Raw genomic sequence first — 72,089 nt, 5'->3', positions numbered from 1 at the left:
CCGCCCGACGCCGCCAGGCTGCCCCTCTGCGCCTCGCCGTCGCCGTCGTCGCCCCTGCCTCTGACGCCGTCCCGCACCGACCAAACGTCGTCGCCACCCCGCGCCGCCCCGACTCCGTCGCCGCACGCCACCCCACGCCGTCGCGGTCACCTCCCCGCGCCGCCCCGACGCCGTCGCCGCCCCGCGTCGCACCCCTACACCGTTGCCGCCCCGCGTCGCCACCCCGACGCCATCACTGCCCCGCCTCTGCCTCGCCGTCGCCGCCCCGCGCCGCCGTCGCCTCTCGCTTTGGTCAGGGCCGGCACCGCCCCCCTCTTCCCCCCTGTTTTTATTTTTTTTTTGCAAATTCATATATGTTTTTTCCTGATTATATGTATATGTATAGTATATGTATGTGTGTATATGTATGCAAAAGATAGATTAACAGAAAAAATAGTATTTTTTTCTGTTCATAGATTTTTTTGGTGATATTGATTATTGTAAATATGCAAATGTTTGCATATTCATATGAACAATGAATTAGGCAAAACCTTTACTTTTTTTTCTAAAATTTCTATTTGAACACTATTTTAAAAAAAACAAGCAATACTACTTCATGTATTTTTAAGAAGGAAGAAGAAGAAAAAGAATGAGAGGAAAAAGGAAATAAGAAGAGGAAGAAAGGAGAAGAAGAGGGGAGAGGAAGACGAGGAGAAATAAATAAGAAGAAGAAAAAAGAAGAAAAAGAAGAGGAGAAGAAGAAAGGAATAGAGGAGAAGAAGAAAAAAATAGAATATATATTCTATTTTCTCTTTTCTCCTCTATTCCTTTCTTCTTATCCTCTTTTTTTCTTCTTTTTTTTCTTCGACGCGTGGGGGGGTCGAGAACGTCGGACATTCATGAGAGAGGCGAGGAAGAAGGGGAAGAAGAGGGACATTCTAAAATCTTTCTTCTTCTCTTTTTTTTCTTCTTCTTCCTCTTCTTCTCTTTTTTTTCTTCTTCTTCCTCTTTATTTTATCAGGAACGAGGGTCGTCGAGGGTCGCCGAGCGGTAGAGGAGAAACCCTAAATAGAAAGTATCGTCGGTGTGAGATACATGTACCGTCGGTGTCGGACACTACATCCACGTCCCACAAGTGGCGCGGGCTTCGACGCCCACGTCACTTGTGGGACGTGGATGTAGTGTCCGACACCGACGGCCACATGTATCTCACACCGACGATACTTTCTATTTAGGGTTTCCTCTACCGCTCGGCGACCCTGACCCTCGACGACCCTCGTTCCCGATAAAATAAAGAGGAAGAAGAAGGAAAAAAAGAGAAGAAGAGAAGAAGAAGAAAAAAAAGAGAAGAAAAAAAAGAGAAGAAGAGAAGAAGAAGAAAAAAAGAGGAGATTCTCTTCTTCTCTTTTTTTTCTTCTTCTTCTCTTCTTCTATTTTTTTTTCTTCTTCTTCCTCTTTATTTTATCGGGAACGAGGGTCGTCGAGGGTCAGGGTCGCCGAGCGGTAGAGGAAACCCTAAATAGAAAGTATCGTCGGTGTGAGATACATGTGGTCGTCGGTGTCGGACACTACATCCACGTCCCACAAGTGGCGCGGGCTTCGACGCCCACGTCACTTGTGGGACATGGATGTAGTGTCCGACACCGACGGCCACATGTATCTCACACCCACGATACTTGCTATTTAGGGTTTCCTCTACCGCTCGGTGACCCTCGACGACCCTCGTTCCCGATAAAATAAATAGGAAGAAGAAGAAAAAAAAGAGAAGAAGAGAAGAAGAAGAAGAAGAAGAAGAAGAAGAAGAAGAAGAAGAAAAAGAGGAGGGAACGAGGGTCGTCGAGGCTCAGGGTCGCCGAGCGGTAGAGGAAACCCTAAATAGAAAGTATCGTCGGTGTGAGATACATGTGGCCGTCGGTGTCGGACACTACATCCACGTCCCACAAGTGGCGCGGGCTTCGACGCCCACGTCACTTGTGGGACGTGGATGTAGTGTCCGACACCGACGGCCACATGTATCTCACACCCACGATACTTTCTATTTAGGGTTTCCTCTACCGCTCAGTGACCCTCGACGACCCTCGTTCCCGATAAAAAAAAAGAGGAAGAAGAAGAAAAAAAGAGGAGAAGAAAGAATAGAGGAGTAGAACTCCTCTATTCTAACTCCTCTATTCTTTCTTCTCCTCTTTTTTTCTTCTTCTTCCTCTTTTTTTATCCTTGAAGCGTTGTCGAGGCCACCCCTAACCCTAGAGAAGCAGCGTCGAGGCCACCCCAAACCCTAGAGAAGCAGCATCGAGCCACTAATTGATATTAGTTCTACGTTTGCCACTAATATATCCATCTGTCATGTTTGAATAATAATTGCCATGTTGTCAATATTTGTAGAAACTATGGACACCGCCCGAGACGAAGTACAAGAAGAGTTGTTGGGGGACATAATCGCACGAGGAAGTGATGCCGTCTGCTCGTTGTTTCTCAACGACACCGATGGTCTGGAAGCAGCTGGCTATGATTATGATGGCTCCGGTGACCTAATGCCGGTGCAAGAAGGAGACCGTGAGGACGGCTCCGGTGACCCAATGCCGGTGCAAGAAGGAGACCGTGATGACGTCTCCGGTGACCGAACTAAGTCCGGCCAGGTATATATATTAGTTAAGCTTCTGCTGACTAGCTAATTGATGCATTCATTGTTTTGGTATGTACACATATTAATTAAGTCTTTATTCTTTTTTCTAGCCCTCCGGATCGAGCACAACTTCGGTAAAGAGAAGAGGCCCGAAGAAAAAGTTGAGCTCGGATGAAAAGTTTGAGATCATAGCAATCGCGCCCGACGGCCAACCGATTGAACCCCTCCGGACAAGGAGCGCATTTGTTGCTCAGTGCGGGGTTTTGGTTAGGGGCAAGATCCCGATCAGCATCCAGCAATGGTTAAAGCCGGCTACAGAAGACCCTGAGGTGTCTTATGTCAATGATATGCAGAAAAATGATCTTTGGACTGAGCTGAAGTCAAATTTCACCCTACCGCCAGAGGATAATCCAGAGAAGCCAGTTAAAGAGCAATTAATCAAGTCTTTTTCTCTTAAGAGGATGGCAGAACTATTCAGGAGGTGGAAGAAAGAGCTGAATAAGTTCGTCGAAAATAATGAGACACCAGAATTCAAGGGCAGATATGAGAAGATCAGAGATCACTGGCCCGCATTCGTGGCCCACAAGACATCGGAAAAGAGTAAGAAGATGTCGGCGACAAACAAGCAAAATGCCGCAAAGAAGAAGCATCACCATCGCACGGGGTCAGGTGGCTACCTCGTAGCCCGGCCTAAGTGGGCCAAGACTGAGAATGATCTGGTTGATAAAGGGATCGAACCGAAGACAATTAACTGGCTAGACCGTTGCCGGACTTGGTTCTTCGGGGCTGGCGGAACCTTGGACCCTGTAAGAGGGAAGTGCATTTGGACGAACGATCAAATGGACATACCAGTCAGGAAGCTTCAGCAGTATATCGAAGCAACGCAGCAAGGGACGTTCTTTCCAGACAGAGAGAACGACGAGCTCACAATGGCCCTCGGGAATCCTAAGCACCCTGGACGGACACGAGGCATGCCAGGCTCCATTCCGTGGAAGGTTGGGTTTCCGGACGCAGGCGGTTACAAATCCCATGAGAGGAAAAAAGTGCAGCAGACCCAAATGCAGGCGCTGCAAGCAAGGGTACAAGCGATAGAGGAACGAGAAGCAAATCGCAGCAAACGTACTGCCGAAGCTTCCCCCGAAGCTACCCCGCCATCTCAGTGGAGAAGCAGTGTGGCTTCCACCGAGCTGCTTCAGCCGGAGCATGCCTTGACGGCTCCTGCCAGCTATCACGTGGATGCTATCACGGAGTCTCAAAATTGCCACCTTATGACGCAATGGATGAATTTGAAGGTCAAGGCGGCCGTTGGCTCTGTTTATCCTACTGAACCCGGCGCAACTTTTCACTGCCGGCCGATTCCAGAAGGATATGCTAGGGTGATGGTGGATGAAATAACGGAGGGATTTGAGGACCTCCAGCTTGACCACCCTACCGGTGAAGGGGAGACTAGGCTGGGGTCTGCTCTGAAGACTCCATGCCTATGGCGGAAGGAGATCATCAACCTTCCGAACTGGACGCCTCCGCCTCCTCCTCCTCCTCCGGCAAGTCAGGGCACTTCGCCTCCTCCACCGCCTCCTCCTCCGGCGAGTCAGGGCACTCCGCATCCTCCACCGCCTCCTCCTCCGGCGAGTGACGATCAGGGCACTCGACCGGCTCCTTCTCCAGCGCGTGGCGGCACTCCGCCTCCTTCTCCGCCTGCGCCGACGCGCCCGAGCAGCCAGCCTCCTCCTTCTCCGCCTCGTCAGCAAGGGCGGAAGAGACCTGCCGCCGCTCCGGCGCGTCATAGTCCTTCTCCTCTGCCTCGTAAGCAAGTAAAGAAGACAACCGCTCCGTCTGCTCTACCGGCGTCTAGCAGTACAGCCAGAGGCGGGAGGAAATACAGATTTGGTCCTTCTCTGAAGACTCTAGAGAAGTTACCATATGAGAGGACCCCGGAGGAGAACGCCGAGATCGCACGAGAAGAAGTGAGGAACTACTTTGAAGGGGTGAAAGCAAAGAAACATCCACCTCCGGAGGAGAAGGTAGATCCGGTGAAAGCGAAGCGCACTCTGGCTGCCCTGACAAAACCACCCAAGTCTCCGCCGAAAGGAAACTATGAGCGCATTATTGGAAAGGAATTTGCCGAAGCGGAGCGGTCGGGAAGTACTGTCAGTGATCAAAGGCTGAAAGAACGACGAGCTGGGAAACAAATTGCCCAGCTCGGCGAACAAGCGAAGCAATCGTGCCCCCCGCTCAAGGTGCCTAGCGACAACGTTGCTAATGATCCGAGGATGGTGCCCGGTTATAGCAATCTTGGCGATTACCTGCCCGACGATGTACATTATGATTTCATGGAGGTGTAGATACAAAGATACGAGTACGGGAAGCCTCTCGTCAAAGATGAAAGATCTCTATCAACGATGATGCAAAGATTGCATGATTGGTACATGAAAATCTGCAGAGACTCTAGGGGGGGAGTACTTTGTATGTGAAAGTTAAAAAGGATCATGACCTCGTTGGAATTGAACTGTTGCATGTTCCATTCGAGGAGTTCTTTCAGTTTTTCAATCAATTGGCCCTCGATAAAACAACAGTCGCCTGCTACTGTCTGTAAGTAGTACTACTTCTGTCATTAAGTCTCTCTATATAGCTCAGCTCTTTCATTGCATGTATTTATAATCATCCTCAATATATTATGCAGATTGAAGATCGCCGAATTGAAGAAAAGACAATTCAGTGATATTGGGTTCATTAACACATATCTCATAGATGCAACCCAGGTTAAATTTCATGCCACAGATACCGAGGCCAACTTGCTACGATCGTTGGTAATAAATGAAAACAAAGATATAATACTCTTTCCTTACAACTTCAAGTGAGTGTTACTGTCTTGTGCGTATTCGGTTTCCCTTATATATTAGTCAAGGTTATAGTAATGTAATTGATGAGTTATGCATGCGTGTGTACTTACCACTATATTCTCCTAGAGATTAAGCTTGAGCAGGGACTAGTAACCGTCTTAGACTCAAGACGAAAAGATCCCCAGGACTATGCAGACATGACTCAAATGCTCGAGAAGTAAGTTAAATCGATCATTATCCACCATATCAGCAGCTTTGCTCATTTCCTGATATATCAAGTAATTGTTTTCTTTGTCTGGCAGGGTTTGGAAAAAATTCTCCAAAAAAGCTCCAGGACTCCCGAAGAAGCTGCAATTTAGACACCCGAAAGTAAGTACTATAGTAGCATGTTCCGTGCATCTCCTATTGATTCAAGCGCTAGTTTCATCAATACCATTTGGCATTCTTGCTTATCAGTTTGATTGACCTCTATTTCTTGTAAAGTGGTTGTGGCAGGAACAAGGGAATGATTTCTGTGGATACTACGTTTGCGAGTCCATCCGCCACACGACCTGTGAGCAGGGCTACACTGACGAACAATATGAAGTACGTAAATAACAACATTCACAATTTTATTTTATTACCATCATTTGTGTTGAGTTTCATTCATTCATATATATATGTATTGACCCCCTTCTTCAAATTAGATGTTTCGGAAGCGGGATGAACTCCTAGCACCAGCTCGCATGCGAGCAATTCAAGAGGAATTGGCGGCATTCTTTCTTGACCACGTGATCGCTGAAGACGGAGAATACTATGTGGACCATGAGTCCGTATGATTATATTTGTAAGAGATAATTATTGTATATATGTAGCCGTTAGTGTCAGATAGATATACGAGAACTTGTTGTTCGACCAATCTCTCGGAGAAGGAGAGGTGGTCGATATCACTTCTCTCTGTATGCATATATGTTCATGCCGATCTTCTGTTTCCTTCGTTTTCTTACTAGCTAGCTAGCATGTCTAGTCCTCTCTATACGTATGTATAGTACATAGCGTCGACCAAGCACGTACATAAGAGAGGACACTTCTCTCTATTAATTATAGCTAGCTAACACAATATATGAAACACCTAAATTAACCCCCCAAAACCCCCAACCCCCCCCCCCCCTTCAAAAAAAATAAAAACCCCAGCCACAGAAATGCTGATGCGTGGATGCCTATTGGTCCTGGTTGGTGCCACCAACCGGGACCAAAGGGTCTCCTGCCTGGGCTCCGCGCACAGGCCACGTGGAGGCCCATCAGTCCCGGTTCTGGATTGAACCGGGACTAAAGGGACAGGGCATTAGTACTGACTCTTTAGTCCCGGTTCAGGAACCGGGACAAAAGGCCCTTACGAACCGGGACAACAGGCCCTTTTTCTACCAGTGAGACTTGCAAGATAGGATCAAGAACTCTCGTATATTGATGAAAACATAATAGGTTCAGATCTGAAATCATGGCACTCAGGCCCTAGTGACAAGCATTAAGCATAGCAAAGTCATAGCAACATCAATCTCAGAACATAGTGGATACTAGGGATCAAAACCTAACAAAACTAACTCGATTACATGATAAATCTCATCCAACCCATCACCGTCCAGCAAGCCTACGATGGAATTACTCACGCACGGCGGTGAGCATCATGAAATTGGTGATGGAGGATGGTTGATGATGACGATGGCGATGGATTCCCCTCTCCGGAGCCCCGAACGGACTCCAGATCAGCCCTCCCGAGAGGTTTTAGGGCTTGGCGGCGGCTCCATATCGTAAAACGCGATGAATCCTTCTCCTTTATTTTTTCTCCCCAAAAACAAATATATAGAGTTGGAGTTGAGGTCGGAGGAGCTCCAGGGGGCCCACGAGGTAGGGGGCGCACCCCCCACCCTCGTGGACAGGTGGTGGGCCCCCTGGTCTTCATCTTTTGCAAGGATTTTTTTATTATTTCCAAATAGACGTTCTGTGAAGTTTCAGGACATTCCGGGAACTTTTGTTTCTGCACATAAATAACACCATGACAATTCTGCTGAAAACAGCGTCAGTCTGGGTTAGTTCCATTCAAATCATGCAAGTTAGAGTCAAAAACAAGGGCAAAAGTGTTTGGAAAAGTAGATACGACGGAGACGTATCAATCACTCGGCGGCCCTATGTGCCAACTTCATCGCTACTCAGACTCGGTCACCATACCGGTCTTAGCGCACCACAACACCTACCTTGTCGCTCTGTTGACTTCAAACAAATCCGGCCAACCCCTCTGTGGAATCATCTTCATTGTATCAATGATATAGACCTCGTCAGGCATGAGACAGATAAGTCCCTTTTATAATTAAACTTCACTCTTCACTCCTTTGTGAGTTTGCCTCTTTCGAGCATCACTCGGAAGCTTCTCCTCATCTTTACCCTAGTTCGACTCGATGAAATTGCAAATCATCCATTCAAAACTATATTTCTCATATTCTGACATGTCCGTTGTCGAAGCCTGTAGTACGCTCGGGGGCTGCATCTCATTTGGAATGACACTCTCCTGAGTGGTCGAGTACTTCATCATCAGTCAGATCCTTCACTTCAACAAGTGCATTCGATCCACCACTTTGACAAGTTTTATAATCACCCAGACACCCTGCGCGCCATCTTCATTCCTACCCATACTCAGTTGGCACACCGGTCTTGTTGTGTCGCAACCACACTACACCAACCTCGTTGCTACATTAGCTTCGAAAGCATCTGGCTAACTCCTTCGAAGACCATTTCAGCCACTTGCACTACAAAAAATACACTTCCGTGATGATACGTGTTTGTCACAGTAGGTCACGTTTTCTGTCATGCATGTACATCTATGACAATTTTATGACAGAATCAAGATAGTCATACATGTGCTGTCGTAGAAGTGATCCATGTGATCCATGACATTACCAAAATTATCATCACAGAAGTGTCCACTTCCATGACGATAAATCGCGCGTCACAGAAGTGCTTTCGTCAAGGGTGAATGGCACGTGGCATCCACCGTAACGGAATGCTGTTAAGCTGTCAGGTCCGGTTTTGGATCCGATAACCCGTTAACAGCCCCGACCAATGGGGATTTTCCACGTGTAAAATCATCATTGGCTGGAGGAAACACGTGTCTGCTCGCCGTTGGGACAGATGTCATCCACTCATTAGACCCAAAGCGCCTATGATACGTCAACACGTGGCACGGCCCAACAGAGGCCCATTCCTGTGAAAAGGCCAGCCCGTTTGACTTGATCAAAAGGTGGCGGGACGGCCCACGGCAAGCCTGTTAATGGCATGTTCGCATATAGCCCATTTACAGCCCGCAAACCCAGGGCCCGTTTACGGCCTATCCGAATTAGGCCCAGTAGCGTCATTTGGGCCGTCCAATATAATTCCAGCCCGTTTTAACTTCTGGCCCATGTATGGCCCATGATGTCTTTTGGCCCATATGAGGCCCTTAGTAACCCTCGGCCCATTAACAGCCCGTGGTAAAACTGGCCCGTAATGAACAGTGTATCACTTTATACCCATTAATGGCCCATTATTCCGTTGGGCCATTTCCAGCCGATGTTATCTTTCGACCTTCTCATGGCCCATTTATCCTTGGGCTCATTTCCAGCATTCGGTCCCTTACGGCCCGTTACTATCATTTTCTGCTTGTGGGCCAAATTCCGCCCGTGCTTACAGTCGGCCCGTTTGTGGCCCGTTAATACGTTGGGCCGTTTTCATAGCGTCATCAAATACGGCCGATTAACGACGGCCCATTATGGTCAGCCCATGAACGGATGATTCCAACTCTAGCCCGTTTATGGCCATAAAGCGGTATGTTATTGGCCCATGTTTGGGCAATCGATCATACGACCCGTATAAGGCCCATTGATGATACGGCCCGTAGAAGGCCCATTGATGATACGGCCCATAGAAGGCCCATTGTTTCTACGCCCCGTAGAAGGCCCGTTGTTTCTACGGCTTGTAGAAGGCCCAGTGTCACTATAGTAAATATGTAGCCCACGGTTATTGTGGCCTAGTTTTAAAAAATAGGTTATTGCGGCCACTAGCAAACCTCGGAAAAAGAACAGCATTGACTACAAGCAAACAAATAAACAAGACAACAAGGAAATAAATAAGCAAGCAACTTACGCTAGGCTATCACGGCTATTACACATATTACATCCACTAGGCATCAAAGTTCGCCACTAGTGCAAATATAGGGAACAAAGCAGCATATCATATACACTGGTTATCAAAGTTGGCGACCAGTGCAAATAAACGCCGCAGCAAAACAAGTCCAGAACTGAAACCATTTCAGAAGATCTCAAGAAACAATATCCCGGGTACCCATAATGCTGGCAAGATGCTTAGCAAACTTATTAACTTTCTCTTGTTTGGCACTTAAATCCTCCAGCGCTTGCTGTTGCACCAGAAAGTATGCATCTGAATTCTGCATGGACTTCCTCAGTCCTTCAGCTTCCCGTCGCAACACATCTGATCAATGTCTTTCAACTTGAAGCTGAGACTCAAGAAGACAAACTGATTCAGGCAGCGAGTTCGAAGAGGTTGTGCCAGCAGTAGTGGCCAGTAACTCGAACACTACATCAAGACAGGACTTCTGAGTTCTCTCACTGTCGTTAAGGTAGTTTTTATCAGCTTTCTTGGAGACCAACAGGGATGTCTCACTATCTTGAACCTTATCTGCATTACTTCCTTCACCATTGCATAACGGGGTATTGTTCTCCAATATTTTGTCCGCATTCTAAAAGATAAACAAGCAGACATGTCACAGGTTTTACCATGTTGTATATGAAACTCATTTTGGTAAATAATTTCAGTAGTAAAGTGCACAGGATAACAGCATGAAACAAACATATATCTATGTACCATGGTCACTTTATGGTCTATATCATTCTAGTTTTTGTTGCCAAATCAAGATAGAGACACAGTTCAAATAATAGTTGTTCAAGACAAAGCAGAATAGACAATATAAGTGTGGGAAACTATAGAGACACTTGTAATGTGCATGACATGAGAACATAATTGTTTATTTAATTGAAACTGAAATCAATATAGAGCAAGTTACAACAGCAAACCAGTTAAAGAAACAAGTTTAAAACATACCTGTTGCACCATTGGAGTTTCAATTCCATCCTTCAAATTTGAAAATAGTTGGTCTGAGTAAATACAGTGATGCAAGAGCAAAGGAGTATGAAAGGAGTATGAAAATAGTTGGTCTGAGTAAATATAGTTGGTCTGAGTAAATACCTGTTGCACCATACATATAGAACCTGACCTGAGAACAATTCTTCTTCTCCTTTAAGCGTTGAGTTGGGATTCGGAGTGGTGGTCCTCGTGCTTTGGGCACTGAGTTGCTTGATTTTAGTGAACTCCACAAATGGAGACAAGACTTCCAATCCGTATGTGCACCGCAATATCCCATTGAGGTAAGATAAGGATATTTCACAACTGTTGGCCTGTATTTTGCCACTTTCATCAGAAAATTAATGTCATTGTTTAGTGCTATACTTGTGCAACCTAATTGGCATGCCAAATCTTACATTGAAGGCGAAGCTTGTCTGTTATTGAACCAAGTGATGAAGGGGAAGAACAAGCAGCAGAAAAACAAAAATCAACTCCTGGTGCTGTAATGAAGCATTGGAACTGTGATGACATAAGTAATGATATAGTTTTGCATCTTAATTTATTGCTATGGCTGGAACAATCAATTGTTTTGCCACTGATTTAATGCCACTCTTAATGTAATACGTAATTATCTCTACTTGTGCAAACATGGATCTTCTTTGAAGATACCACATATTTTAGTGGAACTGCACAAGAAGATGTTGGAAACATTAATCTAATCGAGGAGTATATAGTAAGCATGGCCACCACAGTAGATAGCAAGAGATGGTTCCGGAGAAGTGCTTCATCTGTATGCTCTACACAATAAGCCTCCTGACAAAGGTTGGTACTCGCCCACTGATTTCATCCATATGATTGAGCTTTGTCGTCTCTATTGGTGTTGTGCTACTGTTTAGATACTGTCATCAAAAAGTGGTATTGTCCTTGAGAAGTGCTTCATCTGTGCTGTTTTAAATTTTTCTTTCCTTTTTTTTGAGCAAACAGGGATGCTAGCATTTAGTTATCCTCTTGTCTTTGCACAACAGGATCATCCTCATCTGAAGAAGAATATGGAGTACATGAAGTGACTAGTTTCGATTATGCCAGGATGAAGAAGCCCTGTCTATCTTCTCATCAGAAGGAGCAGTTGAAGGATGGTTACATTACCCCCCACAAGACCAAACTAACTTCAGCTCAGAAGGATTGACAAATCTCCATTTTCTTGCTGTGATGCGTGAGTACAATGTTGTTCTAGGATTCTTTTCGGTGAGTTCCATTTTTCTAAAAGTGTGCTCTACATGGACCATGTCGGTGCCTGTTTAAACTATCAATTCATAGTATAGTTTGCTTTATACTAATCACTTTTTTGTATTTGTGCAAACAGGGTGCTCAGCTTGATTTCAATGGGAACTGCAAAAAATGTTCATGAATACATCGAATCATTCATTTCCACCACAAGAAAGGAGGTGCCGATAAGTTCAAGGCGTTGCTACATATAAGGGCGAAATCATACAAGTTACGCGCGAATTTGATTGATTTTGGTGGAACTGCACAAAAAGAACAACTGGTTTATTTAGCACGAGGTGCCATGTCAAAGTCCGAACTGATGGCAAACCCTGCCCATTCCACAATCGTAGGCATTTGATATTTTGGAATGGGAAAACCTTGTCAAATTTTGCTCATTGATTTTAGCAAGAAGACATGCGTTTGATATTTTTGAATGGGACGCCCTTTGCTGTCAGCAGCGTCGATCCACTTTTTCTTTATTCTTTAGTTGTGAAGTAAATATTGGCTCTGACATGTGAATCGCTGAGATGCATAATCATCGATTGTTTTGAATGTTCTCTATGAATTGCCAGGCCTGTGTGTTTGATTGCAATGTAAAGGAACGTTAAAAAGCTGCTCAAACTCTTTGTACTCCTTCTGTTCCTTTTTACTTCGCACATTGTGAAAGTGCATACTTTTTTCTATAAGATTGGTCAAAGTAGAGATACTTTGACTGTAGACAAAACTTGTATGCGGACTAGAAAGGACCAGAGGGAGTACATGTGAAACTGCTGCAAACGAGGTGATCACCCTGGGAATAATGCTAGTACGCATTGCTTTGCATGTTCATCCAATGCCAGTGATACAAGAATTCGAACTAATCGAAATAAATTAATTCATACACGGTCGGATTTCATATAAACATGATGTATTTCATTACATTTCATACATTCTTCAACTAAAAAGGGGTGCGCTGGAGGTATAATTAATTAACCGAAGCTACCCACCTGTGTCCTGCTGAGCCGAACAGAAGCTTCAGTGACTTAACTACAAGTGCAGTTGCGTAACTGACATGTGATCCAGATGCCTATTGGGCCCACGTGTCAGTCAGCCAACTGCACCAGCAGTTAAGTAGAAGAAGCGTCCTTCTCCAACATAGCTCTCCGACTCCATGTCGCCGCCAAGAAGCTAACCATCGGTCAGTGGTCAACTCGCCTAGCTTGACTTCAACCGAGGGTAGCAGCGGTGGCCTTACTTGGACCCGAGCAGCGGCGACCTACCGTGTTCTACTCTTCCTTGTTTTTTGTGTGGCACGGCCTCGCTGGCAACGGGGCGGGGCCTCGGCAGAGCCGGCGATGTCCTCTGGCTCGTTGCCGGCGGGAGGCACCTCGGCGGAGCAGGGGAAATCCTCCCCCTCATTGCCGGCAGGGTGGGACCTTGGCAGATCCTGCGGTGTCCTCTGCCTCGTTGTTGGCACCGCGGGGCCTCGGCGGAGCAGGGCCTCGTCGACGACAGTGATGTCCCACAAGTATAGGGGATCTATCATAGTCCTTTCGATAAGTAAGAGTGTCGAACCCAACGAGGAGCACAAGGAAATGATAAGCGGTTTCCAGCAAGGTATTCTCTGCAAGTACTAAAATAAGTGGTAACAGATAGTTTTGTGATAGGATAATTTGTAACGAGAAACAAGTAACAAAAGTAAATAAAGTGCAGCAAGGTGGACCAATCCTTTTTGTAGCAAAGAACAAGCCTGGACAAACTCTTATATAGAGAAAAGCGCTCCCGAGGACACATGGGGATATCGTCAAGCTAGTTTTCATCACGTTCATATGATTCGCGTTCGGTACTTTGATAATTTGGTATGTGGGTGGACCGGTGCTTGGGTACTGTCCTTACTTGGACAAGCATCCCACTTATGATTAACCTCTATTGCAAGCATCCGCAACTACAACAAAAGTATTAAGGTAAACATAACCATAGCATGAAACATATGGATCCAAATCAGCCCCTTACGAAGCAACACATAAACTAGCGTTTAAGCTTCTGTCACTCTAGCAACCCATCATCTACTTATTACTTCCCAATGCCTTCCTCTAGGCCCAAATAATGGTGACGTGTTATGTAGTCAATGTTCACATAACACCACTAGAGGAGAGACAACATACATCTCATCAAAATATCGAACGAATACCAAATTCACATGACTACTAATAGCAAGACTTCTCCCATGTCCTCAGGAACAAACGTAACTACTCACAAAGTATAATCATGTTAATAATCAGAGGGGTATTAATATGCATATAGGATTTGAACATATGATCTTCCACCAAATAAAGCAACTAGCGTCAACTACAAGGAGTAATTAACACTACTAGCAACCTACTAGTACCAATCCCGGACTTGGAGAAAAGAATTGGATACAAGAGATGAACTGGGGTTTTGAGAGGAGATGGTGCTGGTGAAGATGTTGATGGAGATTGCCCTCTCCCGATGAGAGGAGCGTTGGTGATGACAATGGTGATGATTTCCCCCTTCTGGAGGGAAGTTTCCCCTGCAGAACAGCTCTGCCGGAGCCCTAGATTGGATCCGCCAAGGTTCCGCCTCATGGCAGCGAAGTTTCATCCAAGGAGATGGCTTATGATTTTTTTCTCATCGAAAGACTCCATATAGCAGAAGCTGGCCATCGGAGGGCCACCAAGGGGCCCACGAGGTAGGGGGCGTGGCCAGGGGGGTAGGGCGCGCCCCCCACCCTCGTGGGTAGGGTGTGGCCCCCTGGTGAACTTCTTGCGCTCAGTATTTTTTGTATATTCTGAAAACGTCTTCCCTGAAGTTTCAGGACTTTTGGAGCTGTGCGGAATAGGTCTCTAATATTTGCTCCTTTTCCAGCCCAGAATCCCAGCTGCCGGCATTCTCCCTCTTTATGTAAACCTTGTAAAATAAGAGAGAATAGGCATAAGTATTGTGACATAATGTGTAATAACATCCCATAATGCAATAAATATCGATATAAAAGCATGATGCAAAATGGACGTATCAATTCCCGCAAGCTTAGACCTCGCTTGTCCTCAAGCGAAAGTCGAAATCGAAAAATATGTCCACATGTTTAGAGATAGAGGTGTCGTTAAAAGTAAAATACGGACATGAGGGCATCATGATCATTCTTAGAACAACAACTTACATAATTCTTGTCATATGATTTCTTATGCTAGAGTAATAATTCAATCACAATTTCAAGTATGAATCGTAAACTTCATTGAAAACTAACAAACTATAATCTCAGTCATTGGAGCAATTGCAATTTATCATAACATAGGAAAGAGTCAATATATAAGAGTTTTTCAGCAAGTCCACATACTCAACTATCATATGGTCTTTCACAATTGCTGACACTCACGCAATACTTATGGGTATGGAGTTTTAATCGGACACAGAGAAAGATAGGGGCTTATAGTTTTGCCTCCCAACGTTTTACCTCAAGGGTAATGTCAACAATAAGAGTTCATGAAAACTCACCATATATACCAGGATCTTTCCAACATATTGTGCTTGCCAAAGGATAAAATGTAAAAAGGAAGGGTGAAGATCACCATGACTCTTATGAAAGGTAGGAGATACAAGTAAAAGATAGGCCCTTCACAGAGGGAAGCAGCGGTTGTCATGCGCTTTTATGGTTGGATGCACAAAATCTTAATGCGAAAGAACGTCACTTTATATTGCCACTTGTGATATGGACCTTTATTATGCAGTCTGTCGCTTTTATTTCTTCCATATCACACGATCGTATAAAGCTTATTTTCTCCCACACTAATAAGTCATACATATTTAGAGAGCAATTTTTATTGCTTGCACCGATGACAACTTACCTAGAGGATCTTACTCAATCCATAGGTAGGTATGGTGGACTCTCATGGCAAAACTGGTTTAAGGGTATTTGGAAGCACAAGTAGTATCTCTACTTGGTGCGATGAATTTGGCTAGCAAGAGGGGGAATGGCAAGCTCAACCATGTTGGATGATCCATGACAATATAATTTATCTCAGATGTAAGAAAACATAACCCATTACGTTGTCTTCCTTGTCCAACGTCAACTCTTTAGCATGTCATATTCTAATGAGTGCTCACAATCATAAAAGATGTCCAGGATAGTATATTTATATGTGAAGACCTCTCTTTCTTTATTACTTCCTATTAATTGCAATGATGACCAAAACTATGTTTGTCAACTCTCAACAACTTTTATTCATCATACTTTTCTATGTGAGCTCATTACTCTCCATAAGATCCATATGATCTCTTTGTTTCCTTTTTTATTTCTCTTTTCTTTTATTCACTTAGGATCATGGCAAAATAATCAAGCCCTTGACTCAACACTAATCTTTATTATATAGCTCACGGACTCAATTACATAGAAGGATCATAAAGCAAAACTCAAAACTAGATGATGCCATAAACTTTATTCTACTAGATCAAGATATTACCAAAAGGATCGAACTAAGAAAAACGGTAAAGATAAAAGTGATGGTGATACGATACCGGGGCACTCCCCCAAGCTTGGCAGTTGCCAAGGGGAGTGCCCATACCAGATACTCAATTCTTCTTTGTTGGTGTAGAAGGTGATGGTTTTGTTGATGGCATAGGTTTCTTCCTTAATTTACGCTTGAGGACAGAGTTTTGGTCCCTTAGGTCATCGATCTCCTTCTCCAGGCTCAGTATCTTTTTGCATAGTTCCTGCTTGTTTTCCTGCAAGAGGCGAAAAGGGATAAACTCGATCTTAGGTTTCTTTACTCTATCTGGGAGGCTTGACTTTTTGAACTCCACATGCATGTCCCCAGGTTGAGGTAATGGGACTTCGTCTTCTTCTGAGCTCGTCTCCTCCCTTCCCTTGGGTTCATAGTCCTCTTCTTCTTCCGTAGTCCAACCACAATGCTCCACATCCCCATAGACCTTAGGATCTGCAAGGTAATCAGCCACATAGCTTTCTCCTTCCGAATCCTGGGACGACATGTTGCTCTAATCTGCAGCAGGATAGCTTGAAACAAAAACAGAGAATATTTGCGTGATTCAGGAGTCAAAACCTTCGGGAGATTATATAATGAATTTTTACCGACCAAAATACGTGTCGTGTAAGAAAACGGAGTCCGGAGAGTGCATGAGGTGACCACGAGGTAGGGGGCGCGCCCTCCATCCTCGTGGAGGCCTCGTGTACTTCCCGGACTGCTTCTTACTTTTCTATTTTTCTAAATATTCCAAAATGGAGAAATATTGCCTTAAAAACTGTTTTGGAGTCGGTTTACTTACCGTACCACATACCTATTCCTTTTCGGAGTCTGAAACATTCCGGAAAGTGTCCCTTATGTATTCCTCCGGGGTTACGGTTTCAATAACATTGGTTTCAACATTTATGGGATTACCTGAGATATAATGTTTGATTCTTTGACCGTTCACCACCTTTGGATTTGTGCCTTCGAAGTTGTTGATTTTTATGGCACCGGAACGATAGACCTCCTCGATAACGTAAGGACCTTCCCATTTAGAGAGAAGTTTTCCTGCAAAAAATCTTAAACTAGAGTTGTATAGCAATACATAATCACCTACATTAAATTCATGCTTTTGTATCCTTTTATCATGCCATCTTTTAACTTTTTCTTTAAACAACTTGGCATTTTCGTAGGCTTGGGTTCTCCATTCATCGAGTGAGCTAATATCAAATAACCTCTTCTCACCGGCAAGTTTAAAATAATAATTGACCTCTTTAATAGCCCAATATGCCTTGTGTTCTAGTTTGAGAGGTAAGTGACATGATTTTCCAAAAACCATTTTATACGGAGACATACCCATAGGATTTTTATATGCAGTTCTATAGGCCCATAATGCATCATCAAGTTTCTTGGACCAATTCTTTCTAGACCTATTGACAGTCTTTCGCAAAATTAATTTGAGCTCTCTATTACTCAATTCTACTTGACCACTAGACTGAGGGTGATAAGGGGATGCAATTCTATGATTAACATCATACTTAGCAAGCATTTTACGGAAAGCACCATGAATAAAATGTGAACCACCATCAGTCATTAAATATCTAGGGACTCCAAATCTTGGAAAAATAACTTCTTTAAGCATTTTAATAGAAGTGTTATGATCAGCACTACTAGTTGGAATAGCTTCTACCCACTTAGTAACATAATCAATAGCAACTAAAATATGTGTATATCCATTAGAGGTAGGAAAAGGTCCCATATAGTCAAAGCCCCAAACATCAAATGGTTCAATAACGAGTGAATAGTTCATAGGCATTTCTTGACATCTACTAATATTACCAATTCTTTGACATTCATCACAAGATAAGAAAAACTTACGGGCATCCTTGAAGAGAGTAGGCCAATAAAAACCAGATTGCAATACCTTATGTGCAGTTCTATCTCCAGCATGGTGTCCTCCATAAGCTTCGGAGTGACACTTGCATAGGATTTGTTCCTGTTCATGCTCAGGTACACAACGTCTAATAACACCATCTACCCCTTCTTTATAAAGATGTGGGTCATCCCAAAAGTAATGCCTCAAATCATAGAAGAACTTTTTCTTTTGCCGGTATGTGAAACTAGGTGGTATGAATTTGGCAACAATGTAATTAGCATAATCAGCATACCATGGAGCAGTATGAGAAGCATTTATGACATTTAATTGCTCATCAGGAAAGCTATCATTAATAGGTAGTGGGTCATCAAGCACATTTTCTAACCTAGACAAGTTGTCTGCAACGGGGTTCTCAACTCCCTTTCTATCAACAATATATAAGTCAAATTCTTGTAGCAAGATAACCCATAAGTCTAGGTTTAGCATCTTCTTTTCCATAAGATATTTAATAGCAGCATGATCAGTGTGAATAGTTACTTTAGAATCAACAATATAAGGTCTGAACTTATCACAGGCAAATACAACTGCTAAGAATTCTTTTTCAGTAGTAGCATAATTTCTTTGAGCATTGTCTAGGGTTTTACTAGCATATTGAATAACGTTTAATTTCTTATCAACTCTTTGCCCTAGAACAGCACCTACAGCATAATCACTAGCATCACACATAATTTCAAAGGGTAAATTCCAATCAGGTGGCTGAACAATAGGTGCAGAGATCAATGCTTTCTTAAGTATTTCAAATGCTTCTACACAATCATCATCAAAGACAAATGGTATATGTTTTTGGAATAAATTAGTCAAAGGTCGAGAAATTTTTGAAAAGTCCTTAATGAACCTCCTATAAAATCCCGCATGACCAAGGAAACTTCTTATACCTTTGATGTCCTTGGGGCATGGCATCTTTTCAATAGCATCAACCTTGGCTTTATCAACTTCAATACCTGTTTCAGAAACTTTATGCCCCAAGACAATACCTTCATTAACCATAAAGTGGCACTTTTCCCAATTCAAGACAAGATTAGTTTCTTCACATCTCTGCAAAACTCGATCAAGGTTGCTCAAACAATCATCAAAAGAAGAACCATAGATGGAGAAATCGTCCATGAAAACCTCACAAATCTTTTCACAAAAGTCAGAGAATATAGCCATCATGCATCTTTGAAAGGTAGCAGGTGCATTACATAAACCAAAAGGCATATGTCTATAAGCAAAAGTACCAAAAGGGCAAGTAAAAGTAGTCTTTGATTGATCCTTGGCTGACACAGGTATTTAAGAGAAACCAGAATAACCATCTAGAAAGCAAAAATGTGTATGTTTGGATAATCTTTCTAGCATTTGATAGATAAAAGGTAAGGGGTAATGATCCTTTTTAGTGGCCTTATTTAATTTGCGAAAATCAATTACCATCCTACAACCTGTAATAATTCTTTGAGGAATCAATTCATCTTTATCATTAGGAACGATAGTAATACCTCCCTTCTTAGGGACACAATGGACAGGACTTACCCACTGACTATCAGCAACGGGATAGATTATACCTGCCTCAAGGAGCTTTAGTATTTCCTTTCTTACCACTTCTTTCATTTTAGGACTCAGCCGTCGTTGATGATCACGAACTGGTTTAGCATCTTCTTCCAAATTTATTTTATGTTGACATAGAGTGGGACTAATGCCCTTAAGATCATCAAGAGTATACCCAATAGCAGCACGGTGCTTATTCAGAGTTTTCAATAATCTCTCTTCCTCATGCTCTGAAAGGTTAGCACTAATAATAATAGGATATATCTTTTTCTCATCAAGATAAGCATATTTAAGAGTATCAGGCAACGGTTTAAGCTCAAGCACGGGATCACCCTTGGGTGGAGGAGGATCCCCTAGGATTTCAACAGGCAAATTGTGTTTCAGAATAGGTTCCTGTTTAAAGAATACTTCATCTATTTCCCTTCTTTCATTCATAAACATATCATTTTCATGGTCTAGCAAATATTGTTCTAAAGGATCACTAGGAGGTACGGCAATAGATGCAAGACCAATAATTTCATCCTTACTAGGTAATTCTTTTTCACGGTGTTGTCTACTAAATTTAGAGAAATTAAATTCATGAGACATATCATCTAAACCGATAGTAACAACATCCTTTTTGCAATCTATCTTAGCATTAACAGTGTTTAAGAAGGGTCTACCAAATATAATGGGACAGAAGCTATCTTGTGGAGAACCAAGAACAAGAAAATCAATAGGATATTTAGTTTTCCCACACAAGACTTCAACATCTCTAACAATTCCCATTGGTGAAATAGTATCTCTATTGGCAAGTTTAATCGTGACATCAATATCTTCTAACTCAACCAGTGCAATATCATGCATAATTTCTCTATATAGGTCAATAGGTATTGCACTAGCACTGGCACCCATATCACATAAGCCATGATAACAATGATCTCCTATTTTAACAGAAATAACAGGCATGCCTACCATAGTTCTAGGTTTATCTTTAGCACAAGGTTTAGCAATTCTAGCAGTTTCATCACAGAAATAATAACATGCCCATCAATATTATCAGCCAAAAGATCTTTAACAATAGCAATATTAGGTTCAACTTTAACTTGCTCTGGAGGTGTATATGTTCTAATATTGCTTTTACGAACCACAGTTGAAGCTTTAGCATGATCCTTTATCCTAACAGAGAAAGGTGGTTTCTCAACATAAGAAGTAGGAACAATAGGATCATTATAAGTGATAGTCTTTTCTTCAACTTTAATAGGTGCAGCTACTTTTACTTCTATGGGAGGATGATATTTAAACCACTTCTCCTTGGGTAGATCAACATAAGTAGCAAAAGATTCACAGAAAGAAGCTACTATCTCAGAGTCAAGTCCATATTTAGTGCTAAATTTACGGAAAACATCGGTATCCATAAAAGATTTAACACAATCAAACTTAGGTGTCATACCTGATTCCTTACCTTCGTCGAGGTCCCAATCTTCAGAGTTGTGTTTAATTCTTTCCAATAAATCCCATTTGAATTCAATAGTCTTCGTCATAAAAGAGCCAGCACAAGAAGTATCGAGCATGGTGCGATTGTTATCAGAAAGCCGAGCATATAAATTTTGAATAATGATCCCTCTTGAGAGCTCATGATTGGGGCATGAATATAACATTGATTTAAGCCTCCCCCAAGCTTGAGCGATGCTTTCTCCTTCGTGAGGCCAAAAATTATATATATAATTGCGATCACGATGAACAAGATGCATAGGATAAAACTTCTGATGAAATTCCAATTTCAATCATTTGTAGTTCCATGACCCCGTGTCATCACATAGCCTATACCATGTCAATGCATCTTACTTCAAAGATAAAGGGAAGACCTTCTTCTTAATAACATCTCTGGGTACACCTGCAAGCCTAAATAACCCACAAACTTCATCCACATATATTAGGTGCTCATCAGGATGCGTTGTTCCGTCTCCTGCAAAAGGATTAGCTAGCAGTTTTTCTATCATACCCGAAGGAATTTCAAAGCAGACATTTTCATTTTAAGTAGGTTCAGTAGGTTGAGGAGCAACTCTTTGCTCTACTGGTCGGGGTGAAGATACCCCGAACACGCCCCTTAGAGGATTACTTTCCATAGTAACAAGTGATAGTAAATTTCAGCACACTATATAAATTTTCCTTACCAAATTCCACCTACCAAAGGCGCTTCACTCCCCGGCAACGGTGCCAGAAAAGAGTCTTGATGACCCACAAGTATAGGGGATCTATCATAGTCCTTTCGATAAGTAAGAGTGTCGAACCCAACGAGGAGCAGAAGGAAATGATAAGCGGTTTCCAACAAGGTATTTTCTGCAAGTACTGAAATAAGTGGTAACACATAGTTTTGTGATAGGATAATTTGTAACGAGCAACAAGTAAAAAAAGTAAATAAAGTGGAGCAAGGTGGCCCAATCCTTTTTGTAGCAAAGGACAAGCCTGGACAAACTTTTATATAGAGAAAAGCGCTCCCGAGGACACATGGGGATATCGTCAAGCTAGTTTTCATCACGTTCACATGATTTGCGTTCGGTACTTTGATAATTTGGTATGTGGGTGGACCGGTGCTTGAGTACTGTCCTTACTTGGACAAGCATCCCACTTATGATTAACCTCTATTGCAAGCATCCGCAACTACAACAAAAGTATTAAGGTAAACCTAACCATAGCATGAAACATATGGATCCAAATCAGCCCCTTACGAAGCAACGCATAAACTAGGGTTTAAGCTTCTGTCACTCGAGCAACCCATCATCTACTTATTACTTCCCAATGCCTTCCTCTAGGCCCAAATAATGGTGAAGTGTTATGTAGTCGACGTTCACATAACACCACTAGAGGAGAGACAACATACATCTCATCAAAATATCGAACGAATACCAAATTCACATGACTACTAATAGCAAGACTTCTCCCATGTCCTCAGGAACAAACGTAACTACTCACAAAGCATAATCATGTTCATAATCAGAGGGGTATTAATATGCATATAGGATCTGAACATATGATCTTCCACGAAATAAACTAACTATCATCAACTACAAGGAGTAATTAACATTACTAGCAACCTACTAGTACCAATCCCGGACTTGGAGACAAGATTGGATACAAGAGATGAACTAGGGTTTTGAGAGGAGATAGTGCTGGTGAAGATGTTTACGGAGATTGCCCTCTCCCGATGAGAGGAGCGTTGGTGATGACGATGGCGATGATTTCCCCCTCCCAGAGGGAAGTTTCCCCGGCAGAACAGCTCTGCCGGAGCCCTAGATTGGATCCGCCAAGGTTCCGCCTCGTGGCGGTGGAGTTTCGTCCGAGGAGATGGCTTATGATTGTTTTATCATCAAAAGACTCCATATAGCAGAAGCTGGCCATCGAAGGGCCACCAGGGGGCCCACGAGGTAGGGGGCACGCCCAGGGGGTAGGGCGCGCCCCCCACCCTCGTGGGCAGGGTGTGGCCCCCTTGGTGAACTTCTTGCGCTCAGTATTTTTTGTATATTCTGAAAACGTCTTCCGTGAAGTTTCAGGACTTTTGGAGCTGTGCAGAATAGGTCTCTAATATTTGCTCCTTTTCCAGCCCAGAATCCCAGCTGTCGGCATTCTCCCTCTTTATGTAAACCTTGTAAAATAAGAGAGAATAGGCATAAGTATTGTGACATGATGTGTAATAACAGCCCATAATGCAATGAATATCGATATAAAATCATGATCCAAAATGGACGTAGCAGCCAGCGGAGCGGGGACTCGTCGGAGTCGGCATTGTCCTCTGCCTTGTCCTCAGACTCGCCAAACAGCGCCTCGCCCGCTTCATCGCCCTCTTTGTAGGCGCCTGCAGCCTCCGCCACCCGCATGCGGTACCGCCAGCGCTCGAGGCGGCCCTCGCGGGCGGAGCGGTACGAGTCGAGCAGCGCCTCCTGCTCCGCCCGCTCTGCGGTGATCTGCTCCTCCGCCTGCAGGTGCTCCTGGAGGAGGTGGTGGTTGTAGGCGGCGTCGGCCTGCGCCTCCTGGAACTGCTCCTCACGCTTCTGCCTCACCGTGCCCATATATTGGGCACGGGCCTCGCCGATGGTCATGGTGCAATGCACCGGCGAGGATGGCACGGAGGAGGGGGTTGGTGTCGGATCGTCGACTACCATGTTCTCCATTGGGACATCGTCGTGCTCCGGCTGCCTGCCGGCCAGCCAGTCGGCAGGAATGGCTGCCATCTCCTTGTGGTCCGTCGTTCGCCCGTCCCGAAGAGCGCTGGAGCGCGAGGAAGCCATGGTGGGCAGTAGTGGTGTGGACAGGAGAATAGGAATGGATGCGGGTGACTGCGGCTATGGTCGGCACAGTAGTTTATATAGGAATGGTGGGCGGCGGAGGGACGGATGTGTGGCGCCTGAGTATCCACCTCAGCAACCGCGTATCATTAATGTGGGCGGCACAAGGACGGACGGCACTTGTGTCGTTTGAAGGCGGAGCAATCGCATGCATCGGGAAGCGGGGTGGGCGGCGCTGACCATTTTGGGCGAAAAGCACGCGCGGGCGAGGGAGGCCGTCTTGGTGGGCCAGGGCAGTCAGACTCATGCTTGGCAGCGGATCGGTCCAGCAGCCGGACATGCTGGCCCACCAGCTACCTCGCCGAGCTGAGCGACGACAATCAGATGATGGACATAGTTTCCGACCAGGAGCTGCCGCCACTGTCCAAGCCGATTCATGCCGTGTTCACCATAGAGTAGGTGCGGCCGCACTTCGACGCCCTAATGGTGGAAGAGCTACCAGCGCAGGACGACCTGTGCTGCAACCTCCGTCTCCTCAACGAGCACCGGTGAACAAGCGAACAACAATGCCGTCGCAGACATGTGGCCCTATGATCCTGGCTTCCCGAATGAGCAGCGGGCACTGTATCAGACCATCCGTAGGGCCCTCAAGGCCCTCTCTGTCGTCCTTCGAGTTGTTGCGCTCGCCGTGGCGCCGTCGTCTCGCGTTGTCAACATGGTCAACGGACATGAGGATGAGGAGATGACTTTACTTGAAGAGGATGACAGTGGGGACCCACCAGGGCCATAGCCGCACGTACGCAAGTGCCTCCTTATTAGTATATAAAACAATATATTTTTTGCTTCCTCCTGGTTTCCTGACATCAGGGGCCCACACCATTGTCAACCTATGTAGTCAATAAACGAGAGAATTGCACAAGAAGCGGCCGACAGCTGGGACCAAGCAGCTCCAGCAGTATTTGTGTTTTTGAGGTGTGAGCACTGCAGAGTTTTTCTTGAGCGATGTTTAGCCCAGATATTAATTTTTCTCCTCTGAACAACAATGAAAACATCACTGTAGCTATTAACTGGGCGGGCTGGGGCCCGTCTAGCCTAGGCCAGATATCCAGCCCAGATATTAATTTTTTTTCAAGCTGAAAATGGCTAGCCCAGCTACACTTTTTTTAGGAATACACAGGCAAGGTCAAGTTGTTATTCTCCGCCCCGCTGGGCTGCAAATCTTTCCTAGGAGGGATGCATTAGGCTTAACAAGAAAATTGGCTTTAAGAAATAATGAATAGGATGTAATTATAAAAACTGGGCAGTAACTATAAAAAATGCACCAACCACGTAATTACTTTATAAAATATTATTTTTGGATATTAAAAATATTTAATTCCATTAATTGTTGCGAGAGCAATGTTTCGTTGGATTTTTACATAATATAAATTTATATTGAAATTGTATTTAATCTGACTAGAAATTTCGGGATAAAAATATTTCGGATCCCATCAAAATGTGGGAAATTTTATTGAATTCTGTTTTGAACGGTTGGTTGAAATGGGCTTTACTTTTAACAAACTGTAAATGGGCTGTAGTAAATTCCATTAGAATTCAAAAATTGGCTGCACATTCTTACAAATCTCAAATGGGCTATAAGTTCTCTGCCACACACTTGTGGCCTTACTAAGTTGACGCGTCCCCTAAAAAAGAGAGTTGACGCGTATGCAAGGCTTTGTCAACTTAGAGTCAACACACGCTTCTAGCAGCAGTGGCCGTTGGATGTCCATCCAACGGATGCCGTGCTTCTTCTTCAATCTCGGATATTCTAGCTTCACCCGCCCAAAAAATGATTTCTCCCCCTGACATTTGGGGCGCACCATTTCGGAAGCTGGCCTGTGGGCCTACTAAGGTGACGCGTACCAAGGGCTTTGCCAACTTAGTCAATATAAACGATTCTAGCTGCAGTGACCGTACGATGTCCATCCAACATCCGTCGTGCTTCTTCAACCTCTGCTCTTCTTGATCCAGCCGCCCAAAGCAGCGCCGTTCATGTCGCCTGCTCCTGCTTCCCGTGGCCGACTGTGCTGCCGCGCAGGCCTCACCGCCCCCTACTACTCCCACCGCTGGCCAGGGCATCCCTTCACTCACCCACACCACCTGTTATTCTGCGGCGACGACAGCCTCACACCGCAGCCGAACCAGTGAACCCTCATACTCCTCTCCGCGTGGGCATCCACTGTCGCGTCTTCCCCGGCTCCGCATCGTCCCCTTCCTAGACCTCGCCGTCGTCCACCGCCCTGGTGCTCTCGGCGCGGTGTGGTCAACACGGTCAAGGAACGACTTCCATCGGAAGAGTACTGTACGTGGAAAGGCTGATAGCTGGGTCCACGGCAGCCGCAAGGAAGTGCCTCCTTATTACGCGGAAAATAATTATTCCTCCACCTGACAGCGGGGACCCACCGGACGGGCCACCGTATTTGGCGAAAAAAACGTTTCCCCTGACTGCTGGGACCCACCGGATAGGCCACGTATTTCGTGAAAAAAACTTTCCCCCCGCTGTCAGCTCGGACCCACCGGAGGTGCCTCCTTATTATGCATAAAAAAATGAATACTCCCCCTGCTAGTTGGGACCCACCTTGGTGGGAGGCTGACTTGTGGGCCTACTAAGTTGACGGGGACGGAGTGCTTTGTCAACTTAGTCAATATGAACGATTCTAGCTCCAGTGATCGTATGATGTCCATCCAACAGTCGTAGTGCTTCTTCAACCTCTGGTCTTGTTGCTCCAGCCGCCCAAAGCAGCGCCGGTCGTGCCGCATGCTCCTGCCTCCCGTGGCCGGCCGTGCTGCCCCGGAGGCCTCACCGCCCCTACTATTCCCACTGTTGGCCAGGCCATCCATCTACTCACCCACACCCCGTGTTATTCTACGGCGACGGCAGCCTCACACCGCAGCGAACCAGTGAACCGTCGTACTCCTCTACGCGTGGGCATCCACTGCCGCATCTTCCCCGGCTCCACGTCGTCCCCTTTCTAGGCCTCGCCGTCGTCCACCGCCCTGGTGCTCTCGGCGCGGCGTGGTCAACGTGGTCAAGGAACGGCTTCCATCGGACGTGGATTGTACATGGAGAGGTTAACAGCTGGGTCCACGGCCGCGGCAAGGAAGTGCCTCCTTATTACGCGCAAAATAATTATTCCTCCACCTGACAGCGGGGACCCACCGGACGGGCCACCGTATTTTGTGAAAAAAATGTTTCCCCCTGACTGCTGGGACCCACCAGCTACATCTTCGCACGCAGAAAGTGCGTCCGGGCAAAAACAAAAAAACGATTCGTCCCCCTGACTACTGGGACCCACCAGCTACATCTTCGCAGGCAAGGAAGTGCCTGACAGTCGGTACCCACCTGGTCGAAGCATACGTAGCGTTGTCATTCTGGTCGTGAACGTGTATGTACATAATGGTCGATGTAGAGGCGCGCACGTGTCGTAGTAGAGGCGTGCATGTAGCATGTACATGTACGTACAGCGGCCAGTGTGCAAGAAAGAAAATACGGCCACGTACGTACATATGGGAAGGGTCTCGAATGCCTACTCGCGCATACGTACGGCCAGGGCTCGACATGGCTAGGTCGGAACGGAGAAACAGCGTCGTCGTCGTGTTCATGGGGAGCCAACCGGCTGGGTCGGAACGGAATGCGTCGTCGTGTTCATCGGGAGGGCTTGGATGGAACAGCCGATGGAAATGAGGCCTGGCGTACCGCAGAACAGATGAAACGGCCTTGTGTTCGACCGGCCACGTTCGAAACGGGATCCTGTTCATCGGGAGGGGTCTGGCGTACCGCAAAATGGAGGAAACTGACCTCCTACAGTCGAAACAGGGGTCCTGTTGATCGGGAGGGGTGTGGCGTACCGCAAAATGGAGAAAACGGACTTGTGTTGGAGCGCTACGGTCGAAACGGGGGTCCTGTTCATCGGGAGGGGTGTGGCGTACCGCAAAACGGGACTCCATGGGATACTGTTCATCTCCACCATCGACCCCCTTCCAACCTCCACGGGCTACTGTTCATCCACCATCGACCTCCTCCAGCCTCCACCTGTGACTGTTCATCCAGCCTCCACCGCGCGCTACTCCACCGGATACTGTTCAACCAGCCCTCTCCACGGGCTCCTGTTCAACCACCCCTCCACGGGCTACTGTAAATCCAGCCCTCCATCATCTACTGTTCATCCTGCCCTCCACGGGGTGGTCCTGTTCATCCTGCCCTCCACGGGGTCCTGTTCATCCAGCCCCAACCAGCTCGATCGATCGGGGTCCTGTTCATCCAGAGGCAACACCACGGGGTCCTATTCATCCACCCCCACCGGGAACTGTTCATCCAACCCCCCCCCCCCCAGCACGCTCACTGTTCATCTAGAGGCAGCATCCATCGGCTTCAGTTAGCAGCAGTAGCAAAGGAATCGCTCGATCGGGTTCAGTTAACAGCCATCGATCGATCGATCGGGTTCAGTAACGCATAGCCTGCAGTGCAATCGCTCGGGTTCAGTTAGAGCCCAACGCCTCGCTCGGGTTCAGTTAGAGCCCAACGCCTCGCTCGAGTTTAGTTAGAGCCCAACGCCTCGCACCCACGCGCATGCGTGTACGAGAGGAACACGCATCGCTCGGCCCCGACCACCGACCGTAACCGGGAACACCCCGATATTTTCCTCGCCCTCGCTTCTACCATGGTTTTTTTCCGTCATGGACGGCCCAAAGAATGTCATGCGGCTGCGTCTCCGGCCCGCCCAGGACGAAGAGCCCATTTTCTGTCATGATTTTTTGTCATAGAAGTAGGACCCCACCACATCTATGATGATACCGGGTTTTGTCACAATTATCATCATAGAAGTGTCATAAGTATGACAGAAAAAAATTCATTCGGCCCAAAATGTCACGGATGTGTCTTTTTTTTGTAGTGTTGGCTGGACACGTAGTCCTTCACTCGGCCACCTCGCACATCCTCACTCGACTGCCCCGCGCAGCGCCATTCCGTTGTGCACGTCATCACCACGCAGACGTCCTACACGTCGCCACTCGGTTGTGCACATCTTCACCACTTGGCCGCCCCGCACGTCGTCACTCTATTGTACACATCCGTGCCCCTCGGCCGCTCCGCGCGTCACCACTTGGCTGGATATGTAGTCCTACATTTGACCACCTCACACGTCATCACCACTCGGCCGCCCCGCGCATCGCCACTGGTTGTGCACGTCTTCATCACTCGGCCGCCCCGCGTGTTGCCACTCAGTTGTGCATGTCTCCTTCACTCGATCACCTCGCACATCATCACCACTCGGTCGCCCCGCGCGTCGCCACTCGGTTGTGCATGTCTTCACCACTCAGTTGTGCACGTCTTCATCATTCGACCACCTCGCACATCATGACTCGGCTGCCCCGCGCGTCGCCACTCGGTTGGGCATGTCTTCACCACTCGGGCGCTCTGCGCGTCATCACTCGCTTGTACACATAATCGCCCCTCGGCCGCCTCGCGCGTCACCATCAGTTAGACATGTCTTTACCTCTACACCCCCAACATGAGAACGACTAAGTTACTCATATGATCAAACCTCATATCACACTTTGTAGCAAGCTTACCTCTTTCAAACATCACTCTGGGGCTACGCGCAGCCATTGGCCATGCCGCCCTCAGGGGTTACGCCCATTCGACTAACCCATTGATCACATCAAGAATATCTTTCTGACCATACATGCTTGTTCCGCCGAAAATCTATAAGGGTAGTACTGTCCACTCGGATGATCACCCAAATCATTACCTGAAGTCATCTTTAGGACTGCAAAAGGGTGAAAACGACACTCCTCTATGGATACACTTGGCCCTTATCCTAGGCTCCAAGGTGTCAGTTTCACAAACTTGGACTTAGAGATGGCATGTGCTGGTGTTCCCCCGGGATAATGATTGGCCTCTCTCCGGAGAGTCGGCCCACACACTAGCCTCGCCACTCGGGTTTAATGGCACATCCAGGTCAGACCACTAGTCTATCTCCTCCGGGAGACATATGAGTGCCACCAACTTTTTCCTTGCAGTCAACATACCCCGATCAGTCAGGAAGCACGTCCACTCGGACAAATACCCCTTTCATGCAAAAGGGTGAAAACAAAGATCCTCTACGGATACAATGTACTCTTACAAATACCCCTTTCACGCAAAATCTAACAGTCAATATAAGAAGTACTACTGGAATGATTACTCCCTGGAGTGTCCAGCTTTTTTCTACAGTCGGCAGTTTCAAAGCCGAATTCATTCACCGTGCGAGAGCATGAAGATTCACCTGCTTGACCGAGTTCCAGGCTGAATTTATTCCATGCCGAGTGCACGAAGATTAGTCCGACTGACTCAACTCCAGGCTGAGCTTACTTACCATGTCAAGTGCCTGAAGATGCATCCGATTGACTCAATTTCAGACTAAAAGATATTTACCGTGTCGACTGCGTGGAGGTTTACCAGGAGACTTAAACCCTCTGGCCGACTCATCTTGTCCGACAGAGGCTCGGGGACTACACCCAGTGGGTGCACTCAGCGTGCCCCCACTGGAAGAGAACTCATAAAGAAACATTTTGCTCAAGTCCAGCATCAACATTCAAGTACAACAAACCCTAAAGACTCCAACCGACTATCAACAATCAGTCGGAGTCTCGGGGACTACACCATATGGGTGCACTGATCGCGCACCCTTAGAACAAAATTCCGAGTAATCTGTTACTCGATGCAAGACCGGCTCCAGATCACTCAAGTACTACTCGACTTCTAAGTTGAAGAGAAGCAAGCTAGACCAATATCAGATCCTCAAGTACTACTCAACCTCGACTCGGAGAGGAACAAGTCCAATCAGTACCAGCTAAGAAGATTTTCTCTCTCAGACCCCCGCCGACTGCCCACAGTCGACGGCGGTCTCGGGGACTACACCCAGTGGGTGCACTCAGCATGCCCCCACTGGAGTAATCTCCACTCGTTATGGCCAGACCAGTCTGAGTGACGAACAACAAACAAACAAGTTATAAGGCTCCCGTCGGCTACCAAAAAAATTGCTATAAGGTGAGTTTAATGCTCCTCCGTGGACCTCTTTTGAGCCTTTTTCTAGGACTCAAAGCGTGAAACTCATAAGTTTGGATCTAGAACCGACTCGTATTAACGTTCCTCCGGGATAAGAATGGCATCTTTCCGACAGAATAGTCCATGCGTCAGTCTTGTTGCCCGGATTTAATGACACATCCATACTCTGATCACAAGTTAACCTCTCCGAGAGATGATCGAATGTCACCAAGTTGCTCCTTGCGGGCACTTACCCCAGATCAGTCGGGAAGCACAGTACCAGAATCCATTGAGATTTTGTTCAAACCTTGGTTGTCTGAAAGCACGATGATGGGTACCGAGTATTTCCATAATCACTCGGGCCAAATTGTCTCTTTCACAAACTCGTTCTACAAAATTGCAATCGATTCGGGGGCTAATGTTGGGGATACACATAACAGGTAGGCCCATGAAGGGTCGAAATATCATAAAGCATGAGGTCCACACAGCATGTGGGTCCAGATAAATTTCATACAGACATACTATCCATTCGGATGACCATCAAGTCACTCGGACGACAATAACCACTCGGAGCATAGCACTCCACTCGACCAACTCATTCCACTCGGAGCATCTGATCTCACTCGGATATGCGAAGACTAGCAGTCGACAAGGCACTCGAAGCATCATCTTAGTAGTAGGCTGAGTTATGGCATTAACGCCCCCACTTTGTAACATAGGAGGTGAGGGGGTGGCGCACTCTATATAAGCCACCCCCACCACTAGACTAGGGGGCTCTTTTCTTCCACCTCTCTCTCTTTCTAACCATTAGTCTCAGGACATAGCTCAGGCATGGAGATCCGCTCTCCCCTCTCTCTCACACACATATATTGTAATGTCCGGATACACACTCCGATAAAGCAAAGCCTCTCCGGAGCACGAGACGTAGGATTGTTATCTCCACCGTGAGAGGCCCGAACTCGCTAAAACCATCATGTCACCCATATGCATCTCGATAGATCATGCTCCTTTACCCTATCCCTTATTATTGTCGGAATCGTTCCCACGACAATCAGTCTTTCTTTCATACCGGTGCTACACATGATCTGTCTTTCTTTCATACCGGTGTCGCGCATGATCCTTCTTTCTTTTATACCGGTGCGATCCGGATTGAAAATGAGCACCTCGGCAAAATCAAGATGGAAGACAAAAAAACTATAACCACACATGCACGTCTCGCTAAAACCTCATGGGAAAAAGCATATTTATCTTCTTATGTAGAGATAGACACTTTAATTAACAACATTCAAACGTATTCTGATTGTGTGAGCATTCAAGCCACCATCAATGAGGGTAGAAAGGAGGATAAGTGGCAACACAGATGGGTTTCCATGTGTTGAAATAAAAAATGTGGATGTATTCGAGTCAGGAGTCGTGGTTATTAGGTTATGGAATTGTGTGGTGATTTTTTATCAAGTTCCAACGCACAGGCTCTTTTGCTAGTATAGTAATAAAACAGAAGAAATAGGGACAAAAAGAGAGGTCCCCAACGATCGATCTCAGGTGGCTATGATGGTGGCTGGTGTTTCTAGCAACTACGCTAAGGCTGGGTTCGCGTTAGGATAGGAGACGCGACCAACTTGAGGGAGAACACTCGGGTTTTTCTGTTTTCCCCTTCTTTTTTCTTTCTTGTTTGGTTTTCTTATTTCTTCTTCAGGTTTTTTCGTCATTATACTTCAGTTTTTCTTTCGGTTCCTATTTGTTTCTTTCATGCTTTTATTAGTTTTTCTTTTCTTTCTCCTTCTTCGTTTTTTGTCTTCTTTCTTGGTTTTCAATGTTTTTGGTTTTTATTTGTTTCTCTATTGGTTTACATAGTCTTTCAATTCTTTTTTACATTTGTTTCTTAGGTTTTATTTTTATAATTTTTTTCTTTGATTTTATTTTTTATTTTCATTTATTTTTCGTTTTCTTTCTTTTTTGGTTTTCATTCTACATTTTTCGTATACGTCAAGAACATTTTCTAATACACATTTAAAATTTATAAATACAAGATTAATATTTTTAAAATACATGGTAAAAAAATTCTATAGACATTAATTTTTTGGAAATTCTTGATTAACATTTTTCAAATACAAGTTTAACATTTTTTAATACATGGTCAACATCTTTTCTATACACATTTCCAAATTTTTGATCAACATTTTTTAAATACTCGGTCAATATTTTCTAAAATGTTTAATTAAAAAATTTATATACATGATTACAAAATTCTTCAGTTTTTTAAATATATGGTCAACATTTTTTCAATACACATTTAACATTTTCAAATGCTTAATTATCATTTTTCAAATACTTATTCAACATTCTTTTAAATGCTTGAACATTTTTATATACATGGTAAACAAATTTCATCATTTTTAATATATGATCAACATTTTCTATACACATTTAACATTTTCAAAATGCTTGATTAATATTTTTTCAAATACTTGTTCAACATTTTCTGAAATTCTTGATTAACATTTTTTCTATTCATGATCAAAACATTTCATCATTTTTCTAAAACATGCTCAACGCTTCTTCTATACACATTTAACTTTTTTCAAATGCTTGATTAACATTTTTCAGATACTTATTCAAACGTTTTTCAAATGATTGATTAACATTTTTCAAATACATAATAAAAATTTTCATACATTTTTTGTATACATGATAAATATTTTCTACATATGCATTTAATATTTCAAATGCTTGTTCAACATTTTTAATGTTTTTTATAGATTATTTTGTAATATTTATTTAGAATTTTAAAGTATAAACAAAAGTAAAAAATAAAGCAAAAAAGAAAACATAATACGTAAGAAAATAGTAAAAGGAGGTTGTAGCCTCCCGCGCGGCTGGGCCGGCCCATCTGGAGCTTCCCCGACGCAATGCTTGCCTTCTGTCTTGCTTACAATGAGACATACGTGCGCCTGTCCCTACTCGGCTCATGTCTCCACCCCTGCCGTTTTTCATCGGTGGACACAAATTATGAGGATAATTTCTTCTATTGATATTACATACCTTCTGTAGTTCTAATATTGATGGTGGTGTCAGTAGAGGATTCTTTGGCGGTTCATTATTCTGAAGGTATGTTGTGTTATTCCATCTAGGAACAACACGGTACCATAGTGAGTACAGAACTTACCTATTGATTTCTTTAATACCGACACCTCCATCAGCGAGTTGTTCTCTTTGGTATTTTTCATTTCACTTAACAATGCAAAACATTAAGACGTGGGACATGAGCGTCTCGTCCCTGTCTAGACCAACAACTAACAAAAGGACTGCGCTCGTCTAATAGAGACCATACGTGGGCCATGCTATTGTCCCAAAACGAAGAGCACACTGTGTAATACAAAGAAGAATACAACCTAACGCATGAATCTATAGGAAGATGAATTGCGCATATTTCAGTAGCATATAGGCCCGGGGCCAAAACGAATACGCACATCTTAAAACACAAAAATATTAAAAGCGAAGCTCGTCTAAAGAGATTGCACTATACAAGATCAGTGTGTAGTTCAAAAAAGGCACACTAAAGCTAGGATGTACACGCATGGTGATACTAACACCGAATATAATGGAATTGACATCATTAATTATAAAACATATAAACAATTTAGAGTAAACTATAAGAAAAATTGAAGTCACGCCTATAAGTTACATCCCGTGGTGCATAACCACCGATCAATCTAGAATTTTGATTTGTCACCTCATGTCTACAACCTGTGAGGCATCTAATCTACACAAACTATGGATTGCTAATTCTCACTTGACTAAGTATTTTCATATTCGATTGTGACTCCAAAAATTCTCAGCCCATAGCCACCTTTGAATTGTACACGGGTACGAGGATGATCATCGGCCGGTGGATTATGACCTGCGGCATTACTGGCACTACGAATACTGGAGCCGCCTGATACACCGGATTACGCTGCTCTGCTGGTCGGAACGCCGCCGTGTGGGGTGGTGTATGTTGGGTAGCTCTGGCTGCTGATGTCGACGTGGTGGTGATCAAAGAAGTCGTGTCATCTGTCGAGTCTGCCGTCAACAAAGGCGACGACGCTATCCGCCATGCGAGAGCGGGGGCGAGCGGCGGCTTGGAGGGTGTCGTGCCAGCCGTCGACGTCTTGCACAACGGATTCGGCGACGTCGTGATCCGCGGCACGAGAGAGGGAGCGGGAGCGGCCAGGCCCTGGGAGGGCCGCCCGTCGACGTCGGCCGGCTTCGCCGGCAACAGAGCTGGCGACGTCGCGCTACGCCGCATGGGAGCTGGTTTCCCGAGGGCCTGGGAGGTCAGCGACGGGGCGGCGGCGGCGTCACGGAACAGGTAGACTCGGAACCGGCGCGTGTTCTTGTCGTTGAACAGCCGGGCCTGAAGGTCCCGGTAGAGCAAGATGTCCAGCATGTCGCGCAGGTCCTCGTCCGTGTCCACGTCGCAGAGCGAGTCCAGCCCCTCGCCGGAGTAGCAGTACTTGACGGAGAAGTTGGAGAAGCCCGCGCGCGCCGCCAGCTGGTCGCGGAAGCCCCTCGTCGAGACGGACGAAAGGACGTTGAGGAGCAGGTGCTCGCCGCCGACGTACCTCGGCGGGCGACTCTCGGCGCGCTCGATCCTCCCGCCGTAGCTAACTATCAGCTTCACGCGGCGCTGCTGGTCGGCTACCATGCTCGGTGCGCGGCGCTGCTGGTCAGTTGCCATGCTCGGTGCGCGGTGTCGCCAATCTTCTCGCGAACGGGATTCCGATGATCCAATGGTTGGAGGTAGACTGGAGGGGGGCGTAGTATGGTGCACGGGGAAAGCCGCGCTACTTATATAGGTTGAGCTTTGGCCCCTTCGAGCGAGAGCCGGACCCGGACTCGCGACCGAACGAGATACTATGTCAAAACCCATACGCTGGGCGACGCGCGCGCGCGATCCAGCGCTCGCGAGCGGCCGCACCCGAGCCGTCCGTTCGCAACACGTATTAGTGGGACCCTTTCTTCGGCGAGCGTGGCCGGCGTAGTCCGGCGACGACGGGCCAAGGGGACGGGGTGCGAGCCGGCGGTAGACGGGCACCACATCGACAGGCGAAGGGCGCGCGCACGTGAGGACAGATGGGGACAGGAGAAGCTGGTCAACGGCCTGAGGATGGCGAACGTCAGCGAGGCGGACTGCTACGTCTCCGGGGGGAAGGAGGTGAGTCTATGATGCAGCCCATCCCTCCTATTTTTTCCTCCACAGCGAAACGTGCGTAGATTTGGTCGCCGACGTGTCGTCGGCACCCACGGCGATGATAGGGATAGGGATAAGGGGCTGGGGGTTGCCGGAATCGAATGGAATTTGTGAGCCAAATTCAAATTCCGGCAGCCAATCGACAGATAGAGGGCCATCGAGATGAATCGAGAGAGAAATTGATGCCCAATTGTATGAGCGAACAAAAATCCACATCCCACCTGCATTTCCACGGCGATAATGGGCTGCTCAGTGTGGGGGGCGTTTTTGCCTCTGTCCTAATCCTTGGATTAGAGGTGCATCAGCCCATAGTCATGGCTAGGAGGGAGGAAGTGCATATCCGTGGTGGGCAATAATTTCCGTCAGATCTCAGGGATGTAGGCAATAATACCGTTTTTAGGCAAAACAACAGTGGATAGCAGATATAAGGTCCATTTTCAGGGTGGATTTTAAGGCTTTTAGGGAAGTGTTTTTATGCAGGCAAAACAAATGAGTTTACAAGCAGCAATAGTGCATATTTAGGCAAATAGCAGATATGAAATCAGACTGTGTAAGTAGGGGCATGAATTACGGCCTCCATGCTTGCCTATATCCCTGGGAGAAAAACACAAAGAGCACCCATCTCGTAGAAAAATAAGGTCATGTTCCCCACTCCCTAGGCAAACAGGATATGTTTTTAGGCAATACAGTAGGAAATAATATGCGTTATCTGCTAGGCAAATAGTAATATGTTTCTTTCTAGGCAATAGAATGTGCTTTTTGAGGCAATACAAGCTACAGAGGGTAGAGGAACAGTAGGCAAAAATTACTTAGTATACTGCATGACATAAAGTAGGAAAAAACACTTAACTTGTAGAGGAACAGTAGGCAAAAATTACTTAGTATAGTGCATTGCTTGGGTTTTTCCTTTCTAACGTTTTTTGAATGTGAAGTTGATTTGCAACATAAAGCCACCACACACTACCTGTGATAAGATATGTTGCCTACATCAGCATCATGTTTTGTCCCACTAACATATAAGCTATGCCACTTCTTTTTTCTCTTATGTGTGAATAGACATACTTTCAGAACGGCAACTTTGTCGGAAGTGATATAGACAAACTTCAACCGGGCGACAAAGAAGCTCAGCCAATGTGAATAAGTAAGTAAAAATACACAAAACAAAGATCTATCAAATGAAGCTCCGATTTTTCTTTTTACCTTTTTCTCCCTTTTTTCCATCATATATAACTGTGTGCGTGTCTCTACTGCTGCACGGCCCAGTTTTCTACTTTGATTTTTGCCTAATTATGTTCTCCGTACTTGCCTACATTTTATACCAACCGAAGAGAAACACACAGAGCACCTGCCATCTTCTAGGCATTAGAATATGTTTTTCCATGCAATATGGTGTTTTTTTCCGGGCAATATAATGTGTTTTTCTAGCTTTTTGATCTGTTACTGTAAGCAGGAGTTACAAATTGATCTCTCTAGAATATGTGGTAGCACAAGTCTGTATTATTCTGCAAATTCCCTCCTGGTATTCTTAGTGCTGTTAAAAAGTTAAGTTCAGTGAAAAGTTTGCTCTATTATCTCTGCTGGGATCTATTCCTACCTTTTTGCCTGAGATATATGTTGTCGTACAGATCTAGCGAAGGTTTCTTAGATGAAATCATGCAATAGTATGGCTGCTCTGGATTTTCTATCTTTTTTTGAATTCAATAGATGTGCAGATTTAGCAAAGTGCAGTACTTGAGCATAGCCACTTCTCTCTGAGAGAATAATGAGCATGTGTAAGTGTAGGGCTGGCCTTTTCATAGGGAGCAGCCTCAGTTTATCTTCAAGGAATTATTGTAGTTCCAGACATTATTGTGGGCATCTTTTCAACTGTAAGTTTTCAGATATTTTGTTTGTAGGCAGTTCTGGATGATACGTAGGCCTCTTAATTGTAGTTTCAAATATTATTGTAGGCATCTTTTGGATATGCGAGCATCTTTTCAACTCTAGTATTTCAGACATTTTTGTTTATACGCACGGAGTTGCCTACCAACCCACGTATAGTCACCGCACCAAACGATGAATCTTAGAGCATCTCAATACACTAAGTCGCCCAAAGCCTCAATCAACAAAAAACGGCTGCCAAAGCCCCTACACACAGTCGTCTCGCGCGACAACAAAGTCGGCTAAGCGGAGGGAACTAACTCGCCCCCCTACCACAGTAGTCCTACTGTGCCCCCGCCGCAAGTCTACTCTACCATGGCTCACACGCTAAAGCCGTTCAAACAACCCTACACACACAAAGTTGCTACACTAAAACGGCCAAAGTCGCCCTAAACCCGAAATCACTAGAAAAGAGCTGCCTAAGACCCTACACATAGTCGCCTTGGCCCGACTGCAAAGTCGCTTAATCGGGGGTACTAACTCGACCAAGCCCACATTCTAAAGTCGCTTACAATACCCCTAAAATTGCGACGCAGAGTCGCCTAACAACCAACACATAGTCGCCGTAATCCTAGAGTACCCCAATACATTAAGTTGCCCAAAGCCCCAAATCATTCAAAAAGAGCTGCCTACGCCCCTAGACGTAGTCGCCTTGGCCCGACTACAAAGTCGCCTAACTGGGGAACTAACTCGACCAAGCCCACATGCTAAAGTCACTTACAACACCCCTAAAATCGCGACACAATCGCCTACCAACCAACACATAGTCGCCACAATGCTAGAGTATCCCAATACACTAAGTCGCCCAAAGCCCCAAATCACTCAAAAGGAGATACCTAAGCCCCTACACATAGTCGCCTTGGCCCGACTACAAAGTCGCCTAATCGGGAAAACTAACTCGACCAAGCCACATGCTAAAGTCGCTTACAACACCCCTAAATTTGCGACACAGAGTCGCCTACCAACCAACACATAGTCGCCGCAATCCTAGAGTATCCCAATACATTAAGTCGCCCAAAGCCCCAAATCACTCAAAAAGAGATACCTAAGCCCCTACACGTAGTCGCCTTGGCCCGACTACAAAGTCGTCTAACCGGGGGAACTAACTCGACCAAGCCCACATGCTAAAGTCGCTTACAACATCCCTAAATTCGCGACACACAGTCGCGTACCAACCAACACATAGTTGCCGCAATCCTAGAGTATCTGAAAACACTAACTCGCCCAAGCCCAAGTCACACAAAAGAGTCGCCTAAGCCCTTACACATAGTCGCCTTTGCCCGACTACAAAATCGCCTAACCGGTGGACTAACTCGGCCAAGTCCACATGCTAAAGTCGCTTACAACACCCCTAAATTTGCGATACAGAGTCGCCTACCAACCAACTAGTCACCGCAATCCTTGAGTATCCCAATACACTAAGTCGCCCAAAGCCCCACATCACTCAAAAAGAGATACCTAAGCCCCTACATGTAGTCGTCTTGGCCCGACTACAAAGTCGCCTAACCGGAGCAACTAACTCGACCAAGCGCACATGCTAAAGTCACTTACAACACCCCTAAATTCGCGGCACAGAGTGGCCTACCAACCAACACATAGTCGCGGCAATCCTAGAGTATCACAAAACACTAACTCACCCAGGCCCAAGTCACACAAAAGAGCCGCCTAAGCCATTACACGTAGTCGCCTTGGCCCGACTACAAAGCCGCCTAACCGGGGGAACTTACTCGACCAAGCCCGCATACTAAAGTCGCTTACAACACCGCTAAATTCGCGACACTGGGTCGCCTACCAACCAACACATAGTCGCCGCAATCCTAGAGTATCCCAATACATTAAGTTGCCCAAAGCCCCAAATCACTCAAAAAGATATACCTAAGCCCCTACACGTAGTCGCCTTGGCCCGACTACAAAGTCGCCTAATCGGGGGAACTAACTCGATCAAGCCCACATGCTAAAGTCGCTTACAACACCCCAAAATTCGTGACACAGAGTCGCCTACTAACTAACACATAGTCGCTGGAGTCCTAAAGTATCACAAAACACTAACTCGCCCAAGCCCAAGTCACACACAAACAGCCGCCTAAGCCCTTACACGTAGTCGCCTTGGCCCGACTACAAAGTCGCTTAACCGGGTGAAACTAACTCCCACCCCCTACCAACATCTGCCCTACCGCTGGCCCCGCCGAGAGCCAACTCAATCAAGCATCACTTGCTAAAGTCGCTCACAACACCACTAAAATCACAGCACGAAGTCTCCTACCAACACTCACATATTCCCAGAGTAAGGTTCACTTTTCTTATGTTGTTTTCAACTTTGCCATGTAGGCAATTTACATGTTGTTTTCAATTATGAGAATGTTAATCCCTTTTGCCCACTAATAGCAAAGAAACTTCAGTGTGTAGACTTTATTCTCTAGTTTCGGACTACTTTTTTCAAAGCATGCAGGCAAAGTTTTTTTATGTCTTGTTTGAACAGAGGATTTTTTTTGAACAACTCAACTCAATTGAACTTGCAATTTTTTCCCCTGAAGCAACTATGTTGCTGCAACTATGCTCAGTTGGTTTCCTGCAAGGGTTTTCTCTAAGCAACTTTTCTATATGTTTTTTCTTCCTTTGCAGAGGCCAAGTGCAAGACGGTAAAATAACACCAAACAAGAGCTCAGGATCTCTCTAACATCTAGGTTAAACAAGCAGGGGGGTGCGGCAATAATAGGCTCACCATTGTAAAAGATCCAAAATCAAGCTGCAAAAACGTGGGTGTATAGCAGAGTTTTTGCAAACTACAAAGGAATCATGCTTCTTATTTTCTTTTTGAAAAAGAGAGATGGACCTTTACCTGGTGATTTGGTGGAATTTTTTGCCTGATTGCTGACAAATTGTTGTAGACGATTTCCACCGGAGTTTTTGCCTGATCTACAAGAGACAGTTCTCACAAATTGTGATATTGTCTTTTCTTCTAGATTTTATTACCGGGTTTTCCTGGTGTTATTGATTAACAAGAGCTCCCTCCCCGTCTAGGCCATGGCGTGTAGCAGCGGCCGGAGAAAAGAGAGAGTTTGCATGAGATTTTTGCAGGGGAGTTGGTTTTTTTGGTGAGGGACCGCGCCCGCGCGATGTGAGGAGGGTCACTGGATTTCTTTTGGCAGGACATGTCAGCACAGAGGTGGGGTGAAACTTAAACTTAAACTTAAACAGAGGTGGTGCTGACTTGATATGCCAGCTTGGTTCTTCATATGCAGTCTCATACGCAACAGATGCAACCTGTTTGGTTGCCCTTTTGTGCTTAGGGTGTGAGCAGATGCAAACTTCAGTTGTTTGGTTGCAAACAGCGTTTGTGTTTTGCTCACCCCATTCAAATGTGGTGGCCTTACCACCACATGATCAGCACAACAGCAAGCACATATGAGATCAAACAAAGCATGCAACCAAATGGGATCAAACAAAGCAAGCAAGGAAATGACAGCAAACTACTTAGATTAACAGCAGAGGCATCCTCCTTCCCTACTCCAGGCCAGAGTGCTGCTCCTGGCCAAAATATTAACAAGTTCCCAGCACAAGTACCATAAGTTCTAGCGATAGACCATAACAAGTTCAACACTAACAACTTAGTTAACTACATTGCATGCTAACTACATAGCATACTCAATGTCGCCAACGCAGTTGTGCCTGCTGCAACAAAACCTTATAAATCACTCTTCTTTCTCGATCCTTTGTCTAAGTCTCACCATCCCAAACAAGGCTAGCACCATTAATAGTCCATCATACACCCCATGAAAGAACACAAATACAATCCACACATGAGCAAGGATACAAACAAACATAAAATTATGATCGCTGCAAAAAAACAGGTCAGAAAATAACTTGAATGAAACAATTCTAAGGACTTGAACGACATTAACATCTACTTCTTTACATGAATATTACTTGAATGGATTGCCAAAGAAATCTTGGAGAAAATGGTCTATTAGGAACTCCTACAGGCTCCATGAAGAATCTTGCACACAACTTATCCAAAAAGACATATAACAAGCAGAAGATCTTGTGATTCTTTAGTTGCAGAGGTGCGTGCATGACCAGCCAAGCATGTATCAAGTCTCTAGGCCATAGAATGTGATAATTTTTGTGCTCAATGGTGAAGAAACTTGTAGCAAAGTGTTTCCTATGAAATGACCTCTAGAATCCAATGTTGGCAGGTGCGAACGACTAAGTTGTGTTATGTCAATATCAAAATAACATTATAATATTTTTCATCCATGACAATCATCAAAAGCATACTGGTTTTTAAATATTAGTTAATTTGAAGCATATGTCTTGTTCTGTACTTCTCCTTATGGCTCCTTTCTCTTTTTCCCTTTGTCGAGTCCCTTCTTCAAAATCACATTGAGTAGCACGAGAAATAATTAGTATTCCCATGGTCACATATTAAGTGTCTCTCATGTTAGGGCGTATTTCTCCCTTAGTGGTTTTGGTGATTGATGACAATGCTTTTGCGGACTAATCGTGTGCATTGAGCATTTCAGATAATCTATCATATGGCACAAAGACGATTTGAACCCCGCTAGATATTTATGAAGACGGTGTTTCTCTTGCGTTTATTTTTCGGTGGACTTGAGTCGTAGGATCACTGTACTATTAAGAGGGGGTCCGCTTCGAAAAGGTTTGGGTGGAATCAGCACGTACAGTATCACCTTGCATCCTCTTTCTTTCCCGTCCCATGAGCTTGTCCCTCCTTTGTGCTTGGACCTTGTCCTAACAGCCTAAGCAGTAGTACCACTCTGCCTCGCGGTTGTACCGCTCCAGCTGTACTGCTGCTATGCAGTGCGCCTCCTACTTCCACCTGTTTTGAGGATTCTGTAAATGGGTGGTAGTAGGGCGGCAGTTCTGCGCGTAGTACCACTCCTACGGTACTACGGGCCTATTTGCCTCTCTACTACCGCGGGCTTACTGGGCACTCTCAGGCTAAGCAGGAGTACCGCTGCTCGTCGCGGTAGTACCAGCGATAGTACCGCTCCAGCAGAACTACCGCTGGCTTGTGCCGCGGGGAGTACCGCTTAATTTCTGTGTTCTAGACTGGTCTGTTCCACGGGCGGAAGTAGAGCGGTAGTTTCTAGCGGTAGTGCCGCCCCGAGCGGCACTACCTTCCTGCCCCCCTCTACTACTGTGGTCTCTGGCTGCTGTTCAACACCCAGAAGAAGTACCACTTGTGGGAGCGGTAGTATCGCCGACGGAACTACCGCCTCCCAGACCTGCTCAGTTGTTCACAGCTGCTAGATCTTTCGTGCCAGCAGAAGTACCGCTCCCCTGAGCGGTACTACTGCTTGTGCACGGGCTGTGGGTGCATAACGGTTGGATTTATTCCCCCATTATATAAGGGAGTCATCTTCCCCAAGTTGACTTACCTCTTCCTTCCCCAAGCTCCATTGTTGCTCACAAGCTCATTCTTGCCTGATCTCTCTCCCTAGCCAATCAAACTTGTTGATTCTTTAGGGATTGCTTGAGAAGGCCTAGATCTACATTTCCACCAAGAGGATTTGATTCTCCCCACTAATCCCTTGCGGATCTTGTTACTCTTGGGTGTTTGTGCACCCTAGACAGTTGAGGTTACCTCGGAGCCACGTTCCATTGTGGTGAAGCTTCATGGTGTTGTTGGGAGCCTCCAATTCGGTTGTGGAGAGAGCCCCAACCTTTTTTTTAAAGGTCCGGTTGCCGCCTTCAAGGGCACCACTAGTGGAATCACGACATCTCACATTGTGTGAGGGTGTGAGGAGAATACGGTGGCCCTAGTGGCTTCTTGGGGAGCATTGTGCCTCCACACCGCTCCAACGGAGACATACTTCCTCTCAAATGGAAGGAACTTCGGTAACACATCCTCGTCTCCCCCGACTGCACCTGTGGTTATCTCTTACCTTTACTCTATGCTTGCTTTACTTGTGTTGCTTATCTTGCTTACTTGTGGTTTTGTCATTGCTAGCATCATATAGGTTGTTCACTCAGTTGCATATCTAGACAACCTATTTATTGCTAACCCTAATTTGTTAAGAAAAGCTAAAAATTGGTAGTTGCCTATTCACCCCCTCTAGTCAACCATATCGATCCTTTCAATTGGTATCAGGGCCTCATCTCTTTGTTAAGGGTTTCACCACCCGAAGAGTATGGTTGACGAAGAGGAGGAAGTGCCCAAGGCCGTGGAGTTGAACTCAATCACTTGAGACGACTTAAATGAAGTAATGGCTTCACTTAAGACGTCTATGACGGTCGTGGTTAAGTCCATGCTAAAAGGATTACTTGAGGGGTTGAAATCTACTCCCGATCCATTATTTGTGGTTAATCCCACCGCATCTGAGTTGGAGGCAAATTCCGGCAAGGAAGCGGCTAAAGGTACTCAAACCTCCTCCCCTCAAAACAAGAATGGGACGAGAACCTTTGCCTCGGTTCCCCCTCCCCTGGTCTATGGAGGACCGATCCCTACACCGCATATTAACAACCTTGGTCCTCCTCCTAATTAAGCTTGTAAATGGTGATTTCGCTAATTGGTTTTTTGCATCAAGTCTCATTTGAATCATAGCTCAACAAATCTTTGAAGAATCATCGAGCAAGGTTTCTATGTACGTGATCCAAATAATCTCACTCCAAGAGAAGAGGCACACAATCAATACAATCACTCCGCATTGTTCATCCTTCAATCCACGGTGCCTCCCAAAGACTTATCTCACTTGCGTCCTTTCTCCCGTACAAAGGATTATTGGGAACAAATCATATCTTTGTACAAGGGGAGCTCAAGCATTCAACGGTCCAACTTTGAGGGGGTTCTTGATGAGGCCGATGAATTCATGATGAATGAAGATGAGGACCCTCGTGATATCCATGGGAGCTTGACAACTCTTGCAGTCGCTCTCCAAGATCATGGGAGCAAGGCCAAGCAACCCCTGCCAATCAAACAATTCTTCATAAAGGCAGGAGAGGGTGCTCATGAGAAGAAGAAGAAGAACATGGGAATGTGTGGTAATGCCAAGAGGGGCAAGATCACCCCTTCTAACAAAGCTAGTGACTTTAATCCTTCCTATGTTTTGTGCTAGTGATAGGCATGTTTATGTCAAATTTGTTGGTTCTTCTTATGAGTACATTGAATGGTCTATTTGGGTTCCTAAGACCCTTGTTGCTAACCTCAAAAGACCCATTCAAAAATGGTACCTAAAACCAAGCATTGATTTCATGTAGGAGTTTGCTTCCGGTGGGGTGTCATGGTTGCTCGATAGTGGAGCAACAAATAACATGACCGGGAGCAAGGACTTGGTGGTGGACGTACATGTTGGAAATATGCCCTAGAGGCAATAATAAAAGGATTATTATTATATTTCCTTGTTCATGATAATTTTCTTTTATTCATGCTATAATTGTGTTATCCGGAAATCGCAATACATGTGTGAATACATAGACACCAACATGTCCCTAGTAAGCCTCTAGTTGACTAGCTCGTTGATCAACAGATAGTCATGGTTTCCTGACTATGGACATTGGATGTCATTGATAACGAGATCACATCATTAGGAGAATGATGTGATGGACAAGACCCAATCCTAAACATAGCACAAGATCGTATAGTTCGTTTGCTAGAGTTTTTCCAATGTCAAGTATCTTTTCCTTAGACCATGAGATCGTGTAACTCCCGGATACCGTAGGAGTGCTTTGGGTGTACCAAACGTCACAACGTAACTGGGTGACTATAAAGGTATACTACGGGTATCTCCAAAAGTGTCTGTTGGGTTGACACGGATCAAGACTGGGATTTGTCACTCCGTATGACGGAGAGGTATCTCTGGGCCCACTCGGTAAGGCATCATCATAATGATCTCAAAGTGACCAAGTGTCTGGTCACGAGATCATGCATTACGGTACGAGTAAAGTGACTTGCCGGTAACGAGATTGAACGAGGTATTGGGATACCGACGATCGAATCTCGGGCAAGTAACGTACCGATTGACAAAGGGAATTGTATACGGGGTTGCTTGAATCCTCGACATTGTGGTTCATCCGATGAGATCATCGAGGAGCATGTGGGAGCCAACATGGGTATCCAGATCCCGCTGTTGGTTATTGACCGGAGAGCCATCTCGGTCATGTCTACATGTCTCCCGAACCCGTAGGGTCTACACACTTAAGGTTCTGTGACGCTAGGGTTGTAGAGATATGAATATGCAGTAACCCGAAAGTTGTTCGGAGTCCCGGATGAGATCCTGGACATCACGAGGAGTTCCGGAATGGTTCGTAGGTGAAGAATTATATATAGGAAGTGCAATTTCGGCCATCGGGAGAGTTTCGGGGGTCACCGGTGTTGTACCGGGACCACCGGAAGGGTCCCGGGGGTCCACCGGGTGGGGCCACCCATCCCGAAGGGCCCCATGGGCTAAGTGGGGAGGGGAACTAGCCCATAGTGGGCTGGTGTGCCCCCCTTGGCCCACCCCCTGCGCCTAGGGTTGGAAACCCTAGGGTGGGGGGGCGCCCCACTTGCCTTGGGGGGTACTCCAACCCCCCTGGCCGCCGCCCCCCTTGGGAGATCTGATCTCCAAGGGCCGGCGCCCCCCCCCAAGGGGGCCTATATAAAGGGGGGAGGGAGGGGCAGCCGCACCCTTGAGTCTTGGCGCCTCCCTCTCCTCTGCTACACCTCTCCCTCTCGTAGTAGAACGGCGAAGCCCTGCTGCGGTGACTCCTGCATCCACCACCACGCCGTCGTGCTGCTGGATCTTCATCAACCTCTCCTTCCCCCTTGCTAGATCAAGAAGGAGGATACGTCACGCTGACCATACGTGTGTTGAACGCGGAGGTGCCGTCCGTTCGGCGCTAGGATCTCCGGTGATTTGGATCACGTCGAGTACGACTTCCTCATCCCCGTTCTTTGAACGCTTCCGCGCGTGATCTACAAAGGTATGTAGATGCAATCCGATCACTCGTTGCTAGATGAACTCATAGATGGATCTTGGTGAAACCGTAGGAAAATTTTTGTTTTCTGCAACGTTCCCCAACAGTGGCATCATGAGCTAGGTCTATGCGTAGTTCTCTTTGCACGAGTAGAACACAATTTGTTGTGGGCGTAGATGTTGTCAACTTTCTTGCCGCTACTAGTCTTATTTTGCTTCAGCGGTATTGTGGGATGAAGCGGCCCGGACCGACCTTACACGTACGCTTATAAGGTGGCTAGCGGGTGTCTGTCTCTCCCACTTTAGTTGGAGCGGATTCGATGAAAAGGGTCCTTATGAAGGGTAAATAGAAGTTGACAAATCACGTTGTGGCTTTCACGTAGGTAAGAAAACGTTCTTGCTAGAACCCTTTTGCAGCCACGTAAAACTTGCAACAACAATTAGAGGACGTCTAACTTGTTTTTGTAGCAAGTGTTTTGTGATGTGATATGGCCAAAGTTGTGATGAATGATGAATGATATATATATATATGTGATGTATGAGATGTTCATGCTATTGTAATAGGAATCACGACTTGCATGTCAATGAGTATGACAACCGGCAGGAGCCATAGGAGTTGTCTTTATTTTTTGTATGACCTGCGTGTCATTGAGAAACGTCATGTAAATTACTTTACTTTATTGCTAAACGTGTTAGCCATAGTAGTAGAAGTAATAGTTGGCGAGCAACTTCATGGAGACACGATGATGGAGATCATGATGATGGAGATCATGGTGTCATGCCGGTGACAAGATGATCATGGAGCCCCAAGATGGAGATCAAAGGAGCTATGTGATATTGGCCATATCATGTCACTATTATTATTTGATTGCATGTGATGTTTATCATGTTTTTGCATCTTGTTTACTTAGAATGATGGTAGTAAATAAGATGATCCCTCATAATAATTTCAAGAAAGTGTTCCCCCTAACTGTGCACCGTTGCGACAGTTCGTTGTTTCGAAGCACCACGTGATGATCGGGTGTGATAGATTCCAACGTTCACATACAACGGGTGTAAGACAGATTTACGCATGCAAACACTTAGGTTGACTTGACGAGCCTAGCATGTACAGACATGGCCTCAGAACACAGAAGACCGAAAGGTCGAGCATTAGTCGTATAGAAGATACGATCAACATGAAGATGTTCACCGATGTTGACTAGTCCGTCTCACGTGATGATCGGACACGGCCTAGTTAACTCGGATCATGTTATACTTAGATGACTGGAGGGATGTCTATCTGAGTGGGAGTTCATTAAATAATTTAATTAGATGAACTTAATTATCATGAACTTAGTCTAAAATCTTTACAATATGTCTTGTAGATCAAATGGCCAATGTTGTCCTCAACTTCAACGCGTTCCTAGAGAAAACCAAGCTGAAAGACGATGGCAGCAACTATACGGACTGGGTCCGGAACCTGAGGATCATCCTCATAGCTGCCAAGAAAGATTATGTCCTAGAAGCTCCGCTAGGTGACGCACCCGTCCCACAGAACCAAGACGTTATGAATGCTTGGCAGACACGTGCTGATGATTACTCCCTCGTTCAGTGTGGCATGCTTTACAGCTTAGAACCGGGGCTCCAAAAGCGTTTTGAGCGACACGGAGCATATGAGATGTTCGAAGAGCTGAAAATGGTTTTCCAAGCTCATGCCCGGGTCGAGAGATATGAAGTCTCCGACAAGTTCTTCAGCTGTAAGATGGAGGAAAATAGTTCTGTCAGTGAGCACATACTCACAATGTCTGGGTTACATAACCGCTTGACTTAGTTGGGAGTTAATCTCCCGGATGACGCGGTCATTGACAAAATCCTCCAGTCGCTTCCACCAAGCTACAAGAGCTTTGTGATGAACTTCAATATGCAGGGGATGGAAAAGACCATTCCTGAAGTATTTGCAATGCTGAAATCAGCAGAGGTAGAAGTCAAAAAGGAACATCAAGTGTTGATAGTGAATAAAACCACTAAGTTCAAGAAAGGCAAGGGTAAGAAGAACTTCAAGAAGGACGGCAAGGGAGTTGCCACGCCTGGTAAGCAAGCTGCCGGGAAGAAGCCAAATAATGGACCCAAGCCCGAGACTGAGTGTTTTTATTGCAAGGGAAGTGGTCACTGGAAGCGGAACTGCCCCAAATACTTAGCGGACAAGAAGGCCGGCAAAATGAAAGGTATATGTGATATACATGTAATTGATGTGTACCTTACCAGTACTCGTAGTAGCTCCTGGGTATTTGATACCGGTGCAGTTGCTCACATTTGTAACTCAAAGCAGGAGCTGCGGAATAAGCGGAGACTGGCGAAGGACGAGGTGACGATGCGCGTCGGGAATGGTTCCAAGGTCGATGTGATCGACGTCGGCACGCTACCTCTACATTTACCTACGGGCTTAGTTTTAAACCTCAATAATTGTTATTTAGTACCAGCTTTGAGCATGAACATTGTATCAGGATCTCGTTTAATTCGAGATGGCTACTCATTTAAATCCAAGAATAATGGTTGTTCTATTTATATGATAGATATGTTTTATGGTCATGCTCCTATGGTGAATGGTTTATTCTTAATGAATCTCGAGCGTAATGCTACACATATTCATAGTGTGAATACCAAAAGATGTAAGGTTGATAATGATAGTCCCACATATTTGTGGCACTGCCGCCTTGGTCACATAGGTGTCAAACGCATGAAGAAGCTCCATGCAGATGGACTTTTAGAGTCTCTTGATTACGAATCATTTGACATGTGTGAACCATGCCTCATGGGAAAAATGACCAAGACTCCGTTCTCAGGAACAATGGAGCGAGCAACCAACTTATTGGAAATCATACATATTGATGTGTGCGGTCCAATGAGTGTTGAGGCTCGTGGTGGCTATCGTTATGTTCTCACCCTCATTGATGACTTGAGTAGATATGGGTATGTCTACTTAATGAAACACAAGTCTGAAACCTTTGAAAAGTTCAAGGAATTTCAGAGTGAGGTTCAGAATCAACGTGACAGAAAAATCAAGTTTTTGCGATCAGATCGTGGAGGAGAATACTTGAGTCACGATTTTGGCACACACTTAAGAAAATGTGGAATAGTTTCACAACTCACGCCGCCTGGAACACCTCAGCATAATGGTGTGTCCGAACGTCGTAATCGCACTCTATTGGATAAGGTGCGATCTATGATGTCTCTTACCAATTTATCGTTGTCATTTTGGGGCTATGCTTTAGAGACTGCCGCATTCACTTTAAATAGGGCTCCGTCGAAATCCGTTGAGACGACACCGTATGAATTATGGTTTGGGAAGAAACCTAAGCTGTCGTTTCTAAAAGTTTGGGGATGCGATGCTTATGTCAAGAAACTTCAACCTGAAAAGCTCGAACCCAAGTCGGAAAAATGCGTCTTCATAGGATACCCTAAAGAAACTATTGGGTATACCTTCTACCTCAGATCCGAAGGCAAGATCTTTGTTGCCAAGAATGGATCCTTTCTAGAGAAGGAGTTTCTCTCGAAAGAAGTAAGTGGGAGGAAAGTAGAGCTTGATGAAGTACTGCCTCTTGAAGCAGAGAGTAGCGCAACTCAGGAAAATGTTCCTGTGGTGCCTGCACCAATTAGAGAGGAAGTTAATGATGATGATCAAGATATTTCTGATCAAGCTCCTACTGAACTTCGAAGGTCCACAAGGACACGTTCTGCACCAGAGTGGTACGGCAACCCTGTCTTGGAAATCATGTTGTTAGACAACGATGAACCTTCAAACTATGAAGAAGCGATGGCGGGCCCGGATTCCGACAAATGGCTGGAAGCCATGAAATCCGAGATAGGATCCATGTATGAAAACGAAGTATGGACTTTGACTGACTTGCCCGATGATCGGCGAGCCATAGAAAATAAATGGATCTTTAAGAAGAAGACAGACGCGGATGGTAATGTGACCATCTATAAAGCTAGGCTTGTCGCTAAGGGTTATAGACAAGTTCAAGGGGTTGACTACGATGAGACATTCTCTCCCGTAGCAAAGCTGAAGTCCGTACGAATCATGTTAGCAATTGCCGCATACTATGATTATGAGATATGGCAAATGGACGTCAAAACGGCATTCCTTAACGGTTATCTTAAGGAAGAACTGTATATGATGTAGCCGGAAGGTTTTGTCGATCCTAAGAATGCTGACAATGTGTGCAAGCTCCAACGCTCGATTTATGGACTGGTGCAAGCATCTCGGAGTTGGAACATTCACTTTGATGAGATGATCAAAGTGTTTGGGTTTATGCAGACTTATGGAGAAGCCTGCGTTTACAAGAAAGTGAGTGGGAGCTCTGTAGCATTTCTCATATTATATGTAGATGACATACTTTTGATGGGAAATGATATAGAGCTTTTGGACAGCATTAAGGCCTACTTGAATAAGAGTTTTTCAATGAAGGACCTTGGAGAAGCTGCTTATATATTAGGCATCAAGATCTATAGAGATAGATCAAGACGCCTCATAGGTCTTTCACAAAGCACATACCTTGATAAGATATTGAAGAAGTTCAATATGGATCATCTAAGAAGGGGTTCTTGCCTGTGTTGCAAGGTGTGAAATTGAGCTCAGCTCAATGTCCGACCACGGCAGAAGATATAGAAGAGATGAGTGTCATCCCCTATGCCTCAGCCATAGGTTCTATTATGTATGCCATGCTGTGTACCAGACCTGATGTAAACCTTGACGTAAGTTTGGTAGCTAGGTACCAAAGTAATCCCGGCAAGGAACACTGGACAGCGGTCAAGAATATCCTGAAGTACCTGAAAAGGACTAAGGAAATGTTTCTCGTTTATGGAGGTGATGAAGAGCTCGTCGTAAAGGGTTACGTCGACGCTAGCTTCGACACAGATCTGGATGACTCTAAGTCACAAACCGGATACGTGTATATTTTGAATGGTGGGGCAGTAAGCTGGTGCAGTTGCAAGCAAAGCGTTGTGGCAGGATCTACATGTGAAGCGGAGTACATGGCAGCCTCGGAGGCAGCACACGAAGCAGTCTGGGTGAAGGAGTTCATTACCGACCTAGGAGTCATACCCAATGCGTCGGGCCCGATGACTCTCTTCTGTGACAACACTGGAGCTATTGCCCTTGCCAAGGAGCCCAGGTTTCACAGGAAGACCAGGCATATCAAGCGTCGCTTCAACTCCATTCGTGAAAGTGTTCAAAATGGAGACACAGAGATTTGTAAAGTACATACGGACCTGAATGTAGCAGATCCGTTGACTAAACCTCTCCCTAGAGCAAAACATGATCAACACCAGAATTCCATGGGTGTTCGATTCATCACAATGTAACTAGATTATTGACTCTAGTGCAAGTGGGAGACTGTTGGAAATATGCCCTAGAGGCAATAATAAAAGGATTATAATTATATTTCCTTGTTCATGACAATTGTCTTTTATTCATGCTATAATTGTGTTATCCGGAAATCGTAATACATGTGTGAATACATAGACACCAACATGTCCCTAGTAAGCCTCTAGTTGACTAGCTCGTTGATCAACAGATAGTCATGGTTTCCTAACTATGGACATTGGATGTCATTGATAACGAGATCACATCATTAGGAGAATGATGTGATGGACAAGACCCAATCCTAAACATAGCACAAGATCGTATAGTTCGTTTGCTAGAGTTTTTCCAATGTCAAGTATCTTTTCCTTAGACCATGAGATCGTGTAACTCCCGGATACCGTAGGAGTGCTTTGGGTGCACCTAACGTCACAACGTAACTGGGTGACTATAAAGGTATACTACGGGTATCTCCGAAAGTGTCTGTTGGGTTGACACGGATCAAGACTGGGATTTGTCATTTCGTATGACGGAGAGGTATCTCTGGGCCCACTCGGTAATGCATCATGATAATGAGCTCAAAGTGACCAAGTGTCTGGTCACGGGATCATGCATTACGGTACGAGTAAAGTGACTTGCCGGTAACGAGATTGAACGAGGTATTGGGATACCGACGATCGAATCTCGGGCAAGTAACGTACCGATTGACAAAGGGAATTATATACGGGGTTGCTTGAATCCTCGACATTGTGGTTCATCCGATGAGATCATCGAGGAGCATGTGGGAGCCAACATGGGTATCCAGATCCCGCTGTTGGTTATTGACCGGAGAGCCATCTCGGTCATGTCTACATGTCTCCTGAACTCGTAGGGTCTACACACTTAAGGTTCGATGACGCTAGGGTTGTAGAGATATGAATATGCAGTAACCCAAAAGTTGTTCGGAGTCCCGGATGAGATCCTGGACGTCACGAGGAGTTCCGGAATGGTCCGGAGGTGAAGAATTATATATAGGAAGTGCAGTTTCGGCCATCGGGAGAGTTTCCGGGGTCACCGGTGTTGTACCGGGACCACCGGAAGGGTCCCGGGGGTCCACCGGGTGGGGCCACCCATCCCGAAGGGCCCCATGGGCTAAGTGGGGAGGGGAACCAGCCCATAGTGGGCTGGTGCGCCCCCCTTGGCCCACCCCCTGTGCCTAGGGTTGGAAACCCTAGGGTGGGGGGGCGCCCCACTTGCCTTGGGGGGTACTCCAACCCCCCTGGCCGCCGCCCCCCTTGGGAGATCTGATCTCCAAGGGCCGCCCCCCCCAAGGGGGCCTATATAAAGGGGGGGAGGGGCAGCCGCACCCTTGAGTCTTGGCGCCTCCCTCTCCTCTGCTACACCTCTCCCTCTCGTAGTAGAACGGCGAAGCCCTGCTGCGGTGACTCCTGCATCCACCACCACGTTGTCGTGCTGCTGGATCTTCATCAACCTCTCCTTCCCCCTTGCTGGATCAAGAAGGAGGAGACGTCACACTGACCGTACGTGTGTTGAACGCGGAGGTGCCGTCCGTTCGGCGCTAGGATCTCCGGTGATTTGGATCACGTCGAGTACGACTTCCTCATCCCCGTTCTTTGAACGCTTCCGCGCGTGATCTACAAAGGTATGTAGATGCAATCCGATCACTCGTTTCTAGATGAACTCATAGATGGATCTTGGTGAAACCGTAGGAAAATTTTTGTTGTCTACAACGTTCCCCAACAGTAAAACCTATTCCATCCATGCCCACTCATGTCCAATTCGGTGATGCTTCAACATATAAGGTAAGGTATTGGGTCTTGGCAAGGTGGTCATCTCTGAAGATTTATCTATTGAGAAGGTCATGCTTGTTGAGTCCCTTGCATACAATTTACTTTCCATTTGTCAACTTGCACTCATGGGATTTTCAACATTCTTTGATCTTGATACCATGGCCCTTTTGTTGAGCAAGACTCTTAAAGTAGTTTTTGTTGGGCATGTTGAGAACGGTCTCTATGTGGTTAACTTTTAGGAGCCATCCACTAAGACTGCGGCATGCCTAATGGCTAAAGTTGATGTGGGATGGCTTTGGCATCGCCGACTAGCCCATGCCAATATGAGATCTCTGCAAAGTCTCCTCAAAGGGTATCACGTTCGTGGACTAACAAATGTGGGCTTTGCCAAAGACCTTGCTTATAGTGCTTGTATGAAAGGGAAGCTTCATGAAACGGCTCACCGACCAACGACTATCATCTACTCTAAGAGGCCCTTGGAGCTCCTCCACATGGATCTCTTTGGTCCTCCATCATTCGATAGTCTTGGGTAAGAAAATTTTGCTTGGTGATTGTAGATGATCACTCAAGATGCACATGGGTATACTTCTTCAAGAGGAAGAGTGAGACTCAACAAACCGTCATTGACTTCACAAATGAAGCTCAACGTCAATATGAAGCAAAGATTTTGATGATCCAAAGCGAAAACGGCACCGAGTTGAAGAACTGCACCTTGGATGAGGTTCTTAGTGATGAAGGGATCAAGCACCAATACTCTGCACCATATACCCCTCAACAAAATGGTGTTGCGGAGAGGAAGAACCAGACGTTGATGGATGCGGCAAGCACCATGATGGCGGAATTCAAATCTCCGTACAACTTTTGGGCCGAAGCCATCAACACCGCTTGTCATGCATCCAATCGGCTATACCTCTGCAAAGGCTTGAACAAGACTCCATATGAGATACTTACCGCCAACAAGTGAAAGTGCTAGTTATCGACTAGAGGGGGGTGAATAGGCAATTTTTATGAAAGTCTTCAAAACACAATGTCTTTGAAGACAAATAGTTAATATGAACCTATATGATATGCAGCGGAAGATGAACTACACTAGACAGCTCATAGTCATGTAAGTAATATAGTGAAAGCACAAAGACTAATAGCATCTAGGTAGTATGGATCGAAATGGAAGACAGTATGAAGCCAAACAGTAATAGTCTTCGCACAATGAAGTCAAACAGATCAGGCACGCAATGACTTCATGAAGACAAAGTGAAATGTAGAGGAGGTAGGGGATAGAACCAGTAGGTTGGTGAAGACAAGGATTTGGTAGACCAGTTGCTGTGGTAACTGTACGTTTGGTTAGGGAAGCTGAGATTGAACTCAGAAGACTGTGTCTTCACCTTATTCCCCTTGAGCTAAGGACACCCAGTCCTCGCCCAATCACACTGGTAAGTCTTCAAGGTAGACTTCCAAACCTTCTTAGACTCCGTTCACCGGCGATCCACAATGACTCTTGGATCCTCAGAACGTGACACCTAACAGGCTAGAAGATGCAAAGTCCTCAAGTGTAACAAGTCTTCAGGTCACGTAGACAGAAAGACTTCAGTGATGCCTAACACTCTTTGGCTCTGGGTGTTTTAGGCTTTGTCCTCGTAGGGATCTCTCTCTCAAAGGCTTCGGAGGTGGGTTACTCTCAAACGACAAAAGCCGTGTACTAATGCTACCTCTTGAGCACTATGTTGGTTTTCCCTTGAAGAGGAAAGGGTGATGCCGCAAAGTAGCGTAAGTATTTCCCTCAGTTTTTGAGAACCAAGGTATCAATCCATTAGGAGGCCACGCACGAGTCCCTCGCACCTACACAAACAAATAAAATCCTCGCAACCAACGCAATAAAGGGGTTGTCAATCCCTTCACGGTCTCTTATGAAAGTGAGATCTGATAGATATGATAAGATAATATTTTTGGTATTTTTATGATAAAGATGCAAAGTAAATGAAGCAAAATAAAAACGGCAAAAGAAATAGCTTGTTGATGGGAGATTAATATGATGGAAAATAGACCAGGGGGCCATAGGTTTCACTAGTGGCTTCTCTCGAGAGCATAAGTATTACGGTGGGTAAAAAAATTACTATTGAGCAATTGACATAATTAAGCATAGTTATGAGAATATCTAGGTATGATCATGTATATAGGCATCACGTCCGAGACAAGTAGACTGACTCCTGCCTGCATTTACTACTATTACTCCACACATCGACCGCTATCCAGCATGCATCTGGAGTATTAAGTTCAAAAGAACAGAGTAACGCTTTAAGTAAGATGACATGATGTAGAGGGATAAACTCATGCAATATGATATAAACCCCATCTTGTTATCCTCGATGGCAACAATACAATACGTGCCTTGCTGCCCCTACTGTCACTTCGAAAGGACACCGCAAGATTGAACCCAAAGCTAAGCACTTCTCCCATTGCAAGGAAGATCAATCTAGTAGGCCAAACGGAACTGATAATTCGAAGAGACTTGCAAAGATAACCAATCATGCATAAAAGAATTCAGAGAAGATTCAAATGTTGTTCATAGATAAACTTGATCATAAACCCACAATTCATCGGTCTCAACAAACACACCGCAAAAGAAGTTTACATCGAATAGATCTCCACAAGAGAGGGGGAGAACATTGTATTGAGATCCAAAAAGAGAGAAGAAGCCATCTAGCTAATAACTATGGACCCGAAGGTCTGAAGTAAACTACTCACACATCATCGGAGAGGCTATGGTGTTGATGTAGAAGCCCTCCGTGATCGATGCCCCCTCCGGCGGAGCTCCGAAAAAGGCCCCAAGATGGGCTCTCACGGGTACAGAAGGTTGCGGCAGTGGAATTAGGGTTTTGGCTCCGTATCTGGTAGTTTGGGGGTACGTAGGTATATATAGGAGGAAGAAGTACGTCGGTGGAGCAACGTGGGCCCCACGAGGGTGGAGGGCGCGCCTGGGGGGGTAGGCATGCTCCCCTACCTCGTGCCTTCCTGGTTGATGTCTTGACGTAGGGTCCAAGTCCTTTGGATCACGTTCGTTCCGAAAATCACGTTCCCGAAGGTTTCATTCCGTTTGGACTCCGTTTGATATACTTTTTCTATGAAACTCTGAAATAGGCAAAAAACAGCAATTCTGGGCTAGGCCTCCGGTTAATAGGTTAGTCCCAAAAATAATATAAAAGTGTATAATAAAGCCTAATAATGTCCAAAACAGAATATAATATAGCATGGAACAATCAAAAATTATAGATACGTTGGAGACATATCAAGCATCCCCAAGCTTAATTCCTTCTCGTCCTCGAGTAGGTAAATGATAAAAAAAACTGAATTTTTGATGTGGAATGCTACTTGGCATAATTTCAATGTAATTCTCTTAAATGTGGTATGAATATTCAGATCTGAAAGATTCAAGACAAAAGTTTAATATTGACATAAAAATAATAATACTTCAAGCATACTAACTAAGCAATTATGTCTTCTCAAAATAACATGGCTAAAGAAAGTTATCCGTACAAAATCATATAGTCTGGCTATGCTCTATCTTCACCACACAAAGTATTTGAATCATACACAACCCCGATGACAAGCCAAGCAATTGTTTCATACTTTTGGTGTTCTCGAACTTTTTCAATCTTCACGCAATACATGAGCGTGAGCCATGGACATAGCACTTTAGGTGGAATAGAATGGTGGTTGTGGAGGAGGAAAAAAAAAGGGGAAAGATAGTCTCGCATCAACTAGGCGTATCAATGGGCTATGGAGATGCCCATCAATAGATATCAATGTGAGTGAGTAGGGATTTCCATGCAATGGATGCACTAGAGCTATAGGTATATGAAAGATCAACAAAAGGAACTAAGTGGGTGTGCATCCAACTCGCTTGGTCACGAAGACCTAGGGCATTTTGAGGAAGCCCATCACTGGAATATACAAGCCAAGTTCTATAATGAAAAATTCCCACTAGTATATGAAAGTGATAACATAGGAGACTCTCTATTATGATCATGGTGCTTCTTTGAAGCACAAGTGTGGTAAAAGGATAGTAGCATTATCCCTTCTCTCTTTTTCTCTCATATTTTTTTTATTTGGGCCTCTTTTTTATGGCCTATTTTTTCGTCCGGAGTCTCATCCCGACTTGTGGGGGAATCATAGTCTCCATCATCCTTTCCTCACTTGGGACATTGCTCTAAAAATGATGATCATCACACTTTTATTTACTTACAACTCAATACTTAGAACAAAATATGACTCTATGTGAATGCCTCCGGCGGTGTACCGGGATATGCAATGAATCAAGAGTGACATGTATGAAAGAATTATGAACGGTGGCTTTGCCACAAATACAATGTCAACTACATGATCATGCAAAGCAGTATGACAATGATGGAGCGTGTCATAGTAAACAGAACAGTGGAAAGTTGCATGGCAATATATCTCGGAATGGCTATGGAAATGCCATAATAGGTAGGTATGGTGGCTGTTTTGAGGAAGGTATATGGTGGGTGTATGATACCGGCGAAAAGTGCGCGGTATTAGAGAGGCTAGCAATGGTGGAAGGAAGAAAGTGTGTATAATCCATGGACTCAACATTAGTCATAGAGAACTCACATACTTATTGCAAAAATCTACAAGTTATCAAAACAAAGTATTAAGCGCAGGCTCCTAGGGGGATAGATTGGTAGGAAAAGACCATCGCTCGTCCCCGACCGCCACTCATAAGGAAGATAATCAATAAATAAATCATGCTCTGACTTCATCACATAACGGTTCACCATACGTGCATGCTACGTGAATCACAAACTTCGACACAAGTATTTCTCAAATTCACAACTACTCAACTAGCATTACTCTCATATAACCATGTTCATATCTCAAAACAATTATCAAGTATCAAACTTCTCATAGTATCCAACACACTCATAAGAAGTTTTTTACTAATCTTGAATGCCTATCATAATTAAAGCAAATTACCACGCTGTTTTGTAGGACTCTCAAAATAATCTAAGTGAAGCATGAGAGGACAATTTTTTCTATAAAAAAAATCCACCACCGTGCTCAAAAAAATATAAATGAAGCACTAGAGCAAAAACTATATAACTCAAAAGATATAAGTGAAGCACATAGAGTATTCTAATAATTTTCAAATCATGTGAGTCTCTCTCAAAAGGTGTGTACAGCAAGGATGATTGTTTTAAACTAAAAAGGAAAGATTCAAATAATACAAGACGCTCCAAGCAAAACACATATCATGTGGTGAATAAAAATATAGCTCCAAGTAAAGTTACCGATGGAAGTAGACGAAAGAGGGGATGCCTTCCGGGGCATCCCCAAGCTTTGGCTTTTAGGTGTCCCTAGATTATCTTGGGGTGCCATGGGCATCCCCAAGCTTAGGCTCTTGCCACTCCTTGTTCCATAATCCATCAAATCTTTTACCCAAAACATGAAAACTTCACAACACAAAACTTAAAGTAGAAAATCTCGTGAGCTCTGTTAGCGAAAGAAAACAAAAAACCACTTCAAGGTACTGTAATGAACTCATTATTTATTTATATTGGTGTTAAACCTACTGTATTCCAACTTCTCTATGGTTTATAAACTCTTTTACTAGCCATAGATTCATCAAAATAAGCAAACAACACACGAAAAACAGAATCTGTCAAAAACAGAACAGTCTGTAGTAATCTGTAGCTAAAGCTAACGCAAGTTCTGGAACCCCAAAAATTCTAGAATAAATTGCTGGACTTGAGGAATTTATATATTAATCATACTAAAAAATAATTAACTAAATAGCACCTTCCAAATAAAAATGGCAGCAGTTCTCGTTAGCGCTAAAGTTTCTGTTTTTTACAGCAAGACTAAGAAGACTTTCCCCAAGTCTTCCCAACGGTTCTACTTGGCACAAACACTAATTAAACACAAAAAACACAAGAAAAACAGAGGCTAGATAAATTATTTATTACTAAACAGGAGCAAAAAGTAAGGAATAAAAATAAAATTGGGTTGCCTCCCAACAAGCGCTATCGTTTAACGCCCCTAGCTAGGCATAAAGGCGAAGATAGATCTAGGTGTCGCCATAATAATAGGATAGGTCATTAAAACTCATTTCATATTCTCTATGTTCGGCAGCAAATTTTCTTTGAGGCAAGCAAAAGTAATCAAAAGGGCTAAATTTAATGGGACAAAAGTCCCCAAGATCAACTTTAGGAGGTATAGGTTCCTCCTTCGGCCCTTCGTATTGCACAACCAATTCATCATTATAAACATTCTTTTGACAGAACTTTGTGAGCCTATACTCGAGAGAATATCCTAGCTCATTATTTCGAATAGCCAAATCATTATTAAGTCCAGAAATTCTATCAACTAGAACATTGGTAGGAACCCTTTTTCTAAGATTTTCATTGAAAGCAATATAGTCTAGAGATTGAAAACGCATTATTTCTTCTTGATCAAATAGAATAGCCTCTATGGGAGGACGGCCAGCGTCCACCCTATAATGCGCAAAGATTTCTTTGGCCTCTTTTATTATAAATCTAAACTCATGAGCCAAAAAGATAGTAGCGGCACGCTTAACAGAAGAACGCTCAATATTAGAAATATTCTAGAAAAATCCTTTGTATGCAAGGATGCATGTGCATAAATTGTCTTTCAAGTTCAACTACAAGCATGGCGACAGCGTCCGCAAGACTACTAGTTCTATGAAGAATAGAACTACCCATAGAAGGCAAAGCACTGGCACAAGTAAAGAAATCTTGGATAACTCCTTTTCCAGTAATATTACCACTACCAATTCAGAACTTTTTTGTATGTAAGATAGGGGGTTCTTCAGCAGGAGCATCAGAATTTTCCATGATATTATTATTGTCCATATCGACAATAATTTCCCCAATTTCAGACATAACGACAGAAAGTGCAAGGGGCAAAAGGAAGGAGGGGGCAAACGAAAAAGAGAGGGCGAATAAAACAACAAGGGTGAAGTGGGGGAGAGGAAAACGAGAGGCAAATGGAAAATAATGTAATGCGGGAGATAAGGGTTTGTGATGGGTACTTGGTATGTTGACTTTTGCGTAGACTCCCCGGCAACGGCGCAAGAAATCCTTCTTGCTACCTGTTGAGCACTGCGTTGGTTTTCCCTTGAAGAGGAAAGGGTGACGCAGCAAAGTAGCGTAAGTATTTCCCTCAGTTTTTGAGAACCAAGGTATCAATCCAGTAGGAGGCCACGCACGAGTCCCTCGCACCTACACAAACAAATAAAATCCTCGCAACCAACGCAATAAAGGGGTTGTCAATCCCTTCACGGTCACTTACGAAAGTGAGATCTGATATATATAATAAGATAATATGTTTGGTATTTTTATGATAAAGATGCAAAGTAAATAAAGCAAAATAAAAACGCAAAAGAAATAGCTTGTTGATGGGAGATTAATATGATGGAAAATAGACCCGGGGGCCATAGGTTTCACTAGTGGCTTCTCTCGAGAGCATAAGTATTACGGTGGGTAAACAAATTACTATTGAGCAAATGATAGAATTGAGCATAGTTATGAGAATATCTAGGTATGATCATGTATATAGGCATCACGTCCGAGACAAGTAGACCGACTCCTGCCTGATCTACTACTATTACTCCACACATCGACTGCTATCCAGCATGCATCTAGAGTATTAAGTTCAAAAGAACAGAGTAACGCTTTAAGTAAGATGACATGATGTAAAGGGATAAACTCATGCAATATGATATAAACCCCATCTTGTTATCCTCGATGGCAACAATACAATACGTGCCTTGCTGCCCCTACTGTCACTTCGAAAGGACACCGCAAGATTGAACCCAAAGCTAAGCACTTCTCCCATTGCAAGGAAGATCAATCTAGTAGGCCAAACGGAACTGATAATTCGAAGAGACTTGCAAAGATAACCAATCATGCATAAAAGAATTCAGAGAAGATTCAAATATTGTTCATAGATAAACTTGATCATACACCCACAATTCATCGGTCTCAACAAACACACCGCAAAAGAAGATTACATCGAATAGATCTCCACAAGAGAGGGGGAGAACATTGTATTGAGATCCAAAAAGAGAGAAGAAGCCATCTAGCTAATAACTATGGACCCGAAGGTTTGAAGTAAACTACTCACACATCATCGGAGAGGCTATGGTGTTGATGTAGAAGCCCTCCATGGTCGATGCCCCCTCCGGCGGAGCTCCAGAAAAGGCCCCAAGATGGGATCTCATGAGTACAGAAGGTTGCGGCAGTGGAATTAGGGTTTTGGCTCCATATCTGGTAGTTTGGGGGTATGTAGGTATATATAGGAGGAAGAAGTACGTCGGTGGAGCAACCTGGGCCCCACAATGGTGGAGGGCGTGCCTGGGGGGGGGGGGGGGGGTAGGCGCACCCCTACCTCGTGCCTTCCTGGTTGATGTCTTGACGTAGGGTCCAAGTCCTCTGGATCACGTTCGTTCCGAAAATCACGTTCCCGAAGGTTTCATTCCGTTTGGACTCCATTTGATATTCTTTTTCTGCGAAACTCTGAAATAGGCAAAAACACCAATTCAGGGCCTCGCCTCCGATTAATAGGTTAGTCACAAAAATAATATAAAAGTGTATAATAAAGCCCAGTAATGTCCAAAACATAATATAATATAACATGGAACAATAAAAAATTATAGATACATTGGAGACGTATCAACTAACTCTGAGCAACCACCAATTTATGTTGTAGGGGTGGGCTATTTATAGCGATGAGGCAACCCAACATGATATGTCCGAAATGACCCTGGGTCACTAAGGAACCAACACATGTCCAACGGTCGGATTTCAAACACACGCGAAAGCTTAGCTTGGGCTACAAGCAAAGCTGACTCATCCAACTCTGGATAAGATTTGCTCTCATTGTCTTTGCTCGAAGCCATAGGATTTTGGTTGAGCATCACATCAATCATCTGACTTTGTTCACTTGGACCCCACTTAACAGTACGGTGGTTCCTACGACTCAATAAAGAAGAAAATGAAACTATGGAAGAAACTATGTCTTCGCACTCTATAGTCTTCAAGTGAATGTCTTCACATGTCATTATCTTCAATGTGAATGGCTTCACGTACCACCATTGTCTTCATACATTTTTAGGGGTCATCTCTGGTCGGTAAACTGAATCAATGAGGGACTTCTGCCTGTGTTATCCTACAATTCTCACAAACACATTAGTCCCTCAACCACATTTGTCATCAATACTCCAAAACCAACTAGGGGTGGCACTAGATGCACTTACAATCTCCCCCTTTTGGTGATTGATGACAAACTGGTTGAAGTTTTCAACGGGGATAGAAGTATGTGAAAGTTAAAGTACATAGGTATTGGCTTCATAGGTTGAAAGAGGCTCCCCCTGAAGATGTGCATATAAATGTTTTGCCTTTGAATGCAAATGCACATGGCGGGTTTTGCTTTGTGGAGATCTTCTTCAACACATGAAGACAATTCATCATGCATACACAAATGTAATGAAGATAATGAGATGCATAATGAGAAATGGGCGTCTGCAGAATGACTTCATGCGGGATTTACCATCGCATCATAAGGTAGCAGCAAAAGTGGCAGACGACCATCAAGTTTAAGTGTTACAACTCAAAAGCCAACAGTTTCAAGAAAGAGAGTTGTAAGAACTTAGCAAAAATAAGCACCCGACCCACATGGACCCGGTTGAAGACTATCAACTCATATGCTTCTCCCCCTTTTGTCAGTAAGGACCAAAAAGGTTTGAAGACATAGAGCGCCTACTCGTTCCCAGGCAGTGAAGATGTTGGGGCAACTGGGTCGACATTGGAGTTGGGCGGTGCAGAGGGGCCTGATGCAGAATCCTAGTGCAGTGAAGCCATCGCGGGTGAAGTAGCATCATCTTCTTCATCAATTACTTACGCAACAACAGCGGGAGCCGAGGATGAATACTCAAAATCTTCAAGTGAAGGAGTTGGACGCCAACTTGCAGATTGTGGAGGCCTAGAGTCAAACTTAAAGTGCTCGGTGAAGCCATCTGCTTGAAGATCATCTTCAGAACAGAGCAGTGTGAGGCTCTTCCAGGACCACCGACAAGCTTCATGCGCAACAAATGAGTTCTTGGTTGCAAGGTTGCATATTCGATTGACATCAATGAGCAGACTCTGCATCTAGCGCTTCAGCCAGTCATGATGCCTATCCTGCTTCTAGTGAAGTGATACAAGAAGCTCTCTATCATTCGGGTCATCAGCACACTTCTGAGGCCTTTGTGCTACCATGCTGGCTGTTGCATCTGTGTTTGCACAATGCGACAGACAAAGCTGACCAGCAAGAGGACCAGCGGGAGCAGGAGGATTCGACACATGAACACCTTTAATAGGTTGAGTGAAGCTTTGAAAGGCGGCATTGTTTTCGCATATTGGTTCCTTGGCAGGCATAGGATAAATAGCTTCATGAGACATGTCCACTTCAGGCAAGAATACAGCATGGTTGCACGCTGAAGCTTGATATTTGATGGTTGAGTGAAGATTTATCAGCCGCATGACCCATGAAGCATAAAACTTGAGGCCAAAAAGATCAATGCATGAAGCTTCCAACTGACGGATAAAGAAGTCTTGAGTGTTGAACCTGATGCCATTGATGATATGGAAGACCAATGTCTTCATGGTGCCTTCAAGCTTGGCGTCAGGAGAATGTCCCTTGATTGGCCATCGAGTACGCCTCAGAATGTGATAAATGGTGCGGGACAGGTACTCGAGGTCTTTGACATAGAACTCCTTGGGATATTCAGCATCAATGGGAAAAGGCTTCATAATGCTGAGCATTTGACTCATATTGGGATCAGGCTTGTGAAAGATACACTGCAGTTCTTGTTCATAGCACCGACAACCTGGCTCATGCAGATCACCAGGAGTGGGCAGGGAAGTTAGCTCGATGATATCATGAGCATTGGCTTCATGATGGACATCTCCTGTCATCCACTCATGGACCTATGTCTTCAGATCCCTGTTGTAGCCTGATATGTGTAGAGTGGCATAGAATTGCAGAAGAAGCTCTTCATTCCAATGCTCCTTGTCAATGACAAATGGGAGCAGCCCAACTTCACGGAAGCAGTCTAGGGCTTCTTCAAGGCATGGTAGCCCAGCAATGGCATCACAGTCAAGACGCTTGTGGGGAAAACTCATGTCTTGATTATAGAGAATGCATGAATAGTAGCTCCTTTGCTGGTGGCTCCAGAACCTGTCAGATGAAATCTTTGGCTTCCTGAAGGGGTTCTTGGCCTTGTCGAAGAAAGTTTTGTGCTCTTTGAAGCTTAGCACACTGAAGGAGCCTTGTGTAGTGACAACACTTGGAAGTTTTGGCAGCCTGGGCTTTGGCTTCTGCGTTTGAGGCCTTTGCTCCACATGATAGTCATATTGGGGACCTGGAGCAGTTGGAGGTGTCAAGATTGGCCACCTAAAAGTAACAAGCTCACCACAATAGAACACACGTTCCATGGTGTGAGGCACAGGGGGAGGAACCGCCACATCCGAGGTGGATGGCTGCGCATTATCTTCAGTGGCATCATTGACTTCGGGTTGCACATTATCTTCAGCCATGACAACGTCATTGGCTTCAGGAGCAGCGACATGAGCATCATCAGATGCAGGAACTTCAGTGGATGGAACAACAGGTGGGTCAAGCACAACCACTTCTTCTTGAACAGCAGGATCAATGGTAGGGGGAATAACTTCATGGTCTTCTTCTTCCTTGTCATCGGGTGATGCAACCGGAATATCTTAAGCCTCTTTGGCTTCAGACTCATTTGCAGTTGCTAAAGGGATGGCTTCAGGGAACACTTGTTGTGCTACTGAGCTGGTGGTATGCACACCCTCTTCAGGAATGTTGGACATGGAGACCGTGGGCCTATGGCCTCTGCGTAGCCTACGGAAAGAGGGCGACGCCTGTGGTGAAGGAGTGGTCTTCTCCATATCTTTTAGTGTATCTTGCGGGGTCTCAAGCACCAGAGCGGTGACATGAGCGGGTGGAGTGCGAGGAATGACTTCATGCAACGGGGAGTTAGGGTGTTGCTCTTCCCAGAATTCATCTTGTGTGGTTGGCGTCGTGGGACCGGCAATGCTTATCAGTTCACTGCTCATAGGAGCAGGCGATGATACCGGGTTGGGCAGTATCTGAGGAAGGACTTCATCATCTTCAATATTTTTTTCATGACCAATGTCTTCAGCTGCGGTGGAGTCAGCAGCTGGAATATCTTCAGACTCATGAGTCTTTGTGGAAGCGGGCTCATGCACAACGAGACGATGCTCGCGATTGGTGGAAGCTGGTAGTGCAACTGAAATAGGCTCAATGAGCAATGGTTCTTGGGGAGCAGCATGTTCTTTGCGTGAAGACTTTGTCTTTAACTTCTTCTTGGAGGGAGAAGCATTAGAAGTATCATGGTGCTTTCTCTTCTTGGCTTCGGCCTCAGCCAGCTTAGTCTTCTTCTACTCAAAAGCTGCTGAAGGGACCTTTGACTTCGAGCCAGTCATGTTACCAGGGAAGATAATGCTTGGTCTTTCCTGCATTGGGGCTTCGGGTTCAGCCTCAGTAGGCTTCTTCTTCTTCTTGGCAGCCAGCTTGGGGTCAATGCCTGGACGCCCAAGAGCCTTTCTCTTCACAGACTCATTATGAGCCTGGACGCATTTCTTAGCATAGTACTTCATGCGCTCACGAGAGCCTTTGGCTTCCTCATGTTTCTTTGTCAACTGAGCCTTGAGGTCAATCATCATTCGCTTGAAGTTCTGAACATCAACGACACTGAGCTTTGCCATATGTTTCTTGAACTAGGGCTTCTCATAGTCAATTTTGTTTTTCAGCTCAACAGTCTTCTGAGCTATAGCAAGTTCCTTCGCTATGCTGCCCTGAAATGTGACACTGATGTCAATGGGCAGTTGCAGATCATCAATGGTGAGAGTGGGATCTTCAAACCATTCATCGATGAAATTGTTGAGAATATCTGCATCAAAGAGAGGCAAATCCTTGATGATTTCAGCCTCTTGCTTGCTCTTGATAAGCATTTCCAGAGCATCAGCAGCAAGATCTTCATCACTGGAGAGATCTATAGTATTCTCTTCATTTTGCAAGATGCTGGCTGGAGTGAGGTCATGTCCAGAAATATTCTTGGGCTTCTTGGAGATGCGGGATTGACCCTCAGACTACACATTGGATTTAGGAGGTGCAGATTGCAATGGCTTCGCTATTGAAGCTTTTGGAGCTGTAGAAGGTTTTGAAGCCTTAGACTTCTTCTTTGGCTTCGGAGGCTCAGGATCATCCTCATGTTCTGCTTCGCCAGCAGCCTCTTCGATAGTGGCCCTTTGGGTAGCAATGTGGGAGAGAAGCTCATCGAAGCTATTGAAGGGACCAATAATATTCTGATTGGCTTCACGACTGCCATCTGGCCTTAGAGCTGCTGGACCAGGGTTGAAGTCAATCCCCAGGTCCTTCTTGTTCTGCACCGCAGAAGCTCTTGCAAACTGAAGATTTTGTTCAAACAATTCATCTTCATGACACCATCGGAGACTGGATGGGTCGGCATTCTCAAGCTGAGGTCCTTTGACCAAGCAAGGATAGATGCCCTTTGCAATGGCTTCAGCCTTCGTCTTGGGATGCAGCTTCCTATACACAATATCGACCCATGGTGGCCTCACAGCATTCTCCTTTGCATACTCATTAGTGACGAAGTTGTACAGAAATCATTGCTCTGCCCAATATCTTCGAATCCATTGGACTCGAGTCTTGCGTTCACCATAGGTTTCCTCTGGGTCAGACTTGGATTGCTCATAGATATCTGGTGGCAGGTCTAAAGTAGTGTTGTCCCGGCGCTGCCTGCCACCCTTCTTTGCAGATTTTCCACCAGTCATTGGTTTCAGAATGAAAGGCTTCACAACTGTGTTTGGCTTCAATCTGCTGGTCAAACAAGAGTTGGCTTCTGGAGATTCAATGTGATGCTGTAAGAACTCTGCAAATGAATGTAGACTATGAGAACCAAGGGATTCTCCCATGGACATGTACCTGTGACAGCATTAGAGATGCGAGGGAAGGGGAAAAGGTCATATGCATTCTCACAAGATTTTGAAGATAAATCAGTTTGAAGACAATAACCTCATAGTGCAAAGACATTCACTTATCGATGTGAGTTGGTTCCAGATTTGTACGAGTGCATGAATAAGTACAAGTAAGGAATTGATGAACAAAAGTATAGGAGATCTATCGTAGTCCTTTTGATAAATAAGAGTGTCGAACCCAACGAGGAGCAGAAGGAAATGACACGCGGTTTTCAGTAAGGTATTCTCTGTAAGCACTGAAATTATCGGTGATAGATAGTTGTATGATGAGATAATTCATAATGGGTAACAAGTAACAAAAGTAAACAAGATGCAGCAAGGTGGCCCAATCCTTTTTGTAGCAAGGGACAAGCATGGACGAACTCTTATATAAAGCAAAGCGCTCCTGAGGACACATGAAAATTACTGTCAAGCTAGTTTTCATCATGCTCATATGATTCACGTTTGTTACTTTGATAATTTGATATGTGGGTGGACCGGTGATTGGGTGTTGCCCTTACTTGGACAAGCCTCCCACTTATGATTAACCCCTCTTGCAAGCATCCGCAACTACGAAAGAAGAATTAAGATAAATCTAACCATAGCATGGAACATATGGATCCAAATCAGCCCCTTACGAAGCAACACATAAACTAGGGTTTAAGATTCTGTCACTCTAGCAACTCATCATCTACTTATTACTTCCCAATGCCTTCCCCTAGGCCCAAATCATGGTGAAGTGCCATGTAGTCGACATTCACATAACACCACTAGAGGAGAGACAACATACATCTCATCAAAATATCAAACGAATACCAAATTCACATGATTACATATAACAAGACTTCTCCCATGTCCTCAGGAACAAACGTAACTACTCACAAAGAATGTTCATGTTCATAATCAGAGGAGTATTAATTATCATTAAGGATCTGAACATATGATCTTCCACCAAATAAACCAACTAGCATCAACTACAAGGAGTAATCAACACTACTAGCAACGCACAAGTGCCAATGTGAGGTTTTGAGATAGAGATCATATACAAGAGATGAACTAGGGTTTGAGAGGAGATGGTGTTGGTGAAGATGTTGATGGAGATTGACCCCCTCTCGATGAGAGGATCGTTGGTGATGACAATGCCTTCGATTTCCCCCTCCCGGAGGGAAGTTTCCCCGGCAGAACAGCTCTGTCGCAGTCCTAGATTGGTTCTGCCCAAGTTCCGCCTCGAGACGGCGGCGCTTTGTCCCGAAAGCTTCCTTCTGGTGATTTCTTTGCCCAATATTTTTTATATATTCCAAAAATATTCACCTTGAAGTTTCAGGACTTTTGGAGTTGTGCAGAATAGGTCTCTAATATTTGCTCCTTTTTCAGTCCAGAATTCCAGCTGTCGGCATTCTCCCTCTTCATGTAAACCTTATAAAATAAGAGAAAAGGCATAAGTATTGTGCTATAATGTGTAATAACAGCCCATAATGCAATAAATATCAATATAAAAGCATGATGCAAAATGGACGTATCAGGAATCTAACTAGTTGTGATACATAAGTGAACACACTTGCAAGTTATGAGATGCAGAAACGCAAAGATATAGATTTGGAAGTGTAGAAACAACTTTTGGAAGATGTGGACAGTTTCAACGGATCAAATGAGTAGTAAAAAGTGAGTCTTATTTACCGCACGACAAAGTGCTAACGAGGTGGAAGGAGGCCGAGTAGTCCAATATCCCGCACACTAACTTGGCGGCGGAAGACACCTACGACGGCGGCAGAGAAGACGATGTCCGTGACCGGTGTGAAGACGGTGCCGGAGGGGTTGCGGCAGCGAAGTGCTTCGTCTCCGGCATTGACTGATGCTAGTGATGGCGCTAGGGTTTGAGCGAGACGGTGAGGGGGAGAAGTATTTATAAGAAAGAGGGTGGCGCAGTGCAATTACGCAGGTGCCCCTGGCGGTTCACATCTGAAAGACACGTGGCTAGCATGCAACATATTGAAGGTTGAGCCACGACCCCGCGCATGCCAGGTTTGTTGGGTGGTCGTTCTGACTTCTCCGGTATTCAGGCAAAAAGGATAAGATCATTAAAACCAATTTTAAATGTGTGTCTCTGTATCTTCAGCTGACAAGGACAAAGTGAAGACATTTGACACGTTTCAACAGAATGCATATGAAGAGATAGAGAGAATTTGAGGGATAAGCACAGAAGAGGTTAGGGTCCGATCACATTCACTTAGCGCAGAAATACGACAACATGAAGACATAACTATAAATGAATGTTGTAGGGGACAACACACACACACACATATTTATATATATATATAGGGTGGGTCTATTCTAATAACACCCTTAAGACCTTATTCTGCACACCAAAACTTCTTATTCTGATAACACCACACCCGAACGCCACCGCCCCTCCCCTCCCCACCTTCTACCGCGGGAGCGGCCTGGAGTGCCGCCGGCCCTCCCCTCCCTGCCTTCTACCGCGGGAGCGGCCTAGAACGCCGCCGCCCCTCCCCTTCCCACCCACCCTTCCCCCAGCCCCGCCGACCACCACCACCACTACGGCGGCCTACTCCACCACCACCTGCCTCCCCACCTTCTTTATCCCTCACCCTGCCTTCCCCCACCCCAAAGGCCGGATCCCGCCTTGGTGGTCGCCGGATTCGCGCCAGATCCGTCGCTCCTCCTCAGTCCAAACCACACACGCGGGCTCCAGGAGGGCCGGTCCCAGTGCAGGGCTTCCGATTTGACGCCAGCGAGGTTCCTCCGTGTGCTCCCCACGACCTCCTCCTGCCAGCGCGCCGCCGCACCACCTACCTCCCGCTCCGCGCCGCCTCGCCGCCTCCCTCCTCCCGCTCCGCGCCGCCTCCCTTCCCCGCCGCCGCACCGCATTCCTTCCCGCACCGCTTCCCTCCCTGCGCCGCGCCCCACCCCGCAGGTTTGCACCGCCTTCCTCCCTGCGCCGCTTCCCTCCCCTGCACCGCTCGCCCCACCCCGCAGGTTTGCGGCGTCGGCGGCGGCTGTGCAGCTCCTCGGTCGTCGGGCGTACCACGTGTGATTGCAGTCCATTGAAGGGGCGCCTGCAGCTCTCTCTTCGCCTCGAGGAAGTACATCGCCAACAAAGGCAGTTGGAGGTGAGCTCGCCATCGACCCAGTGCAAAGACTGCTCTCCTCTCCAGCAACACCCCCCACCACCACCCCACCCACGCGGTCCACGCCCACTCTGCTGCAGTACACTCTTGCTGTAAAAATCCGGCCGTCTCCAACGACATGGGAGTCAACACCTTGGGTGCCCGTGTGCAGTTCTGATAACCTCTTTTTGCTCCCCTTTTTTGTAGATTTTGGATTGTGCACTTCACATCATGCGGATTCAGTGTTGCGCTGCGGTGGTGCACGACTTGCGGCTTTTTTTTGTTTTATACACCTTTTTGCTAGCATCATATACGAGCGTGCAGTCTGCCCACAACGGAGTGCAGCACGACCAAACGGGGGCGTGCAGTTCGGCGACCTTCTCTTTTCCATGGTTTCCGCTCCCCAGTTTCTCCTCTGTATCCCACTGGTAGCCAAAAAACCTTCTGAATGTGATTAGGCAGTAGAGACAACAACACATTACCACTGGATCTGGAAAAGTGAAGCCCTCCTTGTGCCATTCGCACAGAGCACGGTGAATACCCCCCTTGCAGTGCACAACCG

General features: G+C 45.3%; 1 protein-coding gene across 1 annotated transcript; it reads right to left on the bottom strand.

Annotated features, from left to right (window-relative positions):
• Window positions 1–34,700: 34,700 nt before the first annotated feature.
• LOC125538375 (uncharacterized) lies at window positions 34,701–36,098 on the bottom strand. The gene has a single exon (XM_087544216.1). It carries the CDS (start codon window positions 36,011–36,013, stop codon window positions 34,937–34,939), a length of 1,077 nt encoding a protein of 358 aa, XP_087400342.1. The 5' UTR covers window positions 36,014–36,098; the 3' UTR covers window positions 34,701–34,936.
• Window positions 36,099–72,089: the final 35,991 nt, after the last annotated feature.

Source organism: Triticum urartu, chromosome 2A (assembly GCF_056163025.1).
Source record: "Triticum urartu cultivar PI428250 chromosome 2A, HENAU_Tu73, whole genome shotgun sequence".
In the NCBI taxonomy this organism is placed as follows: Eukaryota; Viridiplantae; Streptophyta; class Magnoliopsida; order Poales; family Poaceae; genus Triticum; species Triticum urartu.
Note: the sequence above shows the minus strand (reverse complement) of the source record. Positions and strands in the feature narration are given on the sequence as shown.

Coding starts and splice junctions, on each gene's coding strand:
- LOC125538375 (XM_087544216.1), bottom strand. CDS start 36,013: ATGGGTTTTGACATAGTATCTCGTTCGGTCGCGAGTCCGGGTCCGGCT.